The sequence below is a fragment of the Haliotis cracherodii genome, unplaced genomic scaffold (genome assembly GCF_022045235.1).
Source record: "Haliotis cracherodii isolate W230 unplaced genomic scaffold, xgHalCrac1.p SCAF_18, whole genome shotgun sequence".
Lineage (NCBI taxonomy): Eukaryota > Metazoa > Mollusca > Gastropoda > Lepetellida > Haliotidae > Haliotis > Haliotis cracherodii.
The window spans coordinates 14,312,134-14,384,222 of NW_027266273.1; the positions used below are offsets into that span (position 1 = coordinate 14,312,134).

The 72,089-nt window shown below is 42.3% G+C and overlaps 3 protein-coding genes across 4 annotated transcripts in view; all 3 read right to left on the minus strand.

Annotated features, from left to right (window-relative positions):
* Nucleotides 1-7,271: 7,271 nt before the first annotated feature.
* LOC139465798 (uncharacterized) lies at nt 7,272-47,876 on the minus strand. Its single transcript, XM_071247716.1, has 13 exons — nt 47,663-47,876; nt 34,010-34,075; nt 33,032-33,252; nt 23,850-23,955; nt 22,819-22,950; nt 21,606-21,734; nt 20,492-20,718; nt 17,215-17,357; nt 15,352-15,500; nt 14,296-14,377; nt 13,080-13,254; nt 9,001-9,121; nt 7,272-8,124 (listed from the first exon to the last, which is right to left on the minus strand). The coding sequence occupies exons 2-13, from the start codon at nt 34,071-34,073 to the stop codon at nt 7,967-7,969; spliced, it is 1,707 nt and encodes a 568-aa protein (XP_071103817.1). The 5' UTR covers nt 34,074-34,075; nt 47,663-47,876; the 3' UTR covers nt 7,272-7,966.
* LOC139466055 (uncharacterized) lies at nt 38,174-39,331 on the minus strand. Its single transcript, XM_071248069.1, has one exon. It carries the CDS (start codon nt 39,329-39,331, stop codon nt 38,174-38,176), a length of 1,158 nt encoding a protein of 385 aa, XP_071104170.1.
* Nucleotides 47,877-61,296: 13,420 nt separating the features above from the next.
* The window catches only part of LOC139465799 (importin subunit beta-1-like), a 28,845-nt gene continuing 18,052 nt past the window's right edge, over nt 61,297-72,089 (minus strand). For both annotated transcript variants that reach the window (XM_071247718.1, XM_071247717.1), the window contains exons 18-24: nt 71,244-71,326; nt 69,985-70,092; nt 65,298-65,441; nt 64,491-64,596; nt 63,626-63,740; nt 63,226-63,384; nt 61,297-62,622 (exon numbers count right to left, since the gene is read on the minus strand). In XM_071247718.1, the coding sequence (XP_071103819.1) occupies nt 62,619-62,622; nt 63,226-63,384; nt 63,626-63,740; nt 64,491-64,596; nt 65,298-65,441; nt 69,985-70,092; nt 71,244-71,326 (719 nt within the window). In that variant the 3' untranslated portion in view covers nt 61,297-62,618. The remainder of the gene's footprint in view (nt 62,623-63,225; nt 63,385-63,625; nt 63,741-64,490; nt 64,597-65,297; nt 65,442-69,984; nt 70,093-71,243; nt 71,327-72,089) is intronic.

Here is a 72,089-nt window from a genome sequence, read left to right on the forward strand (position 1 = left end):
CATGTATAATAGTTATACAGAGTTTCTAAATAATACATGTAGAGAAGACCAGAATATGTTTTGTGCATTTTGGGGAACATTTGCAAACTTTACTGTCCTGTCCCAAACTGAATCACATGCTCAGTGTTGAGGTTACTTGAGAGTGTGGATTTGGCGCATTAGTTTCAGAATGAGTAATAAATACAGAAAAGAGGATTTTGGGTGTTACTGGGAGACAGGCTGGTTAGACTAATCATCAGCTCAGGGCTCTTGCCCCCTCTACACGCAGCTCAGACAGCGAATGGGACTTCTCCCAGGAAGCGCTGAACACTCAAGCTCACCCAGAACTTTTAGGAAAATGTAAAGACTCCCCAACACTGCAGCCTTCTGCATTACCCAGATTGTCAGAAGGGCTGTATTCCTGGTAGCAAACCCGGCTACTCTCCCAATGTCAGTCAACAGATTAGGAGGTACCAAACCTAAGGCACCGAGAACAATAGGAATTCGGACAACTTGGCACATGGGATGCAAGCGTGACATTTCGAAAGCGAGGTACGCATATTTGCTGTTTTTCCTCAATCTTGTCAATCACATTGGTGTCAAAGGGAACAGAAGTTCAATGATATAAATGATTTCATTGGATGTATCAAAAAGGACAAGATCAGTTTTGTTGGTCTGGATACGTCTGAGGCTGTATACGGGCCTATTCCAAAGAATTTTGTATTTATCATTTTCCATGACGCCCTCTACATATTCCGGGTCGTACCATGGATGGACCTCTGTGTCAAAACCACGAGCATGGCGAAGACGGTAATTAAAGGTTTGAGCCACTTTATGCGAAAGCTGATGCATTAGTTGTCATATAATAGTGAGGTGAAGTGGAATGAGGAGGGTGAACCTAGGCGAGAATCATACACTAAAAGTCAAACCGTCAAAAATAGTGCGTTATATATCAAACAAAATGTAAATTAATTCCGATTTACGAGAAGTCGCCAAGTCGTGTGTTGTTTTATCAGTGAGAGTAGCAGCATTCTTTAAAATATGATGTCACTGAGTTGTCATCTCGTTTCGTGACGTCAAATGTACACGTTTTTGTCTATTTGAAAAGATCACATTTAATACTTTTATCGGATATTACGTTTTCTCATAGATTTATTCTTTTATTCATATGCAATTGAGTTGTTCACTAAAATCCAGTTTTCATTCAATGTTAAGTTAAGTTAAGTAAGACATCTAGATATTTAAAATAACTATGACAGTTAAAATAAATACTCTAAATAAAGAGTATTGGAAATCCTTAACCAAGGACATGGCGAAATCCAGATGAATGTTTAATATTCATTTATTCAACCACGAGGCAATGTGATAATACTCGTTTACAGCGAAACCCCATTGGTCAGCAACTCCGCCTGTCGTGGGACTACTGATGGACGCGCCTTAGGTAAATGAGACATAACTGCGTCGCCATAATTCGTTAATCCTGAAGTTTGTTAATGCGAGCTTAAATTCGCATGCACTTAGACTCCCCGCTAAATCTTGGAGTAATCTATGTGATTAATCCCACTTAAAGCGCCGTGTTCATGTTTTATCAACCTAGCGTTCCTGGATGTATTCCAAACTGCAACATTTGACAAAATACAATGAACCAATAGCTGGTTTGCCGAACCCATGAACTCTTTATTATTTCTTAGCATACCCGACGGGTCTTCAACATGACGTCGTTTGACGTAGGGAACTTACGTTTGATTTACAGCATTAATTGAACCCTACGTTTTAGATTAAGGGAATACCTTGATAAGGGCTTCATTCAAAATGTCAGCGAGGCACGGCTCTCGATAACCACTAGAGGGAGGACTATCTAGACTGTGTACCCTACGGTTGTGACAAGATGTTTGCCGCTGGTTAATGCGGTGAGGTAACCGGATTACAACTTTGGACTGAAGGTACACTCATGACTCTTTTTCCTTAAGTACAAAACTGATTTGACGCCGAACGGAGAGCTGGGTAAAAGCGCGTTTGTCATTTAGGCGATTTGGTTCGACTGCCGCGGAGTGATGGCTGGTATATGTGATTTTGTCGGGTTTGGAGTTTGCGGTGATTGAATACCCTGTGATTTTGTGTCACAGCTCGGGACATGCTCTTCTGTCTCAATAAAGACAGCACCTCGTGTCCAAACAGAAACAGGATATGTACCTATCCGGGTCTATTGTTCCGTTATTCCTGTTCCGTTAATATGTCTCAGGAAACATGAGTCTGGTATATTCATAAGCTGTGTCTGGATATTGTCTTAAACATTCCACATATTGCAGGCAGTCGTGACGCACGTGTTCTCGTGCAGATCAACACCGATGTAAGTTAATTAGTGTTTCCTGTGACATGATTTCCTATTTCTGTTAATAAACTACTGGTATTCGGATATGTAATACGAGTATTTGTTGAAACGTGGTAGGTATGGTCACATTTTGTTAATTGTTACAATAATACTTGTCTTTGTGTTTGGCTTTATCTTTATTTGGGTTAATCAGGCGCGAATATCACATTGGACATCATTAACGTCCTTTCAACCTTCTTGATTACAATGTCTAGCATTACAGATAGCGTGAACATACTCAATAACAATAACAATTGGTAATTGGGAACGCACGCTATGCCAAATGGTGTGTGGGTGGGGTGATGGTGGTGGTGGTGATAGGATGTTGGGGTGGGTAGGGTGTTGATAGGTCTCTGATGAAGCTAATTAACTTGTTAACGTACCCGGGAGTAAACTGGTCCATGAACCGAGACGAGTATTAAAGAGAAATAGGCTAGTACAGGTTTTCACAGACGAGGAATGGACTCTTCCATGTGTACATAGCAGATGACTAGGTATATGTAGGCGGGAAATGAGCTAGTACAGGCGAATGTATGCGGGAAATAGGCTAGTATAGGTGTATATAGACCAGGAATGGGCTTTACTATTATATATAAATAAAATCAACGAATAGACTAGTACATGTATATCTAAATGTGACAGGCGTATGTAACCGAGAAATAGACTCGATCGTGATTAGACTACAACTGGTTTATATAGATGGTGACTAGATTACTACAGGTGTATATAGATAATTACTAGGCTACTACGGGTGTATACAGATGGTGACTACACAAGTACAGGTGTGTATAGATATTGACTAGACTAGTACAGGTGTATATAGATGGTGACTAGACTATTACAGGTGTATATAGATGGTGACTAGATTAGTACAGGTGTATATAGATAGTGACTAGACTAGTACAGGTATATAGATGGTGCCGCGGAATGGATTGGTACAGGTGTATGTGTTGTGTTTCAGATCACGTCAACATGAACCTCAGGTGTACCGTGGTGGGACTCATGGTGGTCTGTCTCGTTGTCGTAAACGCGGATAAACCATTCGCCGATAAGGAAGACCTGTGCGCCTTCATCTGCCGGACGTAAGTGAAGTTACCATCATTCATTCATTCATTCATTCATTCATTCATTTATTCATTTAAATTTTTTTCGGCAGGGCAAAGTAAGTAACACTTGAAAATTGGATTTCACCACAACATTTCAAACTCAAAACCTTCTTAGGCTGAAAACAGTCGCCGCGACACTGCAACTTAAGGTCCAAAACGTAACCATTTCTTACTTGTTTCATTTACAGCCATGGGCGTATACTTTCTTGCCCGCCACGTTGTTTTGGTCTATTTATACAATATATATCGTTTGTTCCTGTATTTGTACATTGTCTTCTAATTTGATGCATTAATTCATTCTTTCATTCCTTTAATTATTTTCTTCTTGATGCGTATGTTTAGCTGTTCGTTGAACTATTTTCTTTATTTTTTCATTAATTATTGAGACATGTGACTGACTAAAAAAAGAAGAAGGCACATTCGTGTGAAACTCATTTCTTTGATTTTGCTGGAATATTGCAAAAAGCAGCCTAAAACATACTCACTCACTCACTCAATCTGGATATAAGTGCGCGTCATTTCATTTCATTATCTGTCTAAATAGTGAAGTGATGTCTGGATAAATATTTGAAATCATTCGCAGCCCGATGACGTGGATGTCGCTGACTCTCACGTTAACGGACGTAGCTGCCATTCCCCTTATCCATCGGAAACATGGTAAAGGTCACTAATGGGGTTTGAGGCATCTGTGCCCGACTGTTAATCTGCCAATGAAAACACTACGCAGTCACACCGTTAGTTGATATTAATGATTTGTTCCCTGGTGTCTAGGGCCAAAGGATGTCCGAAAAGCTGCAATGAATATTTCAGCGCTTGGAACAAGCGATCTCTGGATCACCGGTTCGATGACTATAGGTGAGCTACATGACATTTGAAGCTGGATTTTCTCTGTGTTGTTGGGGTAGTATTAAATACCTGGAAAATAATTTGAGGACCTCACATTTTCATATTCATACATCCCAATTGACCACGTATCTGGCGGAATATCTATATAAATCATAGATCTATTGTTGATAAATGTCTCAAATACCACCGCAACTGGTTGAACACTGTGTGTTCCTCCAGATGGTCGTAGCATGCATATGCATGATGTCATCGTATGATGACAAGAGGCTGCAGAAGCAGATCAACTGAAAATCAAATAACTATTGCCATGCAACATTTACAAGTATTTTAATTTGAGTATGGCACAATACTCAACGTAGGATACGATTTAAAAAGATGGATATTGTACGAAGAAATAGATAGTAAACGGTTATTAACAATTTTCTAGTTGCATATGTGTGTAGAGTATGCTCCAAACTTGTACGGTAATAATGAAAAGCAACACAACCCTTTCTATATTAATAAGAAATCTCTGCTACAAGCAGAATAGTTTTACGATACCGACTATATCATGAGCTGCTGTTCATGAATCTCAATGAAATGATACCAGGTGTTCGCGAAAAGGTGAGCGTATCCTGGCACACAAAAGCATCCAAAAGCAATTCAATTGTCATTTTTACGACTGATGCATCAAATTTGGAACTTCCTCCCCATGTCCACCATAGAGCCTATGGAAAGTGTTTGAGGCCTTGAGTGTTGTAACCTTGATCAAACAACTTTAACAAGGTTCCGCACCAAAGGTTGCGACAATGACTATAGTCTACGGCATGACTCTGGTCGTACAACCGTAACGTGAGAGTATAAAATAATCCTGTACACTGGAATTCCTAACTTGAATAATGACTAACTGCTTGTTTCAAGAGCACATAGTTCAGCGCAGAATAAAGACTATTCCCTTTTAATCACGTACAGACCAGACGCAACCCGAATCAAATTAAAGGCAATTAGCGATGTTATTTCTTTTCCAGTGATAAACAATTTGATTGATTTGCAGGCTTCCGAAAGCTGAAATTATAGTTAATGCCTTGTGCTGACATCCCCCGTTAATACAGTCGACATGTATGTTTTAGAGAGCTGATTTATGTGGGGCAGATTCGGGGCAAGTAATGTGCTGTACATTAATCTTGGTTGTATCGTTGTGTCTTGTTTCAGTTTTGATGACTACCTCTTTATGAAGCTGATGGGACGAAATCTCCAGGGCTGACTCAATAGTGATGGTAATGTATTACATTCGACACTAAAACATGATATGTAGTGGGCATAAGAAACCGGTCAAACATTATGACAGTCCCTTGGGGAGGGTCATTAAGAATAAAACATACATTTGGGAGGGTCATGTTTAAAATGGGCACTTTATAAACAGCATAACGCGCTTTTGTAGTTTGTCTTTTTTGAGGGAGGGTCATGACAAAAATGTACAAAAAACATGGGGAAGGGCAACCAAAATTATGACAAGCATCAGAGGGTGGGTTCATTATCGGTGCCACTCTTGGCTTTGAAGACACAAGGAGCAGATACTGTTGGATGAAGATCCGGGATAAATTGGTCTTCAGCAACTGATGCTTGTCATAAAAGGCGAATAACGGGATCGGGTGTTCAGCTCGCTGGCTCGTGATGTTTTTCACAGGGTTGTCTGGTTCAGACTCGATTAATTACAAACCGCCGTCATAGAGCTAGAATATTGCTGAGTGCGGCGTTAAACAACAAACAAACAAAGCTTGTCGCTATAGCACAGCTATACCATTCTACGATCTAGCCCAAGTTTTGAGAGTGATTATAAATCATATTTCAGCCAAATTCTCAGGGAAATATTAACACTGTGAATTCTAAGCTACCTTATTCATTTATGAATGCATTTTCTCTATTTCCTCTTCCAGGTTTTTCAAGCGTGCAAGACCCGTGAAATGTTTTGTCTCTCTCCGTTGAGGCAGACGTACCTGGTGACGCGACTCACCTGGAATTGTCATTTCGTCGTCTATGTGACAACAGACGTTGAGTAATATCACAGTCTTTATTCCCATTTGTTCGTGGACCTGAACACGTGTGCGTTCTACTTACACCCTTAACATCATTTCATTGTCTCCGTCTTGTCTGTTGTTCTACTCTTCCTTGATCAAGCACCGGACGCAATTACTTCAGCACTTCCGGTGTGAAATGAGCGTTCAACTTCCGGTTCCTGTTCAAAGGTGTAATCTGACGCAGCGTGTCTGGGAGAAGGATCAAAAGACACACACATCGACGCTGTTAGCGTCCAGTTTCACTACCTACTCAAACACTGTTCCTGGTCTACCGTCATCCCCAATAACATGATCAGACTGTTTCATGCATTTACATTTAACGGCAAGTTTGAAAGTTTTTAAATACCCGATCTACATTTACCTCGATAAACGTACTGAATGTGGCATCCTGTGAAAGCGCAATATCTGCAAAAGGGTCATGAATTATGTATTCAATTACAATAGTAGATTAATGGAATTATTATCCAAATAATTTCAAGAAAACAACTAAAAATATATCATTTGCACTGTAATTGTAGTTTCGTTTCATTTCAAATAAAAAAAATGAATTTCGTATTGAAGCAAAGTTGTTCCTTTTTTATGATGGCTATAGCGTAACTCCGATAATGAGGACGGAACCTGTTGAATTGTCCTGACTACCACATGTCCGGATTTTTGAGTATTGAGTAAACGCCAGTGTGTATGGAGACCTTGCAGTCGTCCGGAGAAAGAGTTTCCTGACTAACGGGATTTCACTGTATGTTTGTTTATTTGTTTGTTTGCTGTTTATCGCCGATCTCTGCAATATTCCAGCTTACGACATGAGCATCGATCTACGCAATTGGGATACGATGACATGCATCAACCAAGTTTCACTCTATATATACGCCTATGATAGTGAGTGGTAAAAGTTCTTTTCAACAAGTAGAACACTTTTGTATGAAAACGTGATCGCTTTATTTTAAGAACATACATTATCCACGCAGAGATCTTTTATAAAGAAAAATGCACAGCATTAAAACAGCCTCCGATTTTTGACAGCTGTGATTGTGAAATCATGTTTTTTCTGTCTTGAAGCTCAGTGCAACATGAAAATTCCTACATACAGGTATTAAAATGTACACGTGAATTGTCTCAGAACAGCAGATTTAACAAACCTAACACTTCTGAATAATTACAAACAAGTTGTCTACAGAGACCCCCCTGGGGGAGCGAACGAAGCGTACGACTGCCGTAACTCCAATACTTTATTTACTATAGACTTACGCCAGTCGTAGCGCTAAGTTGGCTCTGTGAAACGGGACCTAGTACACGAATACCGCCTATGTGCTGGTGTGATGAAAAAGGGAAAATTCAACACTTAAACAATAAACACGTCTTAAAAAATAAATTATGGATAATTTGGTATCTCTACAACCGGCTGGAGGTAAAACCTAGCTTAGTCTCAGCACAAACTCGGTAAAGATAAGTTGAAAGACATTTTTACAAGAACTTAAAAATACTTTGACATCAAAGAATAAACAACAGAAACAACGACAGGAAGAGCGTTTAAGTTTTGACTCGTCTCTCATATTAAATGTCTAAATAATGTTTAACGTGTCCTGCTGCTCATAGATTCCAGCATGGCACTAATTGTCTCGCGAGTTATCGCGTGATCTCATTGAACGTAGGAGGAGGATCAGTGTCAGGATCAGCAAGATGGCGGCTAGGACTGCCAAAGTTGCTAACGCTGCGACGATGTTGGATGTTAGTTCACATTCGGATGGGGATGATTCAGAGTTACCGTCTGGAATAAAACAAGGGGGGATTAATATGCATCGTCCTTTCTTCCAGTCGAGAGTGTAGTTACGTCGTGTCACCCCTAAAATACTTGGTCAATACTTCAAGGATTTATATACACTACGTTCCTCAGTCATCCGACACCGCCGCCACGACCACAACATCAACTACCTTCTGCTACTACCGACTGCAGCTACTGCTGGCCCTACTTCAACTTCAACTACAACTACTACCACCCCTTCATCGACTACTATTACAACAACAATTACTACTAGCATTACTACTACCACGACCACCATCTCTACTACTGGTACTACTACCACCACCGCAACCACCACTACTACTACCTCTACTGTATACCATAAGTACCACTGCAGCGACTACCACCACTACTACTACTACAACTACAACCACTACAGCTACTACTACCATCACCACTACTACAACTTCTACTACTAACACTACTACTACTATTACTACTACTGCCATTATTATTATTATTACTACTACTACTTCTACTACTACTACTGTATTACTGACATAACTACCACAACAACTACTACTACAGCGACTACTACTACCACCACTACTACTACAACTACTACAAGTACTATCACTGCCACTAATACCCGATCGCCGCGAATAGCTGCGAGATTGCTGAAAGAAAGCAGGCTTTGAAAAGCCAAGGTGCCACTGTCATGTTTATAAGAGAACAGAATATCACAGATTCGAAAGAAATGTCAATCCTCAGAGCAAAGGTTGAAACGAGAATTTAAGCTTTGTCTAATTGTAGGCCTTCACTCAACAAGAACAAAAACATTAGGATGCAAAATATATTTAACATGTGCACACATTGCAAGGCGAGAGACTAGGCCCTGGTTACCTGTTCTGGGAGCTGCTGTGGGTGTTTCCTTGATGACTATTGTTGTTTCGAGAATCTTGGTTGTCTCCCCTGACGCCCGCTTCTTCCGCCCGTATGACGCTTTGCCACCAGTACAGGTGTACTGAAATGCAGACGAAGAGTGAGTGCGTGAATGAGTGAATGAGTGGGCTTTGGGTGGGTGGGTTTGTGGGTGGATCGGTTGGGTGAGTGAGTGAGTGAGTGGGCTGTTGGTTGGTGGGCTTTTTTGAGTGAGTGAGTGAGTGAGTGAGTGAGTGGGCTTTGGGTGGGTGGGTTTGTGGGTGGATGGGTGTTGGTTGAGTGAGTGAGTGAGTGAGTGGGCTGTGGTTGGGTGGGCTTTTTTGAGTGAGTGAGTGAGTGAGTGAGTGGGCTTTGGGTGGGTGGGTTTGTGGGTGGCTGGGTTGGGTGAGTGAGTGAGTGAGTGAGTGTGATTTACGCTGCTTGGAACAGCATTCCAAATTTATGCGTGATGCCAGTATTGGACGTTTACTACTTTGAAAATGCTTGACCACCCAGCCGTACAGAATAGTTCAGCCTCTGACTTTGATCATAGAAATGTTCACTGGATTACGCTGTTGTGTGTCATCAGATTATTGTACTGTTGACGTGTGCAGTCTCCTCACCAACTCCCACACCCACACCCACAAGCACACCATCGCCCACAACCACAACCACAAGCACACCATCGCCCATACCAACACCCACAACCACAACCACACCCACATCCACACCATCGCCCACACCATCGTCCACACCAACAACCACACCCACAACCACACCATCGCCCACACCCACTACCACACCATCGCCCACACCAACAACCACACCCACTACCACACCATCGCCCACACCAACAACCACACCCACATCCACTACCACACCATCGCCCACACCAACAACCACACCCACATCCACTACCACAACATCGCCCACACCAACAACCACACCCACATCCACTACCACAACATCGCCCACACCAACAACCACACCCACATCCACTACCACACCTTCGCCCACACCAACAACCACACCCACTACCACACCAACAACCACACCCACATCCACTACCACACCATCGCCCACACCATCGCCCACACCCACTACCACACCATCGCCCACACCAACAACCACATCCACTACCACAACATCGCCCACACCAACACCCACACCCCCAAACAAACCATCGCCCACACCAACACCAACACCCACACCCTCAACCACACCATCGCCCACACCAACACCCACACCCACTACCACAACATCGCCCACACCAACACCAACACCCAACACCCATTACCACACCATCGCCCACATCAACACCAACAACCACTACCACACCATCGCCCACACCCACTACCACAACATCGCCCACACCAACACCCACACCCCCTACCACACCATCGCCCACACCAACACCCACACCCCCTACCACACCATCGCCCACACCAACACCCACACCCCCTACCGCACCATCGCCCACACCAACACCCACACCCACTACCACACCATCGCCCACACCAACACCCACACCCCCTACCGCACCATAGCCCACACCAACACCCACACCCCCTACCACACCATCGCCCACACCAACACCCACACCCCCTACCGCACCATAGCCCACACCAACACCCACACCCACTACCACAACATCGCCCACACCAACACCAACACCCCCTACCACACCATCGCCCACACCAACACCCACACCCCCTACCACACCATAGCCCACACCAACACCCACACCCACTACCACACCAACACCCACACCCCCTACCACACCATCGCCCACACCAACACCAACACCCACACCCACACCCACACCCACAACCACAACCACACCATCGCCCACTTCAACACCAACAACCACTACCACACCAACACCAACACCAACACCCACTACCACACCATCGCCCACACCAACACCCACACCCCCTACCACACCATCGCCCACACCAACACCCACACCCCCTACCACACCATCGCCCACACCAACACCAACACCCACACCCACACCCACAACCACAACCACACCCTCACCAACAACCACAACCACAACCACAACCACACCCTCACCAACAACCACAACCACCTAATACACACCCAATATTCACCTCCATAGCGGGCTCCATACCACAATTCCCTATTTGACTTGTACTACATGTTTCCGGGTTTTTTTACAGGTGAACAACTGACTTGCCTTTACGTGTGTTTGTAGTGGGCACAACCGTCGGGGTGTACGCTCACCTTTTGGCGAACACCTGGTATCATCACTATTTGATAGTGATTTATAAACACATGCTCATGCTGTAGTCGGAATCGTACAACGGACTCTGCTTTTGGCAGAGATATTTCTTATGAATATGGAAAGGTTTTTTTCGCTTTCATATAAAAAGTGCAATACATGTAGCTAAATTTACTAAATAGTCAACTCTAGTGCGCATGCCAATTGACCTATATTTTCGGACGTATCCCAATCTTGACAAACTTGACTACACTCGCAGCAGTGTACGTGGTGTATTATGCAACACACTATTTTGTTTGTACCACAAACAATGTTATGTATTATTTATTTGTTAATTACAGGCCTGCATATTCTTCTAGAACTATTCGTCCAATGTTGCAATTACTGCATCTTCCAATGACTGATTACTTGACACCAGATGTCAATTATGACGGCTTTGTGGTATTATCCTTCATCAGTATCACGTGACGATGTACAAATTCACTTACCACTTCCAACGTGTGACGACTGGTCTAGTCTTATCACTTGACTGGACTAGTATAATCACTGGACTGGACTAGTCCATTGACGTGGACGTGGTCCACTGACTATACTAGTTCAGTCCAGTGACTATACTAGTCCAGTCCTGTGATTATACTAGTCCAGTCCTGTGATTATACTAGTCCAGTCCTGTGATTATACTAGTCCAGTCCTGTGATTATACTAGTCCAGTCCTGTGATTATACTAGTTCAGTCCAGTGATTATACTAGTCCAGTCCTGTGATTATACTAGTCCAGTCCAGTGATTAGACTAGTTCAGTCCAGTGATTATACTAGTTCAGTCCAGTGATTATACTAGTCCAGTCCTGTGATTATACTAGTTCAGTCCAGTGATTATACTAGTTCAGTCCAGTGATTATACTAGTCTAGTCCAGTGATTAGACTAGTCCAGTCCAGTGATTATACTAGTCCAGTCCAGTGATTAGACTAGTCCAGTCCAGTGATTATACTAGTCCAGTCCAGTGATTATACTAGTTCAGTCCAGTGATTATACTAGTCCAGTCCAGTGATTATACTAGTCTTACAGTCTTTGTCGTCAAACGCCCTATGTTCCCTGGTAAGCAAACTCTCGGGGCCATCTACCAGAAGTACCCCTGATGGGTTTAAGTCTCAGCAATATTTTTAATATTGTTGTCAATGACCGCTTGTTATTCAGACCTTATCTAGCTGTATTGCAGGCGACTATTATTGTAATATAGGTCGATAAAACCCATTACATACTATGTTAAAACGACTTTATGATTCTTGCAAATGAGTGAGTGAGTGAGTGGGTTGTAACGCCGCTTTGAACTCTATTCATCTTATATCACGGCGTGTGAGCTTGATGAGGGAGGAAAGTCCGAAGTGAGTCAGGTCTTAGACGTTTACCACTTCGGTGAAACCCACGAGCATGGTTGGGTGCTGGCAAACCTAGAAACATGATCAGGACGAACTGGGATTCGAACCAAAGATAATAAGTTTGTGGCGTGCCCAAGGGACGCAACTGTGTACAGCGAATTGTGGCGCCTTAGACGCCTGGGCCACCCTCTTCTTACAAACGAGCTATTAAAGCCCTTGCTTGTTAAAGCGTTGTATACTTGCTACCTGACCTTGAATAATTTACCCCGTCTGCTAAAACCAAACTAAAAGTAATAGTATAGGTTCGGAGTCCTCATGAACGTGTTTAACATACTGTAGCACGTTGTAATCCCTTGCAAACTATGTGACGGGCAAACACCTTGCCCACGTGGTTAACTTACCACTAGCTAGAGGTATCTGAATTTTTTACTCGACCTACCGGGTTGCAAACGGGGTCAGTGCCTGTGCAGAATGACAGTTGGAATCTGAAGCCGACCGTGAAGCTGTTTGTGAAGGCGAATGCGTTGATGCAGAAGTAGATCCTTCTTCTGTCGGCCGTGTCTGGCAGGAAAGGCAGTTTGCTGACCACGTTAGCGGTACCGTTTACCGGACACCTGGAACACAGAGAGTGCGTTAGTTGGGTCAACGCCGCGTTGACCAATATTTCAGTTATATCACGGTGTGTCTGTTTAATGTGGGGGGAAATCCCGAAGTGATGCAGGTCTCAGACGTTTGCCACGTTTGGTGAAACCCACGACCAAGGTGGTGACAAACCTAGAACATATTTGTGGCGAACAGGGTTTTGAACCCACGATTATAGGTTTCTGGTACGCCTAAGGGACGCAACTCTGTACGACATATTTGCGGCGCAGGCAGATACATACTAGACAGCAAACCAGCCGAACATAACCCGAGCAGGGAAACCAGTGGTTGATAGCATGAGTGGGTAACATGCTGTTCGGGTATGATGACACACAAACGCCCAGTTCTCATTTTCGTCAGTTCTTAGACAAGCACGGGGTGCTGGTGGTTCTCATTCTCCCCGGATTCTTAAACCGATGTTCAAGTGGTATTGGTATCAGTGATTGTAATTATTCATTTCTCCACATAAAGTGCTTCGTTCACTGTAGCCCAGTCTAAATAGAGACTCTCTCCCGAGTGTCTTTTGATATCAAATATATCAACACGAGTTGCTAAAAGTTGGAAAAGGCCGAGGCTTGCCGAGGATTTTTTTCCACTTTTATCAACGAGTGTTGATATATTTGATATCAAAAGACACGAGGCTGAGATTTTATTTATCATCCAACATCATTCTTCCAGCTTTTTCAATTTGTAGACAGTGATTAGGAGTGTCTTCAGTGTAAAAGTACTGCTAACAGCTTTAGTAGCAGAGCCATTAGTGATGTCGTTTGATTGTGACGTCATGGTAACAGTAACAGTGTCTGCTAAGCATTGTGATGTAATTTCATTGCAGCGATATCTACAGTTTAGATATCGCTTGATCTCATCCAAGCGATATCTCCTGTGGGTGCCACTTTTGGATGATAAATGTCGTTTGATTCCTGATAATTCGACTGACTTATCCAACCTTTCAAACCATAGAGATATCGTTACGTGAGCCATGCCCCTACCGTGGGGATGCCCACCCAGCTTACCCCTCATCCAGAATCCCATATGTTGTGACTGGGTTCAACTGGTCGTTAGCTACGACACTCTCCAAGCGGAGTGAAGTGAAACCTGAAACACAAAACGTGAGTGAGTATTGTTTTACGCCGCTTTTAGCAATATTCCAGCAATATCACGACGGAGGACACCAGGAATGGGCTTCCAACATTTTACCTACGTGGGGAATCGAACCGGGTCTTCGTCGTGACGAGCTAACGCTTTAACCACTAGGCTACCCGACCGCCCCTAGTTGCATCGTATTAACCATTTCAGAAACGTCTTCATGTAGTGTAAATGACGCATGCCATGAAATGTTTTCAAAGTGGTTAATGGCATCGTATTAAGCAGTTTGACCACATTTCATGGTACGCGCCAGCCATACTACATGAAGGCTTATCCGACATGCCACCCGCTTGAGTCATTAGAGTGAGTGAGTGAGTATGGTTTTACGCGGCTTTTAGCAATTGTCCAGCATTTCACGGCGGGGGACACCAGAAATGGGCTTCACACATTGTACCCATGTCGGGAATCGAACCCGTGTCTTCGGCGTGACGAGCAAACGCTTTAACCACTAGGCTACCCGACCGCCCCTCAGTCATTAGACGTCAGGTGAGGTCAAATGTCTTTGGGTATGACGGATCGAAACACCGACAGAAGCCCTTTCGACTACATCTGTACATTCCTTAATACATCTCAGTAATACTGATTTACGCTGCGATCAGATATATTCCAATTATATCACAGCGGTCTTATTTTTTTATTTTATTTTATTTATTTTATTTTATTTTATTTTTATTTTTTTTGGGGGGGGGGGGGGGGGGGGTTGCTTTTCCTTGTTGTTGTTGCTTTTGTTGTTGTTTTTGTTCAACCAGAATATTCGTGGTAAAATACTGAGTTACAAATAACTTCGCATCGGTACTATTTCAACTTTATATTTAACGGGAGACACCCGACGCTCATAATGAAGACAAGCATGCCATCACTGGCGTATCTTCTGCCCCCGATTCCCCACGTCGTCGTCGACTCAAACACAAATAGATACACACCTGTTGCCTCGATGACGAAAGCAAAGCACACCTCCTCCCCGACGGCAACTCCCGTCGACGTAACCTCTCTCCCGGTTGCCGGATCCACCACGAACACATAGGCTGCGTTGATGTTGTTAGTTTGGTTGACGAGGATTAACCCTGGAGGACTGTACAATAATAATAATAATCATCATAATAATAATAATAATAATAATAATAATAATAATGACATTTCGATGATGATGATGATGATGATGATGATTCGAAATGTCACGCTTGCATCCGAAGTACCAAGTTGTTCGACGCCCGATTGTTCTTGGTGCCTTAGGTTTGGTACCTCCCAATCTGTTGACTGACATTGGGCGAGTACCCGGGTTTGCTACCAGGAATACCGCCCTTCTGACAATCTGGCTAATGCAGAAGGCTGCAGTGTTGGGGAGTCTTCACATTCTCCGAAAAGTTCTGGATGGGTTTGACTAGGCAGCACTTCCTGGGAGAAGTCCCATTCGCTGTATGGGCTGCGTGTAGAGGGGGCAAGGGCCCTGAGCTGATGATGAGCCTAACCAGCCTGTCTTTCAGTAACACCCAAAACCCTCTTTGCTGCATTTTTTATTTTAATCATCATCATCATCATCATCATCATCATCATCATCATCATCATCATCATCATCATCATCATCGTAATGTTGAGGAGGAGGATACAGGGTACATTATTAACATCATTAAGCTATATAGATATAACCTTAAGCAAGTGTGTGCTTTTCTCTCTTGTCGACATCGAGCATTTGAAACAGTCTACACTTGTGTTTAGGACAGGTTACACAGGGCCGACTATCCCTCGTGACTCACCAACCTGTGTCTCAACACTAACCAATAGTTTACAAAGAACAGGCTTGAAGATCATTAATATCGTTTAATAGGATCTGGAGGCGTTTCATACCCATTCATATTACGCACACAATAAATGCCCTGGGTGTTCGACGATTGAATTGTAAGGTCCCTGTCGAATACTGATCGTGGTCTACCGTCTATACTCTGTTTATCTCGAACTACGGAAACCTCGATACACACTATTCAAAAGAAGTTAAAGAGCATCCGATTCTTTTATATTACCATGGTGACATGCCATGACAGATTAACTACAGTCATATGAAAGAACCGGGTGTCCTTTAACATCGTTTAAAAAGCCTGCCCCCGTCGGTCTTCAAAGGTTTCGCTCTATCTAAGATGTACCTAAGTAACTCAGAAACATCAACGTCTCGATTGCCTGTCGAAACAGACTCCTTGACACATTAAATCCTAAATAATGATAGAAATGACATGAATGGATCTTTGAAAATCAGATAAGACACTCGTTGTGATATGACTGGAATACTCTCCAAAGCGGCGTTAAACCCTATTAACTCACTCACTCAGACACCCGGTGTTCGCGAAAAGGGTAAGCATGTCCTGCTCTACCGGAAGCACCCGCAACTCATACTATAAAGAATCGAGTCTTAACTAGATATTCCAGTGTTAGAGAGTCTAGATCAGACAATCCAGTGACACGATAGCGCTTTAATTTCAAGTTTAACAATCCTTCAAGAGTGAGTACAGAATTTGTTTTTATGAAATATATTACTTTTAGTGAGTGAGTGAGTGACTAGGGTTTAACACCGCTTCGGACAGTATTCCAGTCATATCACAACGAGTCGGCTTGATGTGGGAGAAAGTCTGAAGTTATGCAGGTCTCAGACGTTTACCACTTTAGTTAAACCCACGTGCACGGGTATGATGCTGACAAACACAGAAACAACTTTTCACAGCGAATTGCCACGCCTTACACAAGGTCACCGGTTCCCCCAAATCCTGCAAGAAGATACATCTCACTCATGCACTCACTTTGGAGAAATGTTTGTCTTATCAATAGTGATCGTCCCCGAAGAGTCGTATCTGCAGTAGGCGGTGAAGATGATGTCGTTCATTGTCCGCAGATTATTCTGTCGAATCATCACCTTCCGGGCCCGGGTGATGGTTCGGTCACTCTGTAAATAAAAGTCATATATTTGAGTTCATAGTTTGAAACCGGCTGTGGTGAGTGAGTGAGGCGGGTTTAACGCTGCTTCGAAAAACAGAGATTAAGGGGTAACGCAGGCGAACCCTCGACGACAGTTAGGGTTCTCACTTTTAGCTTTCCCACTGGTTAGCTTTCCCACGTTTAGCTTTCCCTGGTGAGGTTTCCCTAGCTAGGGTTCTCGTGGTTAGGGTTCCCACGGTTAGCTTTCCCTGGTTAGGTTTCTCTGGCTAGGGTTCACACGGTTAGGGTTCCCACGGTTAGGTTTCCCTGGTTAGGTTTCCCTGGCTAGGGTTCCCGCGGTCAGGGTTCCCGCGGTTAGGGTTCCCACGGTTAGCTTTCCCTGTTTAGGTTTCCCTGGCTAGGTTTCCCTCGGTTAGAGCTCCCATGGTTAGGGTTTTACATGGTTAGGGTCCCACGGTTAGGGTTCTAACAGTTAGGGTTCCCACGGTTAGGGTTCCCGCAGTTAGGTAGGTTCCCACGGTTAGGGTTCCCGCAGTTAGGGTTCCCACAGTTAGGGTTCCCACGGTTAGCTTTCCCTGGTTAGGGTTCCCACGGTTAGCTTTCCCTGGATAGCTTTCCCTGGTTAGGGTTCCCATGGTTAGGGTTCCCACGGTTAGGGTTCCCACGGTTAGCTTTCCCTGGTTAGCTTTCCCTGGCTAGGGTTCCCACGGTTATGGTTCCCTGGTTAGCTTTCCCTGGTTAGGGTTTCCGCGGTTAGGGTTCCCACGGTTAGCTTTCCCTGGTTAGGTTTCCCTGGCTAGGGTTCCCACGGTAAGGGTTCCCACGGTTAGCTTTCCCTGTTTAGGTTTCCCTGGCTAGGGTTCCCGCGGTTAGGGTTACCATGGTTAGGGTTCCCACGGTTAGCTTTCCCTGGTTAGGTTTCCCTGGCTAGGGTTCCCACGGTTAGGGTTCCTACGGTTAGGTTTCCCTGGTTAGGTTTCCCTGGCTAGGGTTCCCACGGTTAGGGTTTATACGGTTAGGTTTCCCATGGTTATGGTTCCCGCGGTTAGGTTTCCCACGGTTGGGGTTCCCACGGTTAGGGTTCCCACGGTTAGGTTTCCCACAGTTGGGGTTCCCACGGTTAAGGTTCCCACGGTTAGGATTTTACACGGTTAGGTTTCCCATGGTTAGGGTTTCCGCTGTTAGGTTTCCCACGGTTGGGGTTCCCACAGTTAGGGTTCCCACAGTTAAGGTTCCCACTGTTAGGGTTTTACACAGTTAGGGTTTTACACGGTTAGGGATTTACACGGTTAGGGTTTTACACGGTTAGGGTCCCCACGGTTAAGGTTCCCACTGTTAGGGTTTTACACGGTTAGGGTCCCTACGGTTAGGTTTCCCACGGTAAGGGTTCCCACGGTTAGGTTTCCCACGGTTGGGGTTCCCACGGTTAGGGTTTCCACGGTTAGGGTTTTACACGGTTAGGTTTCCCATGGTTAGGGTTTCCACGGTTTGGGTTCCCATAGTTAGGTTTCCCACGGTTAGGGTTCCCACGGTTTAGGTTCCCATGGTTAGGGTCCCCACGATTAGGGTTCCCACTGTTAGGGTTCCCATGGTTAAGGTTCCCACGGTTAAGGTTCCCACGGTTAAGGTTCCCACTGTTAGGGTTTTACACGGTGAGGGTCCCACGGTTCCCCAATGTCGCGGATCCAGCTTTCAGTCACAGTCGTCATGACCATTTACAACTGTGGTAATGCTGCACTATTGCTGACTGCGGCATAACACAACATCCACTCACTCACAGGTGCTGACAAACCAAGCATCATAATCGGCGCGAATCTACAATTCGAACCTACATCAAGCGGATCCTGGTACGACAGTGGGAGGCAAATTTGCACGTTTCCCTCAGAACATTGACCACCCATGTCCCCATATATCGAGGACCATGAATCATTTCTACAGTGAGTAAGCCCCACCTTGGTCTAGCGGGTGGAGCATCTACCCAGAATGGCGGCGTTCGATCACCTGGCGGCGTCATACCAAAAGACGTTAAAAAATGGTACTTGTTGTTGTACTCTAGATGGAGCTCGGCATTAACGGGATATAACAAGGACTGGTCGGCTCGGAGCCAGTATATTGTGTCTGAATGGCGTACCCGTGTTAAACTGCCGCTTGGTATCTCAGAAGACTAGCACTAAAAAACCGGCCGAAGTGTGGACTAGTACAAACAGCCACACACACACGTACATGTCGCTGTTTTAGTGAAAAACAAACGTCAACCTAAATTAGCCTAATCTCCCCAGCTGTGAAGTCTTTGTCGCCCGATACAAATAATGATAATGATATAATTAAATTCTGATAATAGTACCGCTACCAATAATATATATACGAGTATATACGAGCATGAATTTTATCCGTCTTTGATGCTTTATACCGCATGCTGTGATCTGCCCGGATCAACCTTGTGTTGGTAACGAGGCAATTGCATGTATGGATGCAAGCTCCTCACAGCGATAGTCCGTTCGCTGCCACCAGTCAAAACTCCCCACTGTGATAGGTGGCCCCAACAATGCTTGGACTTATCCTCGCAAGCGAATGACCGTTATGTTTACAAATAAGTGACGACTGTCGTGACGCCGAAAACTCTTACTGCTGCTAGATTAATTTCTTTGTTTGTCAATTTGAATTTTTATTTCTTTAAAACTATGATCTTTTACTGATATAGTAAGAATGTATATAGGGTAAAGTTGGTTGATTATCCGTTCGTCTGCAACCTTGAATCAATCTGGTTATTAAAACAACAAAGTAAATTCATCTGCAAAACATGATCAGTCGTAAACCTTTTCAAAATGAAATATCATAGCATTCCCAAAGATATAATGAAAAGTATAAACGTTACAACATTTGGGGTTAGAGGGCAAATTTCAAGATTCTTGTAATGGCCGCGTCCACACTGGTGGCAGCGATGTTACCGAGAGTGTAACGAAGGTGTCACGCGCTGGGAAGGAGCTCGGTATGGATGCACACACGTCATAACACAACGCTACGCAACAATGTCCGCCATGTTAACCACCCTACAACTCATCCGAAACGTTCAGGTGTACCAAAATAGTTTTCCTGGTTTTCAGACCAGCGCATAGAAAGGCGAAGCAATTGAACACCTACCTCTGTCGTCGACTCAACATCCCCGCAGATGTTGTCGACATGGTTCAGACATATATAGGATCCGGTCCAGGTGGTGGGGATGTTGTCGCCCCGAGTGATGGCGCTGCTGACGCCATTGAGGCTGCACTGGCTGAGGCCTTGTCGTCCAAGAACATATCGTTCCCCGGTGTAACCAACAGGCGGGTCCACATTCAAACACATTCGGGTGGCGAAACATTCAACGTTGTCTGCAACATAGGGACCATCTCACAGGTTATGCTGCTAGGAACAGGCTAGAGTATGTCGTAGCCCAGTCGAATAAGGCCCGCAAATTCACTGTGCAGAGAAACATACAATTGTGTGTTCGAATCCCGCTTCGCCCCGATTATGTTTCGCGGTATGTCAGCACCATATCTGTACCCGTAGGTTTCATTAAACGTCTAAGACCTGCATCTTTTCCATTCGGGCTTTCCTCTCATTTTCAGCAGCTATGCCGTGATAAAACTGGAATTCTGTTAAAAGCGGCGTTAAACCCAACTCACTCACTCACTCATTAGTGTATGTCTACACTGGAACAATGCCGAGCAGATCAGGATGTTCTGTTTCCTGAGGTAGTGAATGAGTGAGTTGGGTTTAACAGCATCAGCTCATTGTGGGAGGAAAGAAGGAATGCAGACCTTTTTTTTATGGTACAAACCACAAGTATGGGTATGGTGCTGACAAAACACTTATAAAAAACAGGGCCGAAAGGCTCGGATTCGAAACCACAATCAATGGATCCTGGAACACCAAAGGGACGCAACTCTACAAATCATATTCCGGCGTGGAACAAGTATAGTAAATATGGCTTGCTGGTGCCAGTTAAGACAGCGGAATCAATCATACCTTTGGACGTCTTCTTTTACCCTGAGTGTGAGTGAGTGAGTGAGTGAGTGAGTGAGTGAGTGAGTGAGTGAGTGAGAAGGGTTTAACGCCGCTCTTTTACATACTTGTCAGAGAGGACAATTCAAAGTGATGCAGTTTCAATCGGCGATTGTGGATTCGTCCCACGATCGCAGGATCCCGGCAGCTAGGCCATTATTTCCAGAGTGTTATTGCTATTGTTATTGTTATTGTTATTGTCATTTGTACTTACAGCTCTGCTTCAGTTGGCAGGTGTCCCCGACATAGCCGGGCTGACAGACGCAAGTGGCTTTCCCATTGTTGGCACACACTCCGCCCTGCCCGCAGTTTACACTCGCGCACATGGATGTGTCTAGTTGCCCTGGATACAACAATAACGTCCATTATCCAATTGTCAAAGCCCAAATAACTGTCAATATCATTTTGTAGAGATCTACCATGTTACAATGTAGGTACTATTATTTCTCAGATTGCGTTGTGGTACAAGTTGAAAACAAAGCAAAAAAATATCGCATTTGTGCATATTTTTGAGTGAGTGAATGTGGTTTTACACCGCAGTCAGCAATTCCAGCTATATCACGGGGCGTGTATTCGAGAATGGGCCTGTCGAACACATCTTCCCAAGGCAAGGGAGTAAACTGACTAAAATAGTCCAGTTTCACCCTTGCCGAACTAGGCTGGTATTATGGAGTTACATTTTTACAATCGTGCATCGAAATCAAAGTCCGGTTCGTAAACTGTCCTGCAGAATTCGGTCGATTGCAGGATTTGCAAAGAAAGTGCACCGCTAACTCGTTGTCAACAGATATTTTCCAAATCTTTTCATGTTTTTAATCAGGGTGCTCACGCATTGCGCGATGTAAGACCCGTTTTATCACAATATAGACCTTGATTATCGATCAGATCGTCTTGACTGGGCGCCACTGTTTTGTTTCAAGCAAATGCAAGTGATACGTGAGGTGGAATCTGATTGGTCTAAAGGAGAGGCTCAGAAGGGACATAACTCGTAATAGCCACTGGTAGCGCTACGACAGAGCCCAGGAATTCCAGCCTAGTTCGGCAAGGATAGAAACGGGACTTTTAAAGTCAGTTAACTCTCTTGCATCGGGAAGATGGTCAAACGACGATCACACCATCATTGTATGACGAGAAAACAATCAGCCGCATCACACGCCCCGTGGGACAGGCGCCACCACATTACTACCCGTAGGTGGTTTAGATCAGGACATGCTCACCCTTTTCGCGAACACCTGTGTCGTCACAGAATTTCAGTGATCCATTCATAGAATTTGCTAATTTACCAATGTGCCTTTTACGCCGTATTAAGTCCGTTTCGGCATATAATCAAGACTGTTTATTCTCTGGCGTTGACGTTTAATAGGTTAAACTTTAGATAAAATGCTTCAAAGGAAGCCCCACCGCATCTCGTACAGAGATACACTCACTGATATCTAGACGACAATCTCTGAATGCAGTTGGCATAGACGTTCCTTGGCAGTTACACTGTCCGGTTGTAGAGTCGCAGGAGGCGCCGTTCTGGCAGATGTCCCCGGCGTTACAGTTGAATAGTGCAGGACCTACACACACAGAGGACATAGCATGATTAATCAAACATAGTCAGATAAAGATGTTTCTCATACATAATGCGGAAGGTCCGGGTTCGATCCCTGGCCGCGTCATACCAAAAGACGTTAATAGAGTGTCTGGCGCTCGGCATTTAGGGGATAGAGCCTGCTTGAAGTAAGCACACTCTGTCTGAGTGGGGTATTCATGTTAAAACTGCGGCATGGTATCTCAGTGGGCTTGCACTATGAAACCGCATTAGTCCGTACTAGTACAAGCAGACACACTCACACACACGTTCGTGCATGTCGCTATAGAAGTAAAACAGTCTTGAAAGCGACATTAAAACGTCAATTCAGCCATTTTTAGCCCGATTAAAAAATACAATAATGATTTCTATTAAAACATGACGCTCACGCACGCACGCGCGCGTATATGCACATCGCTATATAAGTGCTATGACCTTGAACCCCATTTCACTTCACCCCAACTCGTACATAATTGAAATCTGGCGAGCAATGGAAGGAAGGGCCTTAATACGTTCTAATACAACTCATTCCACAAAACGATCCGGGCTGTACTTCAACGTAACCTCACGGCAGTCGTACACCTAACCTCTATTTGTTGGACAGGGCCCAGAGCACCGTTACACGAACCGACCTTAGCGATTGTCAAAGCGCTACGATTGCTTTTTGTGGGTCCAGTGCATTGCAAATATTGTTGTGTAAGCGCGGCGAGCGTCATACGTTTATAAAGATAAGCGTTCTGAGCTCGTTTCATCTACATAAAATTATCATGGGGATGTTGAAATGTTTCCACGACTTTCTGATATATCTAAACATGCAAGACAATGACCTGACCTCTATTGTACGCCTAAAGGCAGAGTAAATCGCCACTCCGGTTTTTCACCCACCGTCATTGTCCACGTAGGACACATACACTCGTTGTTTGGCACCGATTGTGTAGCCTGTAGATGGCGCTGTGAGCTCAAATACGTATAGTCTGTCTGGTTCCTGGATCTGCAAAATGTACTTCCGGTTAATTAGGATGTGCGCACACATACGCATTTCTTACAACCACCCTAACAACCACATGCATATGTATACATACAAGCATCTCCCACAACCACACCAACAACCAGAAACATGGATGTATACATACAAGCATCTCTTACAACCACACGAACAACCAGAAACATGGATGTATGCATACAAGCATATCTTACAACCACACGAACAACCAGAAACATGGATGTATACATACAAGCATATCTTACAACCACACGAACAACCAGAAACATGGATGTATGCATACAAGCATCTCTTACAACCACACGAACAACCAGAAACATGGATGTATACATACAAGCATATCTTACAACCACACGAACAACCAGAAACATGGATGTATGCATACAAGCATATCTTACAACCACACGAACAACCAGAAACATGGATGTATGCATACAAGCATCTCCCACAACCACACCAACAACCAGAAACATGGATGTATACATACAAGCATCTCCCACAACCACACGAACAACCAGAAACATGGATGTATGCATACAAGCATCTCTTACAACCACACGAACAACCACATATAGATGTAAACATACAAGCATCTCCCACAACCACACCAACAACCAGAAACATGGATGTATGCATACAAGCATCTCTTACAACCACACCAACAACCACATATAGATGTAAACATACAAGCATCTCCCACAACCACACCAACAACCAGAAACATGGATGTATGCATACAAGCATCTCTTACAACCACACCAACAACCACATATAGATGTAAACATACAAGCATCTCCCACAACCACACCAACAACCAGAAACATGGATGTATGCATACAAGCATCTCTTACAACCACACGAACAACCACATATAGATGTAAACATACAAGCATATCTTACAACCACACCAACAACCAGAAACATGGATGTACACATACAACCATCTCTTACAACCACACGAACAACCAGAAACATGGATGTATGCATACAAGCATCTCCCACAACCACACCAACAACCAGAAACATGGATGTATGCATACAAGCATCTCTTACAACCACACCAACAACCAGAAACATGGATGTATGCATACAAGCATCTCTTACAACCACACCAACAACCACATATAGATGTAAACATACAAGCATCTCTTACAACCACACCAACAACCAGAAACATGGATGTAAACATACAAGCATCTCTTACAACCACACCAACAACCAGAAACATGGATGTACACATACAACCATCTCTTACAACCACACGAACAACCAGAAACATGGATGTATGCATACAAGCATCTCCCACAACCACACCAACAACCAGAAACATGGATGTATGCATACAAGCATCTCTTACAACCACACCAACAACCAGAAACATGGATGTATGCATACAAGCATCTCTTACAACCACACCAACAACCACATATAGATGTAAACATACAAGCATCTCTTACAACCACACCAACAACCAGAAACATGGATGTATACATACAAGCATCTCTTACAACCACACCAACAACCACATATAGATGTAAACATACAAGCATCTCTTACAACCACACCAACAACCAGAAACATGGATGTATACATACAAGCATCTCCCACAACCACACCAACAACCAGAAACATGGATGTATGCATACAAGCATCTCCCACAACCACACCAACAACCAGAAACATGGATGTATGCATACAAGCATCTCTTACAACCACACCAACAACCAGAAACATGGATGTATGCATACAAGCATCTCTTACAACCACACCAACAACCAGAAACATGGATGTATGCATACAAGCATCTCTTACAACCACACCAACAACCAGAAACATGGATGTATGCATACAAGCATCTCCCACAACCACACCAACAACCAGAAACATGGATGTATGCATACAAGCATCTCCCACAACCACACGAACAACCAGAAACATGGATGTATACATACAAGCATATCTTACAACCACACGAACAACCAGAAACATGGATGTATACATACAAGCATCTCCCACAACCACACCAACAACCAGAAACATGGATGTATGCATACAAGCATCTCTTACAACCACACCAACAACCACATATAGATGTAAACATACAAGCATCTCCCACAACCACACCAACAACCAGAAACATGGATGTATGCATACAAGCATCTCTTACAACCACACCAACAACCAGAAACATGGATGTATGCATACAAGCATCTCTTACAACCACACCAACAACCACATATAGATGTAAACATACAAGCATCTCTTACAACCACACCAACAACCAGAAACATGGATGTATACATACAAGCATCTCCCACAACCACACCAACAACCAGAAACATGGATGTATGCATACAAGCATCTCCCACAACCACACCAACAACCAGAAACATGGATGTATGCATACAAGCATCTCTTACAACCACACCAACAACCAGAAACATGGATGTATGCATACAAGCATCTCCCACAACCACACCAACAACCAGAAACATGGATGTATGCATACAAGCATCTCCCACAACCACACGAACAACCAGAAACATGGATGTATACATACAAGCATATCTTACAACCACACCAACAACCAGAAACATGGATGTATACATACAAGCATATCTTACAACCACACGAACAACCAGAAACATGGATGTATGCATACAAGCATATCTTACAACCACACCAACAACCAGAAACATGGATGTATACATACAAGCATCTCTTACAACCACACCAACAACCAGAAACATGGATGTATGCATACAAGCATCTCCCACAACCACACGAACAACCAGAAACATGGATGTATGCATACAAGCATCTCTTACAACCACACCAACAACCAGAAACATGGATGTATGCATACAAGCATCTCTTACAACCACACGAACAACCAGAAACATGGATGTATGCATACAAGCATCTCCCACAACCACACCAACAACCAGAAACATGGATGTATGCATACAAGCATCTCTTACAACCACACGAACAACCAGAAACATGGATGTATGCATACAAGCATCTCTTACAACCACACCAACAACCAGAAACATGGATGTATGCATACAAGCATCTCCCACAACCACACCAACAACCAGAAACATGGATGTATACATACAAGCATCTCCCACAACCACACCAACAACCAGAAACATGGATGTATGCATACAAGCATCTCCCACAACCACACCAACAACCAGAAACATGGATGTATACATACAAGCATCTCCCACAACCACACCAACAACCAGAAACATGGATGTATGCATACAAGCATCTCTTACAACCACACCAACAACCACATATAGATGTAAACATACAAGCATATCTTACAACCACACCAACAACCAGAAACATGGATGTATACATACAAGCATCTCCCACAACCACACCAACAACCAGAAACATGGATGTATGCATACAAGCATCTCTTACAACCACACGAACAACCACATATAGATGTAAACATACAAGCATATCTTACAACCACACCAACAACCAGAAACATGGATGTATGCATACAAGCATCTCCCACAACCACACCAACAACCAGAAACATGGATGTATGCATACAAGCATCTCCCACAACCACACCAACAACCAGAAACATGGATGTATGCATACAAGCATCTCCCACAACCACACCAACAACCAGAAACATGGATGTATGCATACAAGCATCTCTTACAACCACACCAACAACCAGAAACATGGATGTATGCATACAAGCATCTCTTACAACCACACCAACAACCACATATAGATGTAAACATACAAGCATATCTTACAACCACACCAACAACCAGAAACATGGATGTATGCATACAAGCATCTCTTACAACCACACGAACAACCACATATAGATGTAAACATACAAGCATATCTTACAACCACACCAACAACCAGAAACATGGATGTATGCATACAAGCATCTCCCACAACCACACCAACAACCAGAAACATGGATGTATGCATACAAGCATCTCCCACAACCACACCAACAACCAGAAACATGGATGTATGCATACAAGCATCTCTTACAACCACACCAACAACCAGAAACATGGATGTATGCATACAAGCATCTCCCACAACCACACCAACAACCAGAAACATGGATGTATACATACAAGCATCTCCCACAACCACACCAACAACCAGAAACATGGATGTATGCATACAAGCATCTCTTACAACCACACCAACAACCACATATAGATGTAAACATACAAGCATATCTTACAACCACACCAACAACCAGAAACATGGATGTATGCATACAAGCATCTCTTACAACCACACCAACAACCAGAAACATGGATGTATGCATACAAGCATCTCCCACAACCACACCAACAACCAGAAACATGGATGTATGCATACAAGCATCTCCCACAACCACACCAACAACCAGAAACATGGATGTATGCATACAAGCATCTCCCACAACCACACCAACAACCAGAAACATGGATGTATGCATACAAGCATCTCTTACAACCACACCAACAACCACATATAGATGTAAACATACAAGCATCTCCCACAACCACACCAACAACCAGAAACATGGATGTATGCATACAAGCATCTCTTACAACCACACGAACAACCAGAAACATGGATGTATGCATACAAGCATCTCTTACAACCACACCAACAACCACATATAGATGTAAACATACAAGCATCTCCCACAACCACACCAACAACCAGAAACATGGATGTATGCATACAAGCATCTCTTACAACCACACCAACAACCAGAAACATGGATGTATGCATACAAGCATCTCTTACAACCACACCAACAACCAGAAACATGGATGTATGCATACAAGCATCTCCCACAACCACACCAACAACCAGAAACATGGATGTATGCATACAAGCATCTCCCACAACCACACCAACAACCAGAAACATGGATGTATGCATACAAGCATCTCTTACAACCACACCAACAACCAGAAACATGGATGTATGCATACAAGCATCTCTTACAACCACACCAACAACCACATATAGATGTAAACATACAAGCATCTCCCACAACCACACCAACAACCAGAAACATGGATGTATGCATACAAGCATCTCTTACAACCACACCAACAACCACATATAGATGTAAACATACAAGCATATCTTACAACCACACCAACAACCAGAAACATGGATGTATGCATACAAGCATCTCTTACAACCACACGAACAACCAGAAACATGGATGTATGCATACAAGCATCTCTTACAACCACACCAACAACCAGAAACATGGATGTATGCATACAAGCATCTCCCACAACCACACCAACAACCAGAAACATGGATGTATGCATACAAGCATCTCCCACAACCACACGAACAACCAGAAACATGGATGTATACATACAAGCATCTCCCACAACCACACCAACAACCAGAAACATGGATGTATGCATACAAGCATCTCCCACAACCACACCAACAACCAGAAACATGGATGTATGCATACAAGCATCTCCCACAACCACACCAACAACCAGAAACATGGATGTATGCATACAAGCATCTCTTACAACCACACCAACAACCAGAAACATGGATGTATGCATACAAGCATCTCCCACAACCACACCAACAACCAGAAACATGGATGTATGCATACAAGCATCTCTTACAACCACACCAACAACCAGAAACATGGATGTATGCATACAAGCATCTCTTACAACCACACCAACAACCAGAAACATGGATGTATGCATACAAGCATCTCCCACAACCACACCAACAACCAGAAACATGGATGTATGCATACAAGCATCTCTTACAACCACACCAACAACCAGAAACATGGATGTATGCATACAAGCATCTCTTACAACCACACCAACAACCAGAAACATGGATGTATGCATACAAGCATCTCTTACAACCACACCAACAACCAGAAACATGGATGTATGCATACAAGCATCTCTTACAACCACACCAACAACCACATATAGATGTAAACATACAAGCATCTCCCACAACCACACCAACAACCAGAAACATGGATGTATGCATACAAGCATCTCTTACAACCACACCAACAACCAGAAACATGGATGTATGCATACAAGCATCTCTTACAACCACACCAACAACCAGAAACATGGATGTATGCATACAAGCATCTCTTACAACCACACCAACAACCAGAAACATGGATGTATGCATACAAGCATCTCTTACAACCACACCAACAACCAGAAACATGGATGTATGCATACAAGCATCTCTTACAACCACACCAACAACCAGAAACATGGATGTATGCATACAAGCATCTCCCACAACCACACGAACAACCACATATAGATGTAAACATACAAGCATCTCCCACAACCACACCAACAACCAGAAACATGGATGTATGCATACAAGCATCTCTTACAACCACACCAACAACCAGAAACATGGATGTATGCATACAAGCATCTCCCACAACCACACCAACAACCAGAAACATGGATGTATGCATACAAGCATCTCTTACAACCACACCAACAACCAGAAACATGGATGTATGCATACAAGCATCTCTTACAACCACACCAACAACCAGAAACATGGATGTATGCATACAAGCATCTCTTACAACCACACCAACAACCAGAAACATGGATGTATGCATACAAGCATCTCTTACAACCACACCAACAACCACATATAGATGTAAACATACAAGCATCTCCCACAACCACACCAACAACCAGAAACATGGATGTATGCATACAAGCATCTCTTACAACCACACCAACAACCAGAAACATGGATGTATGCATACAAGCATCTCTTACAACCACACCAACAACCAGAAACATGGATGTATGCATACAAGCATCTCTTACAACCACACCAACAACCAGAAACATGGATGTATGCATACAAGCATCTCTTACAACCACACCAACAACCAGAAACATGGATGTATGCATACAAGCATCTCCCACAACCACACCAACAACCAGAAACATGGATGTATACATACAAGCATCTCCCACAACCACACCAACAACCAGAAACATGGATGTATGCATACAAGCATCTCCCACAACCACACCAACAACCAGAAACATGGATGTATGCATACAAGCATCTCCCACAACCACACCAACAACCAGAAACATGGATGTATGCATACAAGCATCTCTTACAACCACACCAACAACCAGAAACATGGATGTATGCATACAAGCATCTCTTACAACCACACCAACAACCACATATAGATGTAAACATACAAGCATCTCCCACAACCACACCAACAACCAGAAACATGGATGTATACATACAAGCATCTCCCACAACCACACCAACAACCAGAAACATGGATGTATGCATACAAGCATATCTTACAACCACACCAACAACCAGAAACATGGATGTATGCATACAAGCATCTCCCACAACCACACCAACAACCAGAAACATGGATGTATGCATACAAGCATCTCCCACAACCACACCAACAACCAGAAACATGGATGTATGCATACAAGCATCTCTTACAACCACACCAACAACCAGAAACATGGATGTATGCATACAAGCATCTCTTACAACCACACCAACAACCACATATAGATGTAAACATACAAGCATCTCCCACAACCACACCAACAACCAGAAACATGGATGTATACATACAAGCATATCTTACAACCACACCAACAACCAGAAACATGGATGTACACATACAAGCATCTCTTACAACCACACCAACAACCAGAAACATGGATGTATGCATACAAGCATCTCCCACAACCACACCAACAACCAGAAACATGGATGTATGCATACAAGCATCTCTTACAACCACACCAACAACCAGAAACATGGATGTATGCATACAAGCATCTCTTACAACCACACCAACAACCACATATAGATGTAAACATACAAGCATCTCCCACAACCACACCAACAACCAGAAACATGGATGTATGCATACAAGCATCTCTTACAACCACACCAACAACCACATATAGATGTAAACATACAAGCATATCTTACAACCACACCAACAACCAGAAACATGGATGTACACATACAACCATCTCTTACAACCACACGAACAACCACATATAGATGTAAACATACAAGCATATCTTACAACCACACCAACAACCAGAAACATGGATGTACACATACAACCATCTCTTACAACCACACCAACAACCACATATAGATGTAAACATACAAGCATCTCCCACAACCACACCAACAACCAGAAACATGGATGTATGCATACAAGCATCTCTTACAAGCACACCAACAACCACATATAGATGTAAACATACAAGCATCTCCCACAACCACACCAACAACCAGAAACATGGATGTATGCATACAAGCATCTCTTACAACCACACCAACAACCAGAAACATGGATGTATGCATACAAGCATCTCTTACAACCACACCAACAACCAGAAACATGGATGTATGCATACAAGCATCTCTTACAACCACACCAACAACCAGAAACATGGATGTATGCATACAAGCATCTCCCACAACCACACCAACAACCAGAAACATGGATGTATGCATACAAGCATCTCTTACAACCACACCAACAACCAGAAACATGGATGTATGCATACAAGCATCTCTTACAACCACACCAACAACCAGAAACATGGATGTATGCATACAAGCATCTCTTACAACCACACCAACAACCACATATAGATGTAAACATACAAGCATCTCCCACAACCACACCAACAACCAGAAACATGGATGTATGCATACAAGCATCTCTTACAACCACACCAACAACCACATATAGATGTAAACATACAAGCATATCTTACAACCACACCAACAACCAGAAACATGGATGTACACATACAACCATCTCTTACAACCACACGAACAACCACATATAGATGGGGTTGGGGGAGGACCATGGGTTGTTGGGGACCAATTCAAATCCGGATCGTCAACGGAAGAGACATACTTTTGGTCATAGAACAGTTGGAGTTGATGAAGTAGGGTGAGAGAAAGACGAAGGACAACTTACTTGATCGTCGAGTGTTCCAAGCGGAAGTGAACGGGTGGCCTCGTCCACGCGAAACTCCACGGGTAGCCGCCATTGTTCGCTGTAGTTGTCTGTAAACTCCAGCGCGATGAGGGTGACCGTGGCACTCTCCGTCACAGCGCCACTCCGTGTGACCTGGAGAACCAGGGGTACGTCCTGGCCCTCACGTACCTTAATGGTCACATCATTCACAAATGTGAACTCTAAAATTAGAAATGTATTATGAACGAAACTTGCAAACGTAGGTGTCGGGTACAACAATGAACGTACAGTCATTCAAGATATATAATTCAAAAGAAATTCATAGATTTACAAAAATGTCATTTCGTTACAGATTCTAAAGTATCATGCAGTCTTGGCGTTTCATAGCCTGATATATCACCCGGAACCCTGCGATCTACCCATAACTACCCTTATTCATTTAAACTGTTGTAAAAAGTATTAGTCTTTGTTGAAATTGTGGATCGCTACGAAATATGAATCGTTTATTCTATATGTTTCAAAATGTTTTTAAATGGCTCATATTAAAACATAATCGCATATCTGGAATACAGAAATCATCAACATGAGTGAGTGAGTGAGAGAGTGAGTGAGTGAGTGAGTTTGGTTAAACGCCGTTTTTAACAGTATTCCAGTTATATCACGGCATGTCAGCTTAATGTGGGAGGAAAGCCCGAAGTGATGCAGGTCTCAGACGTTTACCACTTTGGTGAAACCCACGAGCACGGGCATGGTGCTGACAAACCTAGAAACATAATCGGGGCGAACGAGGATTCGAACCCACAATCATAGGTTTCTGGCGTGCCCAGGAGACCCAACCCTGCACAGCGAATCGCGGCGCCTTAGCCGACTGGGCCACTCGTGTGGTATCACCCGCCCCAGGTGATATGAGCACGTGCCTTGTGGAGTGATGAATCCTACCCAAGTTAGCACCACCAGACGGGAACAATAAGCACGTACCTTGTGCAGTGATGACTCCTACACCAGCTAAAACCACTAGACAGGTCATCCATGATGACGTCATCTCTGTAACACGTCAATGCAATGAGTGAGTGAGTGAGTTACAATGTCACATAGGTAGTGTTTTAACCATATAGCGATAGACAACATTTGGATTGTGTTGAGCAACTGATTTAACAAAGTAAGTACTGTCTGAGTCACTGAGTCATCTGAAGAACACAAAGACATCTGCAGAGTTGCGCCCCTTAGTGCCAGGATCCGCTGATCCGATTCTCGGTTTAAAAACGATTTTAAACCCCATTCAGCACTATATTCATGAAGGCAATAAACGTCTACGAACTATGTCGGTTTGGCCGTTCTGCCCTCTTGCAGATGAGGTGACAGAATCTGAATACACTTCAAATCGGCGTTAAACCCAACTTACTAACGCAGTAATATCTAATCACACACGAATACTGGAATGCTTCCAATTACATGTCCAGGTATCCATGAATTTGTATATTTGTTAATGAGATTGTCTGCGTTATTGTGGACCTCGTCCGTGGCTAAATGGCAGAGCGTCCGACCGCAGAGGGAAGGGTCCGGGGTTCGATCCCCGGCCGCGTCATACCAAAAGACGTTAAAAGATGGCATTTGTTGTTACCCTGTCTGGCTCTCGGCATTAAGGGGCTAAAACAAGGACTGGTCGGCTCGGAGTCAGTATACTGTGTCTGAATGGGGTGTTCACGTTAAACTGCGGCATTGTATCTCAGTGGGCGAGCACTATAAAGTCGGCATTAGTCCGGACTAGTACAAGGAGCCACACACAGGTGCATGCAGGCCGTTGTTAAAGTACAATAACCTAGGACGCGACGTTAAACCCCATTTCGCCTCCCCCGTGTTATTGTATGTGTTTCTTATCACCAATTATCCCAATAAGGATCAGACTGTGTGCGCCTTTACTGAACAACAGACAAAGTGCAGGTTTAGAGTTTGAAATTGTATTTTCTTCCATATTCAGTTTTAAAAAAGCTTGGAAATGAGAAACACCATCACTAATGTGGTTTGGTGGCTTAACAATTGACACATCAATCGCTCAGGGCTTTTCTCATATAGTTTTGTATAATGGAATCAATAATTCTTGACATTTAAACATGTTTGACTTGTTACCATATGCGTTAACCGTGTTTAAAGTCATACCAGATCACTGTATTAAGACTACATTCTGCTGTACACTATTAAGACTACAATCTGCTGTACACTTTTAAGACTATATTCTGCTGTAGACGGTTAACACTACATTCTACTGTACACTATTAACACTACATTCTGTTGTACACTATTAACACTACATTCTACTGTACACGGTTAACACTACATTCTACTGTACACTATAAACACTACATTCTACTGTACACTATTAACACTACATTCTACTGTACACGGTTAACACTACATTCTACTGTACACTATTAACACTACATTCTACTGTACACTATTAACACTACATTCTACTGTACACTATTAACACTACATTCTACTGTACACGGTTAACACTACATTCTACTGTACATTATCAACACTACATTCTGATGTATACTATTAACACTACATTCTACTGTACACTATTAACACTACATTCTACTGTACACGGTTAACACTACATTCTACTGTACACTATAAACACTACATTCTACTGTACACTATTAACACTACATTCTGCTGTAGACGGTTAACACTACATTCTACTGTACACTATTAACACTACATTCTGTTGTACACTATTAACACTACATTCTACTGTACACGGTTAACACTACATTCTACTGTACACTATAAACACTACATTCTACTGTACACTATTAACACTACATTCTACTGTACACGGTTAACACTACATTCTACTGTACACTATTAACACTACATTCTACTGTACACTATTAACACTACATTCTACTGTACACGGTTAACACTACATTCTACTGTACACTATAAACACTACATTCTACTGTACACTATTAACACTACATTCTACTGTACACGGTTAACACTACATTCTACTGTACATTATCAACACTACATTCTGATGTACACTATTAACACTACATTCTACTGTACACTATTAACACTACATTCTACTGTACACGGTTAACACTACATTCTACTGTACATTATCAACACTACATTCTGATGTATACTATTAACACTACATTCTACTGTACACTATTAACACTACATTCTACTGTACACGGTTAACACTACATTCTACTGTACACTATTAACACTACATTCTACTGTACATTATTAACACTACATTCTGATGTACACTATTAACACTACATTCTACTGTACACGGTTAACACTACATTCTACTGTACACGATTAACACTACATTCTACTGTACATTATTAACACTACATTCTGATGTACACTATTAACACTACATTCTCCTGTACATTATGAACACTACATTCTACTGTACACTATTAACACTACATTCTGATGTACACTATTAACACTACATTCTACTGTACACTATTAACACTACATTCTACTGTACACGGTTAACACTACATTCTGATGTACACTATTAACACTACATTCTACTGAACACTATTAACACTACATTCTGATGTACACTATTAACACTACATTCTGATGTACACTATTAACACTACATTCTGATGTACACTATTAACACTACATTCTCCTGTACACTATTAACACTACATTCTACTGTACACGATTAACACTACATTCTGATGTACACTATTAACACTAAATTCTACTGTACACGATTAACACTACATTCTACTGTACATTATGAACACTACATTCTACTGTACACTATTAACACTACATTCTGATGTACACTATTAACACTACATTCTACTGTACACTATTAACACTACATTCTGATGTACACTATTAACACTACATTCTGATGTACACTATTAACACTACATTCTGATGTACACTATTAACACTACATTCTACTGTACACTATTAACACTACATTCTGATGTACACTATTAACAATACATTCTACTGAACACGGTTAACACTACATTCTACTGTACACGGTTAACACTATATTCTACTGCTGCATGCAACTGTACACTATTAAGTCTTATATGTAGAAAAGACGCTTTTATTTCTCCTGACATAGTTTTACGCATTTCGCTGAAAAAAAATGGTTTTTCAGTGTATATTCACAAAGAAACAGATAAACAAGAATTCAAAAACTGGCATTTGCATAAATATAGATGAGCCCTGACGTGTATTTCAAGATGGTTCAGGTGTGGTCACTGTCCGTGATTATCCATAGAGGGGAAATATTCTATATCTGGTGTACAACGTCGCCCTAACATGAATATCCTTTATATTGCCTATGTGGCGTGAAACCTTCCTATCCCCAGGCCATGTCGTAGCCTCTCGGCTCTATTGAAGTAAACCAGTCTCAGGTTTACATAGAGGGGCTTGGCTGTACGTTATTGAAGCGCAGTGTAAAGTAATAACATACTCGCCTATGTGTTTAAGCTCTGCGTGCAGGTGTTTCCAAGAGACGGGTTGGGACACAATGGCAGGTATAATTCTATCCGTTATAATACCTGTAAACACTGTCTAAATACTGTTACGAGTTGAATGTTTATTAAAAAGGATCTCTAATAACGTGTTTCCAATGGTTATAGGCTCTGAGTGAGACATGGTAACGATCAATGCTTATTTGATCCTGGGAATGTTGAAAGATCGCTATCTCGTCACCCTGTCAATACAGATTGAAGTTACATACAGATTACAAACAGTTTCGTAAAAATATGGTTCACTCGGCTAACACGTGTCACGCAGAATCAAATCGAATGCGATAGGGTTGGTGGGTTGGTGACAGGTGTGGATGGGTGTGAGGCGGTGGGTGTCGGTGGGCTATAGGGTGGGTGACAGGTGTGGATGGGTGTGAGGCGGTGGGTGACAGGTGTGGATGGGTGTGAGGCGGTGGGTGACAGGTGTGGATGGGTGTGAGGCGGTGGGTGTCGGTGGGCTATAGGGTGGGTGACAGGTGTTGATAGGTGTGAGGTGGTGGGTGACAGGTGTGGATGGGTGTGAGGCGGTGGGTGACAGGTGTTGATAGGTGTGAGGCGGTGGGCGTCAGGTGTGGATGGGTGTGAGGCGGTGGGTGTTGGTGGGCTATAGTGTGGGTGACAGGTGTGGATGGGTGTGAGGCGGTGGGTGTCGGTGGGCTATAGGGTGGGTGACAGGTGTGGATGGGTGTGAGGCGGTGGGTGACAGGTGTGGATGGGTGTGAGGCGGTGGGTGACAGGTGTGGATGGGTGTGAGGCGGTGGGTGACAGGTGTGGATGGGTGTGAGGCGGTGGGTGGCGGTGGACGATAGAGTGGGTGACAGGTGTTGATAGGTGTGAGGCGGTGGGTGACAGGTGTGGATGGGTGTGAGGTGGTGGGTGGCGGTGGGCTATAGGGTGGGTGACAGGTGTTGATGGGTGTGAGGCGGTGGGTGACAGGTGTGGATGGGTGTGAGGTGGTGGGTGGCGGTGGGCTATAGGGTGGGTGACAGGTGTGGATGGGTGTGAGGCGGTGGGTGACAGGTGTGGATGGGTGTGAGGTGGTGGGTGTCGGTGGGCTATAGGGTGGGTGACAGGTGTGGATGGGTGTGAGGCGGTGGGTGACAGGTGTGGATGGGTGTGAGGTGGTGGGTGGCGGTGGGCTATAGGGTGGGTGACAGGTGTGGATGGGTGTGAGGCGGTGGGTGACAGGTGTGGATGGGTGTGAGGTGGTGGGTGTCGGTGGGCTATAGGGTGGGTGACAGGTGTGGATGGGTGTGAGGCGGTGGGTGACAGGTGTGGATGGGTGTGAGGTGGTGGGTGGCGGTGGGCTATAGGGTGGGTGACAGGTGTTGATGGGTGTGAGGCGGTGGGTGACAGGTGTGGATGGGTGTGAGGTGGTGGGTGTCGGTGGGCTATAGGGTGGGTGACAGGTGTTGATGGGTGTGAGGCGGTGGGTGACAGGTGTGGATGGGTGTGAGGTGGTGGGTGTCGGTGGGCTATAGGGTGGGTGACAGGTGTGGATGGGTGTGAGGCGGTGGGTGACAGGTGTGGATGGGTGTGAGGCGGTGGGTGTCGGTGGGCGATAGAGTGGGTGACAGGTGTTGATAGGTGTGAGGCGGTGGGTGACAGGTGTGGATGGGTGTGAGGTGGTGGGTGTCGGTGGGCTATAGGGTGGGTAACAGGTGTGGATGGGTGTGTGGCGGTGGGTGTCAGGCGGGGATGGGTGAGGCGGTGGGTGTCGGTGGGCGATAGAGTTGATGTTGGGATTTGGTTGAGTTGACATCTATGTGTATAGGGCGTGTGGGTATTTACGCTGATTTTTAAAACATTACAACAATACAACGGCTGGGCCTATCCCCTAAAGTAAACACATCAACATTCGTGGATGATGGAGCCCTCTGAATCCGCACTAAAATCATTAAAATGTCCCAAAATTTACTCAAAAAATATCTTAATAAAATACAAAAATGGGCTTACAAATGGGGCTTCTCCCTTAACTCAGAAAAAACAACAGGAATAGTATTCAAACATGAAAAAACATGAAACTCGCCTCCCCAATCCTCCAGCTAAACAACCAAACAATCAAATTTCAAAAACAAACCAAATTCTTAGGACTTATTTTCGATGAACATCTCACCTGGGATGCTCACATCCAAAACCTAACAACTAAATGCAGTAAAGACCTAAACACCCTAAGATTCCTAACTGGCTCTAACTGGGGAGCCTCCAAAGATACCCTCCTCTCTCTCTACATATCACTAATTAGATCAAAACTAGACTACGGCTGCGCCATATACAACACCCTTAACACCTCTCTATCTAAAAAACTTGACTCAATACAATATCAGGCTCTCAACTAATTACACGCAGCCAACATGGCACCTCCTACACTTCACTTCAGGCCTTAACAGGAGAAATGCCACTAAGTCTACGCATGGAACAGCTGAGCTTAAATTTCTGGGCCGCGTCCCAATCAAACCCTCTCATCCAAAACTTAATACACCAAAACATCAGCCCCAAAAACCAAGCTCTAGCTCGTAAACACCCCTTACTTACCCCAATATCCCAAAAAATAACAAACTACCTAAATGAACACCAAATTAAAAATCTTAAACAAAACTGCAAACAATCAAATATCTTCACCCCTAAACTTAAAATACCCAAAATAGACACAACACTAGATAGCCAAATAAATAAACAAACCGACCCAAACATGGCTTAAACCACCACACTAGCATACATACACGTCATTTATACACGGACGGATCCTCAGATCCGACCTCCAAACACACAGGTTTCGGAGTCCATACCACACAACCAACTAAAGCCACACAATCCTTCCGACTCCCAAACAACCAACGGCAGAATTAATGGGCATGGCCTCAGCCCTCCATAATCAAGAATCCAAAAACCACCAAAACAAAAACCTTATACTTACCGACTCCCTAAGTGGACTGCAAGCCCTCCAAAACAAAAATACCAAAAACCGACCTAAATTAATAAATCAAATACTTAAAAGCTCCAACGACCTAACTAAGGCAGGCAAACAAATAACCTTTTTGTGGATACCCGCCCACGTAGGAATATACGGTAATGAAAACGCCGATAAAGCAGCTAAACTATCCCTCAAAATCCCAGAAAAACCCATCTCAAAATCAGAAATTAAAAGTGTAAACAAGAAAAAATCACAAAAATGGCATGACCTATATCTAAACTCAAATAGCCAAATCAAAACGTACTCAGCAAATCACTAACCAAACCAAAAATTCTCCATCCATCAAAATAAATCGACAGAGTAATCACTAAACTCCAAACAGGACACACCAACCTAAATAACCACCTAAATCTTTTTGAAAAAAACCCACACTACATGTAACTGCCCGCACTGCAAACAACTAGAAACCCCAGAACACGCACTCATCCACTGCACACACTACCATCGAACCGCATTACAAACCACCTTCAATCTAAACAAGGCTCTCACTCTCGAAGCAATACTAAACCCACAAAATAAACTAGAAAACTTCAAGGCCTTGGGCGTATTCTTAATCAAAACGGAACTATAAAACGCATCTAAAAACACAATAATCTACCAAATCAAAATCACATAAACAAACAAACATCCACCATACCCAGCTCCCTTAGTTCTCCTCCCCAACCCCATCGGCATCTATTCCAAATCTCAAAATTCCCAAATTCTACATTAGCAACCCCTAAACCCCCCTCTTGGGTTGCAAGTAAGTAAGTAAGTAAGTAAGTAAGTAAGTAAGTAAGTAAGTAAGTAAGTAAGTAAGTAAGTAAGTAAGTAACAACGGCTGGGGACACAAAGAAGGAACATCACTCAATGTATCCAAGTGGGGAACCGAACCTGGCTCTTCGGCGTGACGAGCAAACGCTTTAACCCCTAATCTACAAGACTCTATCAATATAAAATAAAGAAATATCGAAAATATTCGTGGATTTGTCAAAAAAGAGACACTGTACAGTCAGCCATGAGATATTCTATAACTGAGACATGATTAATTCTCCGATCTAATCATCCGCCCCAGACTGGGGACGCTGGGGGACATCGGTGTGTCCTGGCGTGTCAGTAATCCAATCCGTGGCCCGTCTCCTCCAGACAATTGGTACATAGGTCATTATTGATAATTACCTTCAAATGTTTTTCAAAAGAAGTATTCAATATCATGTGACCAAACGTGAGATAAGGAACTTTATGGGTGAAAATTCACATTTTGACTTCTCATTATATTTTTAAACTACATTGTCTTAGAAACACAAAAATACAATTCACAATCGTCAGTTTACATGTATTTCAGAGATACATGGCTTGAAACATTTGGACTCATTTTCTACAAAGTTCATTTTTTCGACTTATAACTGTTTACTTTATAATTGCAAATTTCGGATATAATGTCTGATTAGTTGAAAGTAGACATGTATGCTGAAATGTTTTGAAATACTTAGTTAATTCAATGTCATGTGAGACATCATTTACTTTTTCAATTATAAAAAGAGAATGGAGACTGCATTATAGGTTTTCTTTGTTTGTTTATTTAATGGAATGTGAGGCATTATTTACTTCTAATTCAAAAAAAGAACGGAGACTGTATTATAGGTTTTCTTTGTTTGTTCATTTAATGTCATGTGAGGCATTATTTACTACTAATTAAAAAAAAGAACGGAGACTGTATTATAGGTTTTCTTTGTTTGTTCATTTAATGTCATGTGATGCATTATTTACTTCTAATTAAAAAAAAGAACGGAGACTGTATTATAGGTTTTCTTTGTTTGTTCATTTAATGTCATGTGAGGCATGATTTACTTCTAATTCAAAAAAAGGACGGAGACTGTAATATAGGTTTTCTTTGTTTGTTCATTTAATGTCATGTGAGGCATTATTTACTTCTAATTCAAAAAAAGAACGGAGACTGTATTATAGGTTTTCTTTGTTTGTTCATTTAATGTCATGTGAGGCATGATTTACTACTAATTCAAAAAAAGAACGGAGACTGTATTATAGGTTTTCTTTGTTTGTTCATTTAATGTCATGTGAGGCATTATTTACTTCTAATTAAAAAAAAGAACGGAGACTGTAATATAGGTTTTCTTTGTTTGTTCATTTAATGTCATGTGAGGCATGATTTACTACTAATTAAAAAAAAGAACGGAGACTGTATTATAGGTTTTCTTTGTTTGTTTATTTAATGTCATGTGAGGCATTATTTACTTCTAATTCAAAAAAAGAACGGAGACTGTATTATAGGTTTTCTTTGTTTGTTCATTTAATGTCATGTGAGGCATGATTTACTTCTAATTAAAAAAAAGAACGGAGACTGTATTATAGGTTTTCTTTGTTTGTTCATTTAATGTCATGTGAGGCATTATTTACTTCTAATTCAAAAAAGAACGGAGACTGTAATATAGGTTTTCTTTGTTTGTTCATTTAATGTCATGTGAGGCATTATTTACTTCTAATTCAAAAAAAGAATGGAGACTGTATTATAGGTTTTCTTTGTTTGTTCATTTAATGTCATGTGAGGCATTATTTACTACTAATTAAACAAAAGAACGGAGACTGTATTATAGGTTTTCTTTGTTTGTTCATTTAATGTCATGTGAGGCATTATTTACTTCTAATTCAAAAAAAGAACGGAGACTGTAATATAGGTTTTCTTTGTTTGTTCATTTAATGTCATGTGAGGCATTATTTACTTCTAATTCAAAAAAAGAACGGAGACTGTAATATAGGTTTTCTTTGTTTGTTCATTTAATGTCATGTGATGCATTATTTACTTCTAATTCAAAAAAAGAACGGAGACTGTATTATAGGTTTTCTTTGTTTGTTCATTTAATGTCATGTGAGGCATTATTTACTACTAATTAAAAAAAAGAACGGAGACTGTAATATAGGTTTTCTTTGTTTGTTCATTTAATGTCACGTGAGGCATTATTTACTTCTAATTCAAAAAAAGAACGGAGACTGAATTCTAGGTTTTCTTTGTTTGTTCATTTAATGTCATGTGAGGCATTATTTACTTCTAATTAAAAGAAAAGAACGGAGACTATTATAGGTTTGCTTCTTATCATAAAAACGAATGGAACCATTATTAACTTTTTATCATAAAAATAGAATGGAGACTGCTCGAGTCTGTTGCCAGAGTATTACTTAAGCTGTACACGATATAGATGAATGGTGCACCGTTCTATTGGCGCATCGTGCACAGAATACAGTCATGGGTGTCGTTTATGACTATGAATCCGGTGAGTCACAGGTTTCTCATGATATTCTTACAACTATGCGGCATGTAAACATAACGTTCCCTGTGTATACAGATGCACAGTGGTGACCCACTCAGCAGACAGGATCCTAAGTTACGTATTTCACCTACAAGCCATGGGAAAGATGGTTGGATGATAATTACCAATGGGAAACTTGCCTTGTGTATGTCTCGGTGTGGTATAGATCTCGTTGTGTGTTTAATAATAAAAAAAAACAGAGAACACACCAGGATGTAGCAAGGCGGCAGTGATGGCGGGTTCGATCGTGGGAAGGAAGAAAGTGTTACAAATGGTTGAATGTCATGTTTGCGTCGTGTGTATTGATTTATGTATAAATGTTCTGTGTTGTATATAGACGTGTTAATTGCACTGAATATATAAATATTAGACTATCGTTTCAGAGAGATTAAGGATTAAGCAAATACGTTAACCCTTTCGGTAGCACTGGCGTTCAGGACAGTCCTCACACGATTAATGTTTGGATACAGTGCCTAAATAACAGATCGTATATGACATTTTGAGAAAAATAATTTAGGGATTAGTTATTTGCCATCAATACGTTTTATTGGTGAGCACAGTGAGTGAGATGGGTTTTACGCCGCTTTTAACAATGTTTCGTTTATTTCACGGCGTGTCAGTTTGAGTTTAAGGTGTGTTTGCTGTTTAACGCCGCACTCAGCAATATTCCAGCTATATGACGGCGGTCTGTAAATAATCCAGTCTGGACCAGACAATGCAGTGATTGACACCATGAGCATCGATCCACGTAATTGGGATCGATGACATGCATCAACCAAGTCAGCGGGCCTAACCACCCGATCCCGTTAGTCGCCTCTTACGACAAGCATAGTCGTCTTTTACAGGAAGCATTGGTTGCTGAAGATCTATTCTACCCCGGAATCTTCACGGGTCTCCACGCCATTGGGACCGATGACATGCATCAACCAAGTCAGCGAGCCTGACCACCCGATCCCGTTAGTCGCCTCTTACGACAAGCATAGTCGCCTTTTACAGCAAGCATGGGTTTAGACGACTGGTCTACATGTGCCCCCTGAAGATTATTAACTTATGAATCTAAGAATTTATAATCGAACCTGATCAGACAAGTCAATTGATAATACTAACAAGAGAAGTATGAGAAACTATCCTCAGCATCAGAACACGACGGCACTCAACCATGCAGTCACACACAGTATCCACCTGGTCCTCATTTTGATCTATTATCATGAGTGAGTGAGTGAGTGAGTGAGTTAGAATGGTTTTACGCCGCATTTAGCAATATTCCAGCTAAATCACGGCGTGGTACACCACAAAAGGGGTTTCATCCATGTGGTAAACCGAACCCGGGTCTTTGATGTGACGAGCGAACACTTAAACCGCTAGGCTACCCCACCGCCGTTTATAATTATGGGGTACTCGGGATCTACCCAAGCCTAGAATCTCTACGGGGTAAGATGTTAGTATGTCGTCCTGCTTCGGTGGATCTGGCTTCGAGAATCTCAGATTAGCCAAATAATGACATCATAATGACAGAAGCTGAACTATTCCCTTGCTTGTAGATTTCACCACGATGAAAACGACCAGCGTTATATTTTGATTCCGCTCTTATGTGAGGGACACGGCGTGATGTAACTGAAATGTTGTTCAAAATTCATTCAGTGTTCTTGTGACGACCCTGTCCTTCAGGTGGTGATTTTATACGTTCACATGACATCTGATAGCAGAACATCATACATTTCAAAGACACAGGTGTTATGTAGAATAACCTGCTTGCAGTTCGGACAGACGGATTATCTGTCCCTTGTGAATGAACGCTGTAAGTCCCTCGCCAAAGGCCCGGGATTAACACAATTCATTCACTCGGGAGGGATAATCCGTATATCAGCATAGCTTGTTGGTTATTTTTTTTTTCTCATGTGAAAAACACCCCACAATAGCTTCTTCTTTCGTCCGATTCGAAATACAAGTTTACAAATTTACATGACTGTCATCAAATGTGGATACTGATATGGAAAAAAAACGACTATATTTTTCTATATTATGCTTACAACATTCGAGCTGTCAAAGTAACACGACACATTGTACCTATATCCACACTTGCCAATCCAAATGTACAAATTCTATCCTACAAGTCATATTATTTTAATTTGACTAGCAGAGTTGACATGAAATGCATGGGGTTTTTTCAAAGAGAGCCTAGGCTGTTCGCTACTTAACGTCTCATTCAGCCATATTCCAGCTATATGACGACGGCCTGTAAATAATCGAGTCAGGACCAGACAATCCAGTGATTGATATGAGCAACGATCTACGCCGACAGGGTACGCTGACACACGAAGTCACCAAGACCACCGATACATTAAGTCGCCTGTTACGACCAGCAGAGGCTGTTGGGGTCCTGGAATCGCCAAGGATTACTTTGAGTCAAGGAATTCAAACATCACTGCAGCTGTCTACTAACGAACCCGTTTGAAGAATTTAAATGTAACAGTTGCCGATTAACCTGCATACACAGACCCAACGGCTGAGTTCCACAGAAGACACTAATTCAACGTCTAGAACGAATTCTACCAAGACATTGAAGAATGCTTGACTCTGATTGGTTAAGAGGAGGTTTCCTTTTTGCTACGGAAATCCCTTTTTTGAATATATCAAGCCTTTTCACACAAAAAACGAGCGCATGAATACATCGATAGCCTACATATTGATTCACATAAAAAGGCAGCCGATCGATCAGCTATAGGAATTGTAAAACGTATCGATATTTCTTCTATTACACGTTGGGTCTCTAATACAAGCTATGTCTCTAACACGCCGGGTCAACGGCTCTCGCGAAATTAATAGACGGTCTAGCGTCTAAAATAGGAAATACGGTAGTTTGATCTTATGTTTTTGGCGACGATATGATATTCTAGGCCGTAACTTTGAAGCGCTAAAGCGCTCGGTTGCAAATTTAAATAAGAGGTATCTACTCTACAGTGGGACTACATAAAATTTCAAAACACATTTAGTTTATCTATGGCCACAACATCGTGGAGTCCCACTTTAAGAAACTGATGATTGGTCACAAAGTCGCAGTATATATGAAACACGACCAAGTGTATCGAATTTGAGTACAAAAACCTAGAATCTGAAACAATGCAATCATATACTACGAGTTGTAATGATTTTTTTTTCCTTACGCACCGTTTCTAAGAGGCAAAGATGAAGGGATTCATATAACCAGTCTCCCCTACATCTTTGTGTATGACGTCTGTGCCATAGTTCATGTTGTATCGTGTATCTACTGAAGCTTGCCTTCATCAACAGCACGTCAAATTAATCTAACATACAAAATATTACTTAAGTAGTCTATTTCGAATTACTCTGAAGTAAAAGCGACAAAGTCCATTGTTTGTTGCGACTATATCATCAGCATGTGTTTAAGAGTCACTATCGAATAGTGACGACACTTGGTGTTCGCGAAATTGCCCACCTGTGTCACCCGTCACAAACACATGCAATGGCAGGGCAATTGTTCACATGAAACAGACGTTATAATAGGAAATTACATCGGACATCAGTTTTTATCACTGATGCGTCAAATTTGGACATGTCCTCCACATGACTATTATAGCCTTTTGAAAGCTTTACATCTGCCTTAGAGTTGAGCGTTTATGATATATTTACGTACGTTAGACCTTATAAGTTCATTTTGTCTTATATTTCTTTTCACTTATTTTAACAATCCCGCGGTACTTCTTTGTTTGTCAAAGGACAGTTTTCTCCCAGGGTTCTGTATGACAAAACAAAGTGCAAAATCAGTTGATCAGTTAATTCCCTTTGTTCTCACCTTAAAATTTCCGCGAGATCTCACTCTTTGTTTTGTGAGTTTCGATGTATGGGGTATAATTCCTCAGCTCAAACCACACTTGCACCCTCCCGTGATGATCGCTGCAACCGTCTACCCCGACTCCGTGAACACTTAACCTAAACCTATGCTTGTCATTGCTGTTGGTTTAGACCCAGGACTTTATGCGACTATTTGCTTGCCCCATAACTCATCTCCAGCTGATGAATAGCATCAGTTCTAAGACCATTCCCACCCTTTCATTCCAGTGACGTTGTGAAAATAACAAAAAGAGTGTATCCTTAAGGCTGAGGCGTGTTTTGGATTCTAAAAATATTCACATTGAAACAGGAAAGACGTGACGTTATTAGAATCCAATGAAAACAACGGGTATTTTTTTAAAGAAATCGTATCAGGAAGACGAGGCAGATCAGTAAAATGATACAAAATACACAAAAGAATACTGAAATATTAATAACGTTTCTGCTTGTAAATAGCTATAAATATTTGAAAACTCGATTTTTTTCACAAGATGTCTATACAAAGGTTAGGATATTCTAGGTTTATGAATGTTCAGCCAAGTTGTATTAAGTTCGACTTACGGATAAATATTCGGGAATGATATGGTTAAAGAACTTTGACACTTGTCGGTTTTTGTTTTGTTTGTTTGTTTGTTTGTTTGTTGTTTACCAGCGCACTCAGCAATATTCCAGCTATATGACGGAGGTCTGCAAATAATCGAGTCTGGACCGGACAATCCAGTGATTGACATTATGAGCATCGATCCACGTAATTAGGATCGATGATGTGCAATCAACCAAATCAGCGAGCCTGGACACCCGATCCCGTTAGTCGCCTCTTACGACAAGCATAGTCGCCTTTTACGGCAAGTATGGGTTGCTGAAGACATATTCTCCCCGGATCTTCACGGGTCGTTTTTAATCTTTGAAACTTAGTACTTAACCCATGGATTCCTGCTGTATCCCAATCATAGCTTCGGAATTACGTGTAGCCAATTTTCTAAGTACAGCTTGTACTTGTCTTAAATGACATTGTGTTTTTTCACAATGACGTAACTTAATTTAAATATATCTAAAACTAACTCAAATGTCCATACAGCAGTCATGATACCCTTACCAGTTTAAAAGCACACAAATCCTTCGACAATGTTTGCACTACCTACATTTCACTTCCTTACTGACGAATCTCATTCAACTTTGTTCTACCTTTAGGCACATCAGCCCCTTTAAGTTTTCTTTAAAAGACACTTATTAAAACACTAATTCTTCACAATGTTTCTGTTCATACAAGATCCACCCAAAATGTCAACATCTCCGCGGCTACGGGTATTCAAATAGGTATAGACACACCTTAAACCGCTCGATATTCTGGTACACACTTCAGAACCTGCCAAGAGAATGCTGTCGTGATCAAATATAACCAGTGTTTGCGAAGACATATGGAGCACCCACTGATGCGTGTATTTGTCACATGTCCGTGTGTATATGTTCCCTGAACAGTGCTTGTGCATCTTTATCCACTGTGCGAAGAATATAAAAATATATACATCGTGTACTGACAAGGGGGGTGTTATAATCCATGAAAACATCCTTGTCGGACACCAGTAGGGTGATACAGGCTGAACATTACAGTATCGACGCGGTGCTTGGTGAAAGTCGTGATGGAGGAAGGAGAGAGGGGCGTTTTTTTTATTACTTAACTAATTCCAGGCTATATACTAGGGTATAAGCAACTTTTATATTACAATTTACAAATGTTGGATTGTAGCAGCGTTATGAAGCCGGAGACGAGTGTGTGCGACTTCCTCAACTCTCCGAAATACTGGTGGTGACAATAATGATATTTTCCTACATTTTGTTAATAAGATCCGACACGTTTGCGGGTTAAGTTATAAACAAAGACCGATCAGATTAAGTCGCCTTGTTTGCACTCAGCAATATTCTGGGTACGTTGATGTGAAAACTAGCACGGCTATACATTTGTACATAATAAAGTGAAATTATAACAGATATACACATTGATGTGAAAACTATCACGGCTATACACAATAAAGGGGAAACTATCACGAATATACACATTGAAGTGAAAACTATCGCTGATTTTAACAATGAAGGGAAAACTATTGCGGATTTTAACAATGAAGTGAAAATTATTGCGGATTTTAACAATGAAGGGAAAACTATCGCGGATTTTAACAATGAAGTGAAAATTATCGCTGATTTTAACAATGAAGGGAAAACTATCGCGGATTTTAACAATGAATTGAAAATTATCGCGGATTTTAACAATGAAGTGAAAATTATCGATGATTTTAACAATGAAGGGAAAACTATCGCGGATATACACAATGAATTGAGAATTATCACGGCTTTTGACAATGAAGTGAAAACTATCGCCGATGTACACAATGAATGGAAAACTATTGCGGATTTTAACAAAGAAGGGATTTCTATCGCAGATATATACAAAGCTATGAAATCTATCACGGCTCTACACAATGAAATAAGAATTATCACGGCTTTTGGCAATAAAGTGAAAACTATCGTCGATATACACAATGAAGTGAAAACTATCACGGATTTTAACAATGAAGTGAAAACTATCGCGGATATACACAAGGAAGTGAAAATTATCGTCGATATACACAATGAAGTGAAAACTATCGCGGATTTTTACAATGAAGTGAAAACTATCGCGACTGTACACATTGATGTGAAAACTATCGCGGATTTTAACAAAGAAGTGAAATCTATCACGGCTCTACACAATGAAATAAGAATTATCACGGCTTTTGGCAATGAAGTGAAACCTATCGTGGATATACACAATGAAGTGAAAACTATCGCGGATTTTTACAATGAAGTGAAAACTATCGCGGCTGTACACATTGATGTGAAAACTATCGCGGATTTTAACAATGAAGTGAAATTTATCACGGCTCTACACAATGAAATGAGAATTATCACGGCTTTTGGCAATGAAGTGAAACCTATCGTGGATATACACAATGAAGTGAAAACTATCGCGGATTTTTACAATGAAGTGAAAACTATCGCGGCTGTACACATTGAAGTGAAAACTATCGCCGATATACACAATGAAGTGAAAACTATCGCAGATGTACACATTGAAGTGAAAACTATCGCGGATGTACACATTGAAGTGAAAACTATCGCCGATATACACAATGAAGTGAAAACTATCGCCGATATACACAATGAAGTGAAAACTATCGCCGATATACACAATGAAGTGAAAACTATCGCCGATATACACAATGAAGTGAAAACTATCGCCGATATACACAATGAAGTGAAAACTATCGCCGATATACACAATGAAGTGAAAACTATCGCCGATATACACAATGAAGTGAAAACTATCGCCGATATACACAATGAAGTGAAAACTATCGCCGATATACACAATGAAGAGAAAACTATCGCCGATATACACATTGAAGTGAAAACTATCGCGGATTTAAACAATTAAGTGAAGACTATCGCGGCTGTACACATTGAAGTGAAAACTATCGTCGATATACACAAAGAAGTGAAATCTTTTACGGCTCTACACAATGAAATGAGAATTATTATGGCTTTTGGCAATAAAGTGAAACCTATTGTCGATATACACAAGGAAGTGAAAACTATTGCCGATATACACAATGAAGTGAAAACTATCGCCGACATACACAATGAAGTGAAAACTATCGCCGATATACACAATGAAGTGAACACTATCGTCGATGTACACATTGATGTGAAAACTATCGCCGATATACAAAATGAACTGAAAACTATCGCGGATATACACATTGAAGTGAAAACTATCGCCGATATACACAAAGAAGTGAAATCTTTTACGGCTCTACACAATGAAATGAGAATTATTATGGCTTTTGGCAATAAAGTGAAACCTATCGTCGATATACACAAGGAAGTGAAAACTATCGCCGATATACACATTGAAGTGAAAACTATCGCCGATATACACAATGAAGTGAAAACTATCGCCGATATATACAAGGAAATGAAATCTATCACGGCTCTACACAATGAAATGAGAATTATAACGGCTTTTGGCAATAAAGTGAAAACTATCGTCGATATACACAAAGAAGTGAAAACTATGACGGATTTTTACAATGAAGTGAAAACTATCGCGGATATATACAAGGAAATGAAATCTATCACGGCTCTACACAATGAAATGAGAATTATAACGGCTTTTGGCAATGAAGTGAAACCTATCGTGGCTATACACTGTCACTATAAATGATTCGTGCCTATCCAAAAGAGAAAGTGACATAAAAATCAAATAACACGAATTTAGTTTTCTTGCCTTATATTATTACACATCATGTACACTATCCAACACGTAGTAGTAGAAGTAGTAGGACTAGTAGTAGTACACTATCCAACACGTAGTAGTAGTAGTAGTGAGTGAGTGAGTATGGTTTTACGCCGTTTTTTTTAGCAATATTCCAGCAATATCACGGCGGGGGACACCACAAATGGGCTTCACACATTGTACCCATGTCGGGAATCGAACCCGGGTCTTCGGCGTGACTTGTGAACGCTTTAACCACTAGGCTACCCGACCGCCCCAGTAGTAGTAGCAGTAGTAGTAGTGGTAGTAGTAGTAGTAGTAGCAGTAGTAGTAGTAGTAGTAGTAGTGCGTTTTTTCCATGCTAAATGTCATTCTCAGATCCTACCTACCCAGTCAATGGATCGGTATGCATGCGAGTTTCTTTCTCGACTCCCTGGGGAGTATACAACCCAAGCTGCCTGTGGGGCGCTAGAAGTTTAACAGTCACATTACAATCTACTATCATAACAATCACAAACTACTGATAAATGCGAGAAGTTACCTGCTGATGCCCTACGACACCCAATGTAAGATATCACAATAACAAGATAAGCACAGTCCATGCACAGCCACTGCTATCATCATGTCGAAGTCCACACCCTGTGCCATTACCCCTGACTTCACGTCACATCATACCTTTCAGCACCAGGTTGTAGACCCAAAGACATTACAGCAAAGAAAAAAATACTAGTATATCAATATTTGTGTGCAGCTATGGCAACACTATTTACATTTTTGCCACGAGCTCTGTACTCTTCGTGTTTGGTCTGGCTCTGGTCGATGTCTTTTACACAGAGTTGCAAAAAAGACTATTGATGTGTTGATTCTCGCGAACGTCACGCTCTGATCGGGTCATTACAGTAACTTGTCACATTGAATAGCAGGATACGTTGTGTCCATGCATTATGACTGCTGATTAATTATGTATGGAAGAAGCTTCAGGCTAACGTTGATGCATATAGGTTGTCTCTGAATTGTGAAACATTGTGATAGAAAGCAAGTGTATCAACGGCGGTGTAGGTGAGTGAGTGAGGTGGGTTTAACGCCACTTTTTACATCATTCCAGTTATATCACGGCGTGTCAGCTTGATGTGGGAGGAAAGCCCGAAGTGATGCAGGTCTCAGACGTTTACCCCTCAGTGAAAACCACGAACACGGGTATGGTGCTGACAAACCTAGAAACATAATCGGGGTGAATCGGGATTCGAACCGACAATATTAGGTTTCTGGCGTGCCCAAGGGACGCAACTCTGTGCAGCGAATTGCGGTGCCTTAGACGACTGGGCCACCCGTGCCCCCCGGGGTAGGTGAAGAGGTCCTTGGTGTATATAATGTATGATTCACGCAGGGAATATACATAATCCATACAATTCTCAGGTATTATACATATTCCCCGATTTAACAAATCGATTTTTAGACATATTTTCGTTAACTACTTCATTCATGGTTGTTAGAAGAATTGATCTCTCTTGTATCAATATAACATTGTTTATATGCTAGAAAAGGGTTGTAAAAAACATATGCAAATGTTTGTAGCCTGGTTGATTTGAACAATAATTAGCCAACACTGTGATGAAAACAACGTTTGTATAGGCGTCGCTGTCTCCTAAATAAGAGAAATTTATTGTTGTGACAACATATGGTCATTATTGTCATTACAGCAAGTATTTTAAAATAAAAGCGACAAAACCATTTCCATATTTATTGAAATATCTGCCCAAAACAAGTCGATTGTTCGATTCCGACTATATTTATGAGCATGTGTTTATGAATCACCATCAAATAGTGATGGTACCAGGTGTTTGCGAAAAGGTGAGCGCATCCTGCACCACCGGGGGCATCCGTCACAAACATATCCAAAGGAAGGTCAATTGTTCACCTGAAAAAACACGGGATCATATGGTACAAGTCAAAAATGGGAATTGTATTGGACATCATGTTTGTCATTGATGCGTCAATTTTGGAAAAGTCCTCCACATGACAACAATAAAACCTTTTAAACCTTTACTCCCTGAAGGTGGCAGCCATGATCAAACAAATGCATAATTGTCTCAAACGTTTGACATTTAAGATAGAAATTTCAAAAACAGACATTTTTATATCTATGTGCTACATCATTGACCTTAATTTTAAATTAGTCTTAAGTGATTTTACAATTGAATTAAGGCAGCAGACGAACTAATTTTTTATTCAACCCTAATTAAAACTTTCTTAAATGAGTTTGCATTTTTGTCGATTCATCAAATACAGTTTGGCGTATGTCAACTTTATCAATAAAACAATTATGAATACCCCCAAAAATATTTTCACTTTTTCTTTCTTTGAAAATTAGTCTCTTCGTGAAATTGAATTATATATTTACTATTTTGTCAAATAAATATTTAATTAGAATTCATAAACTCATTAACTTTGCTGTATTGATACCTGAGAGAATAATTCTTCTAACAACCATGAATAAAGCAGGTTCAGTGAATATGCCTGAAAACCTTGTTATTAAATGTAAGAGATTATGTAATTTATATTCCCTGCGTGAATCAGGTATAACCTATCTTCCCTGAACATTTAAGGGATTATTCATATTCCCTGATTTGACATATTCCCTATAAAATATATAAGTGGGATGGACATCAACGACGTCGTACAGGGTAGGTGAAGTGGTCTGTGGTGAATATAAGGTGTGTGTGTGTGTGTGTGTGGGGGGGGGGGGGGGGGGGGGGGGGACATCAACGAGGCCATACAGGGTAGGTGAAGTGGTCTGTGGTGTATATAAGTGGGGTGGACATCAACGACGCGGTACAGGGTAGGTGAAGTGGTCTGTGGTAAATATAAGGGGGGTGGACATCAATGACATCAACGACGCCATACATGGTAGGTGAAGTGGTCTGTGGTAAATATAAGGGTGGTGGACATCAATGACGTCATACAGGGTAGGTGAAGTGGTCTGTGGTGAATATAAGGGGGGTGGACATCAATGACGTCATACAGGGTAGGTGAAGTGGTCTGTGGTGAATATAAGGGGGTGGACATCAACGACGTCGTACAGGGTAGGTGAAGTGGTCTGTGGCGTATATAAGTGGGGTGGACATCAATGACGTCATACAGGGTAGGTGAAGTGGTCTGTGGCGTATATAAGTGGGGTGGACATCAATGACGTCATACAGGGTAGGTGAAGTGGTCTGTGGCGTATATAAGTGGGGTGGACATCAACGACGCCATACAGGGTAGGTGAAGTGGTTTGTGGTGTATATAAGTGGGGTGGACATCAACGACGTCGTACAGGGTAGGTGAAGTGGTCTGTGGTGAATATAAGGGGGGTGGAGATCAATGACGTCATACAGGTTAGGTGAAGTGATCTGTTGGTGTGTTGGCTTTTCATCCTCAATGATATAAACCGATACCCCTTGGATCATATTCACATGCACTGGACCTGCATCACTTGGGCCATCTGAGTGAGTCACTTGGGTTTCAACACCGCTTCCAACAACGTTTGAGTGACATCACGGCGTGTCAGCTTGATGTGGGAGGCAAGCCTAAAGTCATCCACTTTGGTGAAACCCACAAGCATGAGGTGTTGACACAGGAATATAGTCAGGACGAATGGATTCGAACCCGTGGCCATTGGTTTCTGGCTCGCCTAAGGTACGCAACTCTGCATAGCGAATTGCGGCGCCTTACACAACTGGACCACCCGTGCCCCCTACTTCTCCCATTGGAACCTAACACGTCGTGGTTATTGACGTAGAGCTCAAAGTCTTTAACCAAACTCACTCACTCATAAGAAAAAAAGGAATGACACATCCCGCTTATATATGTCAAACGTTCTCAACGATGTGAGCATGAAAGTCTATTCAGCGGATACAGGGACCTGCGTTCCACTAATACCAACTGTCAAGCTAAGACGAAACCACATGAGTACACGTGCACTGCCAGGAAGATACCCCATGTCTTCCAAAAGCGAAGAACACACAGCAGCTCATGACTTCAGGTGCTTTCCCTACAGCAACGGGGGCGGTCGGGTAGCCTAGTGGTTAAAGCGTTCGCTCGTCACGCCGAAGACCCCGGTTCGATTCCCGACATGGGTACAATGTGTGAAGCGTCCCCGTCGTGATATTGCTTGAATATTGCTAAAAGCGGCGTAAAGCCATACTCACTCACTCACTCTACGGTATGATATATAAAAGGATAGGGGTCGTCTCACAAACAAAACCGGGACGTAAAAGGATGTGAGGCAGCTTTGATACAATGGTGATTAGGCGTACAGTGTACATGCTGTATGAGCAGAAGGAACTGTAAGCCTTCGTTTTCACTATGGCCGGAATATGCCAGAGCTTACAGTCCTAGTATTGTGGCCAGACCAGTGTGTGACGGTGGTTCTGTTTCAAACCCACAATAAATTTAAATAACAAATTGCTGAATAAAACACACAAGACAAATCTCAGCACGCGTAGGTTTATTCACACACCGCAATGTCCCACATAGTCATTTGACAATTCACGACAACAACGTGTAAGAAACAAAATGGCCACTCTACACAGAGAGCACGTCGGTCTGAACTGACGAACAGACCAAAGTTGAAAGATGGCCCAGTACCTCTCATCGGATTTCGTACAATTGGAGGAAATTAAAGACATAATTAATGTTACCCGGACTACATTAATTATTGCTCTTCGTGAGATGGTATTTAGACACACCGCACGTGGCGATGACCCAGTAGTTTTCAGGGGAACATATTCCATCCTGCCTATGAAGTTCAATTATCTCCGCACCATTCGTGACTATCACAATCAGGCTTCCAGGTCAGTTACCTTGCAGAAACCTGGATGAATAAGAATCAATCCTGCATCTGCATGTGCATACGGCTACCGTCAGATGGACGAAAAGCACCCATGGTAAAGGTAATCGCGTCATTGTTTCGCACGCCGGAACCCGTGATCCGGGGCTTAATGATGGATGTGGGCTAGATTTCGAGGCGGAAAAGAAAATTGATGATCGTCATACGGAAATGAATGGTGGTTGGAATATCAACTACTGCCCAATCTGAACACCCCCGGTGTCATTGTCACTGATAACGCCAGCCATCATAAGGTCCGGGAACCACATGCTGTCGCACCAACCACGAGAAGTCTGAAGCCTGATGTCGACGTCAGACTATCTGAACAAAAGTTCAACTCGCCTTAACAAGAAACCAGTAAAGCACAATTCAGATATTCGGGCGGCACAACATGGTCACCTTGTCTTTCCGACCCCGGTCAGGCATGGTGAGCTCAACCCTATGGTGCTTATCTGAGCTAACTGTGAGCGTTTGTGGCAAGACATAACGAAACATTCAAAGTCACACATGTCAAAGGGTACCACAACACATCCTTTCCTGGAATCACCTGAGAGGTATGGAAAAGTGCTGAAGATCGCTCTCTTGAAATAGAACGTTAGTACCGCCAAAATGCTATCAGCCTTGTTGCACCAGTTATCATACCTTTGTGTGATAGTGTAGATTCAGATAAGTCATCAGCTGAGTCAGATGCTAGGTATAGAAATCCTTTGGAGAACAACAAAAACTTCTAGATTCAAACCCCCAACCTTCCAATATACTCAACCCGTTTCATATCTTTTAACTATTCTATCATTTTCCAAGCAAATATGATGCAGATCATATCTTAATTGCTATCCCCGTCAACGCACATCTCAATAAAGTACAATGACAGCAATATTTTGAGACCACCCCCAACTCAGTACATTTGCACCTGTGACAATGCACGGGCCGGTGTGAGGTCACCACCTCGGGACGGGTGTCAGGTAATTAATTACGTCAGGCTTTTGGCCGTTTCAGACATGCAAGGCAACTCACGACCATTTTCTTGATTATCAACTTACCTGTAAACAAACATTTGTAGGCTAATCAAATTGTCAGTTAGGATAGGCTAGGTACATTTGCGTTATTTCCATAGCTCTATGATTCGTGTTTATTAAATGGAGCCAGGAAAGCATTTTCCTCGCATTGGCATGAATGTGTGTGGCCTCGTCCTGCCCCATGACTGGGGAAAATAATTATTTATTTTCTGAAAAAACACACCAAAATACAAAAACAAGTCTAGTCAGCTCTGGATACCTCTATTCCACTTGGGGGCGGTCGGGTAGCCTAGTGGTTAAAGCGTTCGCTCGTCACGCCGAAGACCCCGGTTCGATTCCCGACATGGGTACAATGTGTGAAGCCCATTTCTGGTGTCCCCCGTCGTGATATTGCTGGAATATTGCTAAAACCATACTCACTCACTGACTCTATTCCACATGAAATCAGCATCAGGGAAATTGTCTGATTAAAATGTGGAGCCAAGAAGTCATTTGTGTAATATACAATTTCATACACTATATGTTAGTCTGGGGGAGGCTGGCATGTCAAGGTTGTTGGTGGAGGAATCGTCGGTGTTACATGCTCAAACTACTCGCCGCCACATCAATCTGGTAACAGAAGGTTACGCCTTTTCCCAGGTTTGACATGAATAACGGAACGTGCGATTGCCCGCAACATGACCTGTCTTCAATTAACACCCTTTATACCTTCCTCTAACAAAGCACGCTGCGATAATGTATATTTAACACCCGAAGTGCGTCACTTCATTCACATGCCGAGTAAGAGGGAGAGGAATTATTAATAAGATGATGATACTACCACGACCACAACAACATGAGACGCAGGCATGACGCACATGCAGGAGAATACTTTCCTTTGTTTGTCGTTTAACGCCGGGCTCAGCAATATTCCAGCTATATGACGGCGGTCTGTAAATAATCGGGTCTGGACTAGACAATCCAGTGATTGACATCATGAGCATCGATCTACACAATTGGGATATGATGACATGCACAAACCAAGTCAGCGAGCCTGACCATCTGATCCGGATATTACGACAAGCCATAGTCACTCATCTCTTACGGCAAGCATGGGTTGCTATAGATCTATTCTCTACCCGGATCTTCACGGGTCAGCAGACTCCTTAAAAGTGAGACATGACTGACAAAAGGCATAAATTCACACATAGATTTAATATTCGCCCAGGCCTTTTCTGTTAGGCTATCCTAAGGCTTAATACACACATTTGGGAGAGAACTTTCAAAAGTAAATTTAATCGTTATCAATGGAGTGGATAAATTGTTTACGCAGCGGTCGGCAATATTCCACCGATAACAAACTTCACTGTTAAATAATGTCTCTGTGCCATCTGCCTTTAGCTCTGTCCCCTGTTGGGGCTAAAGCCATGCTGTCATTCACTCATTTGCATCACTGGTTGGGGCTAAAGCCATGCTGTCATTCACTCATTTGCATCACTGGTAGAGGCTAAAGCCATGCTGTCATTCACTCATTTGCATCACTGGTTGGGGCTAAAGCCATGCTGTCATTCACTCATTTGCATCACTGGTTGGAATATTGCTGAGAGCGGCGTAAAACAACAAACCAACAAATACATAGAGGCTATACCAAATCAGGACACAATGAAGTGATTCCGGGATAATGGTAGTTTTAACTTTTCCATTAGCTACCGAACTGTCATGAAACATCTCCATCTGAAAGGGCTAACTCCAACATCCATCCATGCGGACATGCTGTCAACTTCAGCGGATGATGTTGCTTTCCTCAGGGAGTGAGCAGTCGAGTTCATGAGGGAAAGATGATGCAAGGTCCTGAACACCTGATGTTTTAATGTTGTTAAAATATATGTTCATGGATGATCGACGAACCACTACGTCACATAGCCAATACATTAGGGATCTTCTTGTTTGTGTGTTTGTTGTTTAACGCCGCACTCAGCAATATTCCAGCTATAAGACGGCGGTCTGTAAATAATCGAGTCTGGACCAGATAATCCAGTGAACGACATCATGAGCATCAATCCACGCAATAAGGATACGATGACATGCATCAACCACGTCAGCGAGTCAGACAACCCGATTCCGTTAGTCACCTCGTACAAGCATAGTCGCCTTTTACGGCAAACATGAGTTGCTGAAGACCTGTTCTACCCCGGATCTTCACGGGTCATCTATAATGAGAGTTGAAAACATTTTGAGGAGCGAATTGGACACGACAAAGTTTCAGCAAGCTGGGTTTCAAGGCTCTTGATCAGAAAAGATGCTGGTTCATCATCTTTAGTGAGAATTTGCCAGAAATGGATTTCACACATTGTACCCATGTCGGGAATCGAACCGGGGTCTTCGGCGTGACGAGCGAAAACTTTAACCACTAGGCTTCCCGACCGCCCCCAAAATGGAAGGAGGCGAGGTTCAGAACAATTGCACTAATATAGCGATTAACGTGCATGCACTGTCTGCAGCGTCATTGAGATACTATGTGGCTTGAATACCATACTCACAATATACTGACCCCAAGCCAACCGCCATGCAGGGTAACGAGTACAATCTTTACCTCTTCAGGACTGATGCGACAGGGATTAAACTACCGACAATCCGCTCTCAGGCACTCTCTTACAAGCATTATGCAAATGTCATTTTCTGCTGTGGAGGTCTTTATACACCACCAAGAGAAGTATTCTATACACCAGTGGGATCAAGGAACTCCAGCATCGTTGGCATGAGTGTGTACATCAAAGGTGTGGATCACACCTTATGTTTTAAATACCCGTACAAGGTGTGATGCCTATCTGTTGTCTCAATGTGTAATAGTCAATCACCGTTGTCGAACTTACGGTTGTCTCGAAGTAAAAGCATGGTCCCCGAGTAATCACTCATTTTTGGTTGTGTCGAACGTTAAACTCAAATTATTTACTTTGGTCACTTCAACTTCGACCCAACCATGTTTTACTATTTCAAACAGTAAAACAATACTCGCTCACTGTTTTAAGTATATTTTTGGCTGAGTAAATGTTGAAATCCGTTGGAATTTGATACTCTAATACGATAAGCCAGTCAAAACCAAGCTATAAATGTGAAAATCTTTTGTTTCTCCAGAAGAGCAAACACTTTAACCACTCGGCCAACCCCAGCAAACATGTTCGTGGCAAGAGGCAGCAAGAGGAGACAAACGTGGACAAACGGGATTGTGGTCAGGTTTGCCAACTTAGGCAATGTATGTCATTGAACCCCAACTGCATAGACCCACAATGTCAATCATTGGATTGTCTGGTCAAGACTCGTTTACTTACAGACCACTGAGTGCGGTGACAAACAAACTAAACCACAGAGCCTACACGAGACAATATCATCCTTAGCACAAAGACAACAAGAGCCATGTGGAGTTCATACATCTCAGTCTTTATGTCATCCCAGCAATTGACGACCTCACAGTGGGTAGTACAAATACAATGTTATCTTTACAAATTGGCAAAACTTGTATCACAGTGGATAGTTTGAGTAGGGCCGGCATCACAGAATTTCTCACTTCCACGAAAGACAAATAAATATTCTATCATAAAAATATCCTAGGAATGAGAAGGGCTTGTTCTGTTGAAAATTAATTCAGTCGTGTGTTTAGAACAAGTATGGAATTTGATTGACTTTCATTCTGCAGTCAACATTCTATTTGAGATCTGATCATGGTTAATCCAATACGAAGCACAAGCAACAAGCTGGCCAATATAAGTCTTCAAATCGACTGGAATAATCCATCTTCAACCTTTCCGATTCTCATGCAACATTAGGATTTTATTCTTACAACTGACATAAAATCATTCTTTTAAACTATGTGGCAAAGAATTTGTCAAACTATTAGTCTTCATTATTGGAATTCTCAAACAGAGTTTTATACAGATTACAAACCACATACTTGAAAAAAATACTTTTATGGGACTATATATTGATGATTTTCCTTATATGACATTCGGAATCCCTCTACTGAATGAACAGTTGCCCAACATTTGAACAAAGCTATTACGACTCACATACGACTAGAGTTGAGTCGTATTGGGAGGAAAGCACTTTGAATGCTGCTGCGCCATGTATAAGAACCTGTTGTTGTACTGATGGGTTTGAAAGGCAAGGGATGCCAGCCCGATTAAGGTACTTGACACGTGCCACTAGCACTCCACTGAAACTCTTCAGGCAGAGCTGGAAGGAAGCAACATCATTCAACAGGAAGCACCTACAGTCGTTCCACAAAGCACTCGGGCACCCTGTCAAATTGAGCACTTCCTTCAAAACAAAATACTGTTCAAAGGGCATTTAAAACAATGTTGTTCCAACAAATAGCACATGTGATGCTTATATAGCACTGTTAATCACTTCTTCTTGAGCTGAAGCCACGAGCGGCCATTGTTTGGGGTCCAGCTGAGGACCGCTGTTATCAACTGATGTTGCAGGCACACTCCTTCCCTCACAGGTTTTGGTGAATTTCAGTGATTGAGGAGGGGTGGTCACCTGGACAACTGTCACTATGACAACCCCTCGATCAGATCTGAACTGCGAACACTCTCCTTTCGCACGTGACAATCTCTCTTTGCTGAGATGAAGCATTCACTCGCGCAATCGTTCATCATTCAGCCATAGGCATAGGAGACCGTCGCGGTCAACATGGTAGTAGTCAAAGGCAGACCAAGACAGCTGCCCACTCGCATCAATTTCATCTGGAAGGAGAACAAAAAAATACGTCACCTGATTAAAAAAAAAAACATGTTACAGATACAAATGTTACACTGGTGAATGAATATTGCTTTACACTACAGTACTGCACAGAAAGAAAGGCTTGGACTAGGGGCTTATGTCACCGGCTGTTGAGGTAACTATTTCCACTATATTACGGAGTCAGCTAAATGTGAAAGCGAAGTTTAAATAAAACTTAATATTTATCCCTTTCTTGAAACCAAATGCATAGGTTTGAAATTGGACTCAGGGACTCGGGAATATGAACCAATGATCATTGCATCACAGCTTGATTTTGTTTGTTTAACGCCGCACTCATCAATATTCCAGCTATATGACGGCGGTCTGTGAATAATCAAGTCTGGACCAGACAATCCAGTGATTGACATCATGACCATCAATCTACTTAATTGGGATACAATGACATGCATCAAGTCTGACCATCCGATCCCGTTAGTGGCGTTTTACAGCAAGCATGGGTTGCTGAAGACCTATTCTACCCCAGACCTTCATGGTGGGATCACAGCTTGCTCTTTGGACTTCTGGGGCACTTTTGCCCTCATTTCACCTTAGAAAGAGCAACTTACGATGAAGCATTCTTCATTTTTCTAATTTCTTTAGTTGCCCATGTAGCCAGGGTTTTGGCCTTTGTTAGTTTGGACCTCCTCCCCAGCGTGAGGAGGTTCTGGATGCTCTCCTTCTCCACCATCGGGAGCATGCTGTTGCCGAACGCTGTACTCAAATCACTGCCAACACAAACACAGTGGGATTACTCTTTGCCACACAGATATGCAGATAGGCCAAAACCATGCTGAAGCAATATCTTGGATAAATGGTATCGAAAATGTGTAAATAATGGAGAAAAGGAGCCGGGATAGAAAGAAAAATCTACATATATTCTGTGCCCATCTGCTCAGTAACGCTGAAGGGCCAATTGATCCAGAAGTTGGGCGTAACTCGTAGTTAACTAATGTCTGTCAGACTTACCCTATAAGTCCACAGCAGGCAGCTATATTACTGTCCGTCTTGTCCTCGTCTACCGCTATATGCTCGATGAAGGAGATCATGTGTGCAACATGAGGCTGTAGAATGTTCACCTCAGCTGTAGTAATAAGACAATATGTCAACACCTATATGACAAGACAATATGTCAACACCTATATGACAAGACAATATGTCAACACCTGTATGACAAGACAATATGTCAACACCTGTATGACAAGACAATATGTCAACACCTGTATGACAAGATAACATGTCAACACCTGTATGACAAGACAATATGTCAACACCTACATGACAAGACAATATGTCAACACCTACATGACAAGACAATATGTCAACACCTACATGACAAGACAATATGTCAACACCTACAAGACAATATGTCAACACCTACATGACAAGACAATATGTCAACACCTACATGACAAGACAATATGTCAACACCTATATGACAAAACAATATGCCATACACCTACACTGAGACAACAAGACTATCCGATAACGCCAAGGCGACAATCCGTTAACGCCAAGGCGACAAGACAATTGACGCTTTGATGACAGGATAACATTTGCCTACACAGAGACCTGACTTGTGAAGAGGGATAATTATAGGGTGGGGCCTTGTGCTTTTCAGCCCCTAAACTTGAAATAATAAGAAGGCTCACATTTTCAAATACAATGGGCCATTTTAACAGTATCCTTTATGGACATACCTCTGGAATATTTGAAATTTTTACATAAAGGGTCCATGTCAGAAAATTCCTAGAATGAACCCTGTGTTTATCAAGCCACAGTTTAAAGACGCAATCAGGGGTCTCCTGCAGCTGTATCTCTTGGTAGGACTTACTACTGATTTGTTCTCCATCGCCTTTCAATCCCTGCACGATGCCAGTATAGGCCTCCAGACAGCCCTCTCGCAGTTCATTCAGATAGTCAATCATGTCGTAGTCGGTCTACAAACAAGTATTGAAAACTTTCAAATAGATTCACTCAGGGAATGGTTTGTTACCTAATCAATCACAACTATTCTTACAGATTCATTTGACAAGGTGAATAGTCACCCCCCCCCCCCCCCCCTAAGTGATGCAGGTCTGAAGTTCAGCATCACTTTGGTGAAACTTAAGAGCACGAGTATGAAACTGAAAAACCAAAAAACAATCAGGGCGAACCAGGATTTGAACCCACAGTCATTGGGAAGGAACTCTGCACAGCAAATTGTGGAGTCACCCATGTCCCCAATTGTTTAAAGCCGCACTCAGCAATATTCCAGCTATATGACGGCGCTCTGTAAATATTCGAATCTGGACCAGGCAATCCAGGGATTGATATCATGAGCATCAATCTACGCAACTGAGATACAATGACATGCATCAACAAAGTTAGCGAACCTGACCACCCGATCCTGTAAGTCGCCTCTTACGACAAGCATTGTCACCTTTTATGGCAAGCATGGGTTGCTGAAGACCTATTCTACCCCGGATCTTCACAGGTCTGTCCCCAATAGAGTGAACTGTGTATGAGAGGCCAGTCACAAATGATTCCTACAAGCAGAGTATTGCTACTCGTTCTTATAATGGTTACCGAAGTCATAATTCACATGTAACTGATCTCAGGTTGTTATAATTGCTGACTGTTGATGAAAGGGAGGAGTTACCTTATCTACTTGAGCTTGTGATGCCTGCTGCAGGGTACCAAGCACAAACTCCAGGTAGTTTCGGAACTGTGGGCCAATGGCAAGAGCTATATCACCAAACACTGACAAGATCTGTGGTTTGACGGATCGGTGTACACTTTCGTTCTGAAACAAGAAAAAACCCAGATTACAACAATAGTTGGAACAAGAATCACTGTTTGTGGTGTCTTAATGCTTCATTTAGAACCTGTCACATACCCTAAATATTCTTCATATTTTCTGATACATATCTACATAACACTAACAGATCTTACAATGTTATGATAATAAATCCTGTTCACACCACAATCATCTCAGAAAGACTAATAATAGGATCATTGCGTATCACTCCAAGAAAGGCAATGGAATTCATCACAGATTATTGTGGTGGAACGAGAGAGGTTTTACACACCTCTGGGCCATATTCCTGCTAACAGCAGGGGACAGAAGTAGGGGCTTTACCAATGGTACACGTGTGGAACCATACAACACTGACATACATAAATAAACCCCATCATCCAAACTGGGGTAGATTTTTGTTTTGTTTGTTGTTTAACATCGCAATCAGCAATATTCCAGCTGTGGCGGGTGCCTGTAATAATCGAATCTGGACCAGACAATCCAATGATTGATATTGTGAGCAACGATCCACGCCATCAACCAAATCACCGAGCACCCAATCCATCTGGTCACCTCATACATAGGTTGCTGGGGACCTACTGTCACCCAGAATCCCTACAGAGTGTCAGGCTGACACAGCAGGAGCAAGAGCCAGACTAGTTTGTGCATCGAGCGTTAGAGGGAGGAAAACCAGAGCTGATGCAGGTTTTAGAGTGATTGACTTGGGTTTAACGCCGCTTTGAACAGGGTTCCAGTTATATCATGGCGTGTCAGCTTGATGTGGAAAGAGATGCAGGTCTTAGAAGTTAACCATTTTCGTGAAACCCACAGGTATGGTGCTGACAAACCTAGAAACATAATTGGGCGAACTGGGATTCGAACCCACAATCATAGGTTTCTGGCGTGCCCAAGGGACTCAACTGCACAGCAAATTGCAGCGTCTTGACGACTGGGCAACTCATGCCCCCTGGCAGGTTTTAGATGTTTACCATGTGAAACCCACAAGCGGTGCTGACAAACCTAGAAACAGGGCGAACCGGGATTTGAATCCATGATCATAGGTTTCTGGTGTAAAAGAGAAAGACAGTGAATAGTGGCACCTTGACAACTTGGCCACCCATGCCCCCAAAATGGTATTGAATATACCAATAGTACGAGAGTGGTGTAAGTTGATATGTTAGATTGGCACGTGACATACTAACCCGATCCATTGACATAACATAGCTTGTAAAAAGTCATTGGGTGTCATTATTTCAACTTGAAACCTCATTGTTATTCATGGCAAACTACATACATCTCACGTTTCTATCAATGTTGTCAAATTGTTACCTTAAACATGTTAAAGGAAAGACCCCACAGTCATCTCAGAAAGACTAATAATAGGATCATTATCTATCACTCCAAGAAAGGCAATGGAATTCATCACAGATGACTGTATTGGTCTGAGATTTAATCAATGGGGGAAGATGAAGGCTTCGCGATGTAGAGAATCCTCACCAAAATCACCTACACAGATGGTAGTCAGGAAAACACAGGTACTTCATTGCGACTTACAATGTCCTACTGGTGAGTCATTTTACCTGACGGTTAGCACGATATGAACTGTACAACAGGGGCTTGCAATAATCAAGTCTGGTCCAGACAACTCAGTGATTTATGTAACCATGACAACATTCCACACTGTTGAGGAACAATGACACTCAATCACCACTTCACTGAGCCAACACAATAGATCCAATTTAGTGTCCTCTTATGACAAGCACTTGAGTGACGGGGATCTATTCTATCCCGGGACATATGGGGTAGTCTTACGAGGCTAAACAATGGTAGGCTTTAATAGGGACAAAACCTGGATCAAAGGAAGTCAATGTAACAATCCAATTCTTATATGGCCGGCCTTCCTGTAGTATAAACTTGGAAACCTCTTTTCACTCATGCAAAGTTATATATATTTCTTATTTCTATAAATGTTATGAAATTGTTTTAATTATGACACCACAGTCATCTCAGAAACATAGTAATAGGATCATTGTTTATCACTCCAAGAAAGGCAATGGAATTCATCATAGATGACTGTGTTGGTCTGAGATGTTACAGCATGAAAGAGTGAGTGAGTGAGTGAGTGAGTGAGAGGTTTTACGCCGCTTTTAGCAATATTTCAGCAAATTCGCGACGGGGGACACCAGAAATGGGCTTCACACATTGTATACATATCAGGAATCAGACCCGGGTCTTCAGCGTGACGAGCGAACGCTTTACTCACTAGGATACCTGACTGCCCCTACAGCAAGAAAGAAAAGGGAGGCTTCTTGACTTAGAAGATCCTCACCACAACAAGACACACAGATCATAGACCTGCAAAGGACTACCAGTTAGTTGTTTTGCATCACGGTCAGCAATCTTCCAGCTATATGATGATGGCCTGGAAATAATTAAGTGATCAATATAGTGAAGAACAATCCACACTGACCGGGTAGGGTGACACATAATGAACCAAGCCACCAATTAGGGGCCTCATACGATCAGAATGGTTTGTGGGTGACCTATTCCAACACGGAATTTCCAGTGTTCTCAAATTAAGAAATCAATCTTCACAGCACAGGGCAAGTTTATTTGTTAAGACTTAATATCAATCTCATTTAAATAAGATCTTAGTTCTCGCTACCGCTAAACAAAGATCTAAAGACATCCCATTAGGGGTCACATCACAATAACCTTTCATCCGACCAATCAGAGCGTCGCTTACCAGATCATGAAAGTGACAGTTGGAATGTGATTTCTAATCATGCAACCTCGAAAACTTACACATGGGGTATTCCGAACGATAGTTACGGGCTTAACGACTGAATCCACACAATCTAGACCATCTATTAGCCATTCCAGAATGTTCTTTTGTTCAGGTTTCAAATGTTTAATCGAGAATTTGTCAATATGTTTTGAAGTGTAGGCGCCAATTTGAAATTAGTGTCGTAAAGCACGAGAAAGCAGCCTTCTGATTGGGTAATGTCGACCTATTGTCAGTCATTCCAGTCAAAGTTCACGCAAGGCCGGTCTGACATGACCCATAATGGGGTGTTCTCACTTGTTTGTTTTGCGGTTTTGAGAACTAAGATCCAATTTTAATGAGATTGTCTTAAAATTTACTTCAATCAAAATCATTACACCAAAGTCATCTCAGAAAGACTAATAATAGGATCATTATTTATCACTCCAAGAAAGGCAATGGAATTCATCACAGATGACAGTAGTGATTTCTGATTCAATCCAACACCAATCAGCGTGGTCACACAATGGAAACCACTGGGCGACTGGGGATCAGTTGTGCCAAGGAATCCCCAAGAAGACAGGGACACTCGGCTTTTTGACAACTTAGGGGCACTTGAAGTATATTCTGTACCTGATTCACCATGACTTCATTCCACTATAGATCAGTTCTATCAGTTCCAACATTAAATTTAGGATTTACGATACTTGCTTGTATTGAGGGAGTGAGTATAGTTTTCGCCGCTTTTGGCAATATTCCAGCAATAGAGGGCGGGGGAACACCTGAAATGGGCTTCACACATTGTACCCATGACGGGAATCGAACCCGGGTCTTCAGCATGATAAGCAAACGTTTTAACCGCTAGGCTACCCGACATTGTTTGTAATGAGCATTAATAGATACATCACAGTCACCGGTAATCAAGCACGTTTGGGATATTCAAATGAGACAAAGTGTGAGCAATGTGCCACAATAACAGGTTCACTAACCAGCAAGCTGCCCCGTCCCTTCTAATGACAAGCACTCATCGTGCAGGGGACCTATTCTAACCAGTCCCAAAGGCAGACATATTTCTTGAATAACAAGATAAAAATGTGCGACACAATTAGCATGGTTAGTAAAAATTTCACAAAAAGAAACATGAGTAGACCCTGTGTACAGCCCAAATAACCACTGACCCATCAATCAGGAGATCTATGTATAACCTGGCAGACACTTGATCTATTCCTACAGATACTACCCCTTAATAGGAAATTGAATTTGTTTCAGTTAACATATATGCTAACTGGTCCTAATATTTGAAATGGCTTAACAGTGCAAATTAAACAATTATTCAATAAATAATTAGATAAATCATTTACCACGGAGTGAAGCACACCACAATCATCTCAGAAAGACTAATAAAAGGATCATTGCATATCACTTCAAGGAAGGCATAGGAAATCATCACAGATAATTGTGGTGTGCAGATGTCACGACGGCAAAAACTGTAGAACTGGATAAGGTTAGAAATACATTCTGAAGATGTTACAAGAATGTTAACTTAAGGCAGAGACTCCACTGACAGAAGAAAGAAGTCAAACAAGGAGAGCTAAGAATCAGACACAAATCTTGTGGCAAAATAAGACCAGCTATTGATGTTATAAGATTCAGTTAGCAGGAACTTTCAGACCAGATGTGTTCATGATGGCGATACTAACGCAAACATGTTTGACTTGGGCGTGTCTGACCCAGCAGGTTTGGGGTGTGTGTACAGATTCCGACTCATGGGAAGAGAGTACTCACTCGGAGGTTCTCCATGAGCAGCAGCATCAGGTCGTTGCAGTACGGAAACACCTTGTTCCCCAGGGCCCGACACAGGTCGCCCACCAGACCCACTGCCGCCACACACACCTGCCAGCATGAGCAAATAGAATTCAGAATGGCTAAAAATGTCAAAGAAAGAGTTGACTTGAATCTGACATGATCTTAATACATACTTTAATCTATAATTATGTTGGTTGGTTGGTTCGTTGTTTAACGCCGCACTCAGCAATATTCCAGCTATATGACGGCGGTCTGTAAATAATCGAGTCTGGACCAAACAATCCAGTGATTGACATCATGAGCATCGACCCACGCAATTGGGATCGATGACATGCATCAACCATGTCAGCGAGTCTGACCACCCGATCCTGTTAGTCGCCTTTTAAGACAAGCATAGTCACCTTCTACAGCAAGCATGGGTTGCTGAAGACCTATTCTACCCCGGAATCTTCACGAGTCCTATATTTATGTGCAAACATCCTTCAGAATTCAAAGATGGAAGCTTGATACTTATAACATTTATTTAATGATGAAGGTCTTACTGATACATAATTATTATTAATAAATGAACCTTTTTGGCTCCTTAATCCATCTTAACCTTGAGGCAGATGCCAGGCTCCTTACATGACCAGGTGGTCATGACTGAAGGGTGAATATTGCCTAATGTAACATCAGCAATTTCACATGATATTCAGCCAGTCACGAAAGGGTTCAGTTTGACATCTCTTTGGTATTTCAGTTATAATATGGCAAATTTAACAAAGGTTATATTCGGGATAACACTTTCTGAGTAAAGTACAGATTCTCGTACTTTTTTTTAGTAGAGTCCCATCCGGAATTCGAACCCACACTGCCAGAGTGAGGCACCTAATCGCCAGCACAAAGTCAGCAATCTAACCCTCTCAGCCACTGATGGCATTGTGTATTTACAATATGGCAAGTCAACTTCATGTGGGAGCAAAACCCTAAGTGAAACAGGTCTTTGTTACAGAGATGTTTGTTTACTAATTCAATGAAACCCACATCACAAGAATCATAAGGTTAAATTTAAGATTTGAAAACCAATAATCACGACAAAAAGATGCAACTCTGCATGGGTATGGTGCTGACCAACCAAGAAATAATCAGGGTAAAAACTTGGCATTCAATCCACTGATCACTGACCAAAGGGAGGCAACTCCACAAGGCTGTCATGTAACTGACAGCTGTTAACACTACATTCTGACTGTCCCACCCACCTGGTACTCCTGATAGTTTTTGAGTCCTATGGTCAGGTACGGCTTGAATGCCTCCATGTACTTCTCGAAACCATCACCAAGAACTGGAACAAAGAGTGGAATAATAATCAGCCTTGCAAACATCTGGCAAAGGTCTAAACTGAACTGCCTACAACACCTTGATTTCTTTTCATAAACATGGGTACAGCATCTTTTGTAGTCACATGTCAAACTTTTAATTTTCAAATGATTTTCTCTCTCCATTTCTTTGACAACAGAAAAAAACAATCTTAATACAACTACTACTATATTACCTTCTGATAGAATAAAAACACAAACTGTAATGAACTGGTTTATTCTGCACCAAGTATATAAATCAAGGAGTTCTAAGTGCAAACTGTGAAAACACCCAGACAACCAACATCACATCACTAAGAGAGGTGAGGTGAACTTGGGTTTAACGTCGCGTCCAAGTTTATTGCACTTATATAGCGTGCGAGTGTGCACTGAGATACCATGCCGCAGTTTAACATGGATACCCACTCAGACACAGAATACTGACTCCGAGTCGAACAGTCCTTGTTTCATCCCCTTAATGCCCAGCGCCAGACAGGGTAACAACAAATACCATCTTTTGGTATGACACGGCTGGGGATCAAACCCCGGACCTTCCACTCTCCAGGTGGACGCTCTACCACTAGACCACGGAGGCGGTAACATCACAGAGAGGAGAGAGTGGAGAGCATCTTCGAGGACTCCAGACTTCCCTGCCCTACAAGATGTCTGACACATACCTTCCATGAGTGTGGAGACGGCGTACAGAGCATCCTCCTGTACAACGCCGGCTTTCCCTTCCCAACAAGATGT

Excerpts from the sequence above, each read along its gene's own strand:
- LOC139466055 (XM_071248069.1), bottom strand. The coding sequence starts at position 39,331 with ATGTCAACTCAACCAAATCCCAACATCAACTCTATCGCCCACCGACAC.
- LOC139465798 (XM_071247716.1), bottom strand. The coding sequence starts at position 34,073 with ATGACGTCATCATGGATGACCTGTCTAGTGGTTTTAGCTGGTGTAGGA. Across the intron at positions 23,956-33,031 it reads TTGGAACACTCGACGATCAA|ATCCAGGAACCAGACAGACT; the intron begins GTAAGTTGTCCT and ends TACATTTTGCAG. Across the intron at positions 15,501-17,214 it reads AAGACAAACATTTCTCCAAA|TCCTCCAGGGTTAATCCTCG; the intron begins GTGAGTGCATGA and ends ATTATTGTACAG.